The following is a 72,089-nucleotide window of genomic DNA, read 5'->3' as shown; positions in this document are numbered from 1 at the left end:
GATCACACCTCAGTTCAGAAATAGTAAGGGGGAAATTAATTATTTGCTCTGAATGTATGATTTGAAGCTTTTTAGTAAGAATGAAAATGAGATAGATTCCTTAATACAGACTGTAAGACTCTTCAGCAAAGATATAGGCATGGAATTTGGCATAGATAAATGTGAAATATTATTCATGAAAAGAAGATAGGTAGTCAACACTGAAGGCATCCAATAACCAGATGGCTAGACATTAAAATCACTGAAAGAAGGAGACTGGTGTAAGTATCTAGGAGTACTAGAATCTGACAAGGAATTCAATACGTATGGAGAACTCCTTCCAAGAGCAGGAGTAGCAAAATTATATTTACCTAGAAGTTAAGGTGGAAGAGGGCTAATATCAGTAGAAGACTGCATAGAGCTCACTAGAGTAGACATAGACTCCTATGTAGATAATAGTGGAGAAAGTTTAAGAGCTGCTAGAGTCACAGCAAGATATAGAGAAACCAAAAAGTCAAACGAGGTTAAAAAGCAGTAAAAATTACAAAAGTTATCTGACTGGCAGGAGAAGGCTTAGGATAGTAGATTCTCAAAACTGGTTGTAGCAAATAGTAGTAGGGAGACATGGTAATGGTTGCAGAAAGGAAAGCTGAAAAGGGAGACAGAAGATTGGATAAAAGCTAAGATAGACAAAAACCAAATAGATTCCCAATGTAGGTTATGCAAACTAAAAGAGGAAAGTGTTACTCATATAGTAAATGAATATAGCATGCTGGCACAGAAGGAATACAAGGAAAGGCATATCAACCTAGGAAGAGTAATCCACTGGGAGTTATATATAGAAAGCTAGGATTTGAACAGACAAAGAAACACTGCCTGCCCTTCCCGGCCAAAGGAAGGTAGCAGGGTGATCTTCATGATGGACTCAGTTGATAGCTGGATCTGTCCTACATGTGATAGGTGTTCAACATAAACCCATAAGTCAGCAATACTCAGGCATCAGATGAGAGCATGCAGAACAGTTTTGTTGCTCTGCACATGCCCCAAGCAAGCCTGGCTGACAGCATTTCCATGCCTGTAAAGTTTATCCTGAACCAGCAATGCCCCCTGGTAGTACTGCCAGGCCAGAAATTTCTGGAAGTTATCCATGGGCCCTTGCCTGAAATTCCTCCTGAACAGACCAGCTAGCTCATTCTCATTAATACCCAGAGTTTCCCCCAAAATGTCACACTTGCCCACCACTAAACCGCTATAGAACGTCTGAGTGGAACTTCCATTGACTACATTGTCTAATTGACAGAGGACTGTGAGTGCCTGACAACAGTTTAGGTGCCAGGCACCCTGCCTTGGTCTATGTTTGATCCAGGACTGCAGCTCAAACAAAGTGATGAGCTGTGGGAAATCGTGTTTGACAAATGGCAACCACACCTGCTCACTGTCTAAGAAACACTGGAGATGTCGCAGCTTCAGCACATGTCGGTACATCATCAGCCATGGCATGCCCAGCCCTCTATTCAGCGGGTGTTGACAGCAAATGGAGTACCTGACAACTGGAATGTGCTCCTTCCATAGAAAGTGGAAAAGTACATGCTCCAGTTTAGTCAGACATGAACTGGAGCAAGGCACAATGGTCAGGCGATAATATATGACAGAGACGATGTATGTATTCACCACTTCTGCCTGACCTTTCAGGGATAACTTTCTCTCTACTCATTTCTGGATGAGATTGGCTACCCTGTTTGTCACCACATCCCAGTTCTTCTCCAACTAGAAATCTGGATCAAATCAGACCCTGAGTAATTTAACTGGTCCTTCCATCCAGCATCCCACGATGTTATTGGACGGCATGGACCTGCCTCACCAGGTGCTGACCTGCAGGCCTACTGACTTTTCTGGGTTAATTTTTGCTCCTGTCACTGTCTCGTATTCTTTTAGAGCAGTGCTGACCAGGCCTTTTTGCCTGCTGTCAACACTATGACAGTGATGTTATCTGCATATGCTGACATGGTTCTCCCACATTTTTGTCACATGAGATGCTTCTCAATACCTCCAATTTCCACAGTAATGACTCAAGAGCCAGTACATACAGAAGAGTTGAGAGAGGACACCCTTGACAGACAGAATGGTCCTGATAGGTAACCATTCACCTGAACTACTGAGCTAGTGTTGCTGTACATTGCAGTCATTCAGTCACAGAAGACAGGACTGAAACCAGCCACCAAATATTGGTGGTCGACCTTATCAAAAGCTTTAGATTGATTCAAATTGATCAGAGACCCACTCATGCTAGGTTCTTTATTTACCCTGTCTATGATATATCACATGAGGTGGGGGTTGTCATGGTTGGATCTGCGTGGGATTGCGCATCACCAATCACTTCAATAAACAACAACAACGATAGTAATAATAATCGTTTCTGCTATAGGCACAAGGCCTGAAATTTGTGGGGAGGCCGTAGTCGATTATATCTACCCCAGTGCTCGACTGGTACTTTAATTTGTCAACTCATAAAGTCCTTGATCTATTCTTTCTTTTGTTAGGGTTGTAAATATTTTTCAATGCATATATCTCTTGCATAAATTATATCTGTCCATTTTGCTTAAGGCTAGTGGATGAAATATATTCTGACCTAGTTTAATACTTAGCCTTCTCTGGTTTCTAACTCTAAACATTAGGGTCACTCTGTGGTTATACCGATAACAGATTTTATAACCATATCATATTTCTCCCCAATACCTTTACGTTAAGCACATATTGTCTCCTACTAAAACTATAAAACTGTCTCAACCATTATTTGAAGGAGTGATGAAAAGTTCCTGGCTTTGGATAAAAGAAAATAAAGGAGGATCTGTTAATTATGATTTTATTCAATACTAGCAGTATCACCCGGCATTGCTCGGGTTTGTTTCGACCCTTTAGAATTGGAATTTTTGAAAAGTAAAAATTTTGCATTATGTAGCTTGTTATTCTCTTTAAGTGAACATTTTTCTGGTTGAAATACACCGAAAAATGGCGACACAGCAGTCAAAGAATCGTAAAAAATAAGGATTTTCATAGAAAAAAAGCACCTTTTTTTATGTAAATAATTTTTGGTGTTAACATGGTCTTCTACGGAAGGAAGAGCAAGCCTTCTTCTATCATACTCTCAATTTTGGTCAACTTGCGCCACAGAGTCTCGGAGGAGATAGTGTTAGTTGAAGGCTACCAAACCTGCCATACACAGACAACTTCAGCTTTATATATAGAGAGATATTCCCAGCTCAGAGTCATGCACTTATCACAGCCAGGCCTTTTATGATAGCCTTAAAGCCAGGAGCTTTTCAGCCCCCCCTCGTACACTAGTTCACTTCAAACTCTGCTAGTGTTACTAGAGTGTTTGAATGGTACCTACCTCAATCTATTATCCTTTTACATTCACTTTGTATGTATATGTGTATATATTCGTTTGTGGCCGGTTGCCAGCTCTGTCTGGCCCCGTGTCGGTGGCACGTAAAAGCACCATCCGTTCGTGTCCGTTGCCAGCATCGCCTGGCCCCGTGCCGGTGACACGTAAAAGCACCATCCGTTCGTGGCCGTTCGCCAGCTCTGTCTGGCACCTGTGCTGGTGGCACGTAAAAAACACCCACTACACTCGCGGAGTGGTTGGCGTTAGGAAGGGCATCCAGCCGTAGAAACACTGCCAGATCTGACTGGGCCTGACGAAGCCTTCCAGCTTCACAGACCCCAGTTGACCCGTCCAACCCATGCTAGCATGGAAAGCGGACGCTAAACGATGATGATGATGATGATGATTAGGTTGAGGCAAAATTTCGTGCACCATGTTAAAATAATGCTTTTTTATATATTTTTGTGGTGTGTGTGTGTTCATTCAGTTCAGTATTTTAACGTCTCAAACTTTTTCCTCAATCTAGTATGTATATATATATAGAAATATAAATAAATAAATAAATAAACAAATAAAAATTAATATATAAATATAATATATATATATATACATATATATAAAACAAAGTAGGGATAGATAGTTGACAAAAAAATGAGTCATAGGTCTGTGGCCATACTGGAGCACCTTGAAGGTTACAGCTGAACAAATTGACCAAAGTGCATATTTATCAAGTCTGGTACTTATTTTATCAGTCTGTCTTGCTAAACTGTTAAGTCATGGTGACGTTAACAAACCAACAATTCAAAAGACAAACACAAAAAGAAAGACATACATACATATGTGTGTGTGTGTTAGTGAGATGGGCTTCTTTCAGTTTCTGCGTACCAAATACACTAACAAGGCTTTGCTCGACCTGGGGCTATAATAGAAGACACTTGTCCAAAGTGCCATGCAGTGGGTTTGAACCTGCAACCACGTGGTTGGGAAATAAACTTCTTACCACATGGCCATGCCTGCACCTGAAAATGCACTGATGTTGAAAATGCTTAGCCGACAATCATAAAGGAAGTTTTCAAACAATAATGGAAAGCAAACAAAGACCTTTTAGTTGTTAAAATCATAAGGAAAACAAATTAGAAAATATTTCGTAGAAAATCTCTATATGCACAGGAGTGGCAGTGGTAAGTAGCTTGTTTACCAACCACATGGTTCCGGGTTCAGCCCCATTGTGTGGCACCTTGGGCAAGTGTCTTCTACTATAGCTTCGGACCGACCAAACTATTGTGAGTGGATTTGGTAGAGGGAAATTGAAAGAAGCCCGTCGTATATACATGTATATGTATGTATGTTTGTATGTATGTATGTATATATGTATGTATGTATGTATGTATGTATGTATGTATGCATACATGTATGTATGTATGCATGCATGCATGTATGTATGTGTTTGTGTGTCTGTGTTTGCCCCTCCCCCACATCGCTTGACAACCGATGCTGGTGTGTTTACGTCCCCGTAACTTAGCGGTCCGGCAAAACAGAGACCGATAGAATAAGTACTAGGCTTACAAAGAATAAGTCCTGGGGGTCGATTTGCTCGACTAAAAAAGGCGGTGCTCCAGCATGGCCACAGTCAAATGACTGAAACAAGTAAATGAGTAAACATTAAAATCTGGTTGAATTTGAAAATGCTTGCTACTGAAGTCTCTAACAACTCGTAATTAAAAAGAAATGTTTTAAAGTCTTAAAACCAAGCTACATCCCCCCCCCCTTTTTTTTTACATTTTGAAAATATATAAGTTGCTGACGATTATTTACCCTAAACCATCTCATGTAAATTGCAATTCAAAATTTTCGTTGGAGGGGAAACAACTCTGTATAAGAATATCAAGAAATTTATATTGGCTTAAATTTTGGCACAAGGCTAGCCATTTCGGGAGATGGGATAAGTCGATTACATGAATCCCAGTGCTCAACTGATATTTATTTAATCGATCCCGAAATGAGGATAAAGAGCAAAGTCTACCCCGGCAGAATTTGAACTCAGAAAGTAAAGTCGGAAGAATGCATCTAAGCGTTTTGTCTAGTAGCTGTAACGATCCTGCCAGCTCGCTGCCGTCCCAGGAAATTCATACTACGAACTTATAAATTATTCGATGGAGTAGTGTTTATGATAATTCAAGATTCTAATCGGCGAGCTGGCAGAATCGTTATTCACGCTGGGCAAAGTGTTTTGTAGCATTTCGTTCGTCTATGCATTCGAAGTTCAAATTCTGCCGAGGTCGACTTTGTCGGTACTACTTAAGAAGAGTGGTCCCGGTGCGCGCACTCGCGTTAGCTAGTCGATCCTTATTTTGTGTTTTATTTACTTTGTTTTAAAAAAAATTATTTATTTTGTGTTTTATTTACTTTGCTAGGTAGTCATTGTAGGATTGACTAGTCACGACTAGCTAGCGCGGATGCGCGAGTACGCGAGCGCGCACACCGGCACCACTCTTCTTAAGTAGTACGGACTTTGCCTTTCATTATTTCGGCGTCGATAAAGTAAGTACCAGTTGAGTACTGGAGTCGATGTAATCAACTAGCCCTCTTCCCTGAAATTGCTGGCCTTGTGCCAAAATTAGAAATCAATAATATAGAATCCTGCTGCAAACCAATATTCGTATTAATAGAGAAATGTGTTATTTATGGATTCCGTTTGTAAATCTATGCATCAAGGCATTGCAATTTATTGTTGCAAATATGACACGGAAATGTTTGTAATCAAATTTTCATTTAAAACACTGTGGTAGTTGTATTATTGCTACAAATATGGTCAGAAGAATGTTTATTTAATTCTGGGCGTACTTAATCAAGTACACCCTCCTTCTATTTTGTTTACTCTTTAACTTTTTTTATTTGTTTCAGTCATTTGACTGTGGCCATGCTGGAGCACCGCCTTTAGTCGACCCCAGGACTTATTCTTTGTAAGCCTAGTACTTAGTCTATCGGTCTCTCTTGCCAAACCGCTAAGTTACGGGGACGTAAACGCACCAGCATCGGTTGCCAAGCGATGTTGGGGGGGGGGGGGACAAACACAGACACACAAACATATACGACGGGCTTCTTTCAGTTTCCGTCTACCAAATCCACTCACAAGGCTTTGGTCAGCCCAAGGCTATAGTAGAAGACACTTGCCCAAGGTGCCACGCAGTGGGACTGAACCCAGAACCATGTGGTTCGTAAGCAAGCTACTTACCACACAGTCACTCCTAACTTTCAGAGATATATTTTTAATAAAATTTCCTACAAATATCTTTCAGGTGGTGTAGATTACGATTATATCGGAATTTCAAGTAAAAAAAAAAAAAAAAAAAATTGGTGATCCCAATGGAATTTGAACTCAAATTGTAAAGCCAAAAAAAAAAAAAAAAAGGCGGCGTTACATGTTGTCCGGCACGATAACGTTTCTCTCAACTTGCAGCCTAAACAGTGTATAGTATGGTTAATATTCACTTTAACACCTGGCTTCAAAAAAAAAAAAAAGAGTAAGAAGTGTAAAAAAATGTGTATTAAACGAATATGAAAAAAATTTGTGCCAACGAACCGGGGGTGGGGAAGGAGAGGACTTTTGGAAAATTCACAATACCTGATGTTTTTCCCCTCATAACTTTTAGAAAAATGGATGTCTTTTAATGAAATTTTATATAAATACCTTTGAAACAAAAAATAGAATACGATCATAAAGAAATTTCTGGGGAAAATTTTTCCGAGGCGGTAGGGAGGGGATTTTCGATGAGAAAGAAATTCGTAAGTTTTTTTTTTTACTTGAGTGTAATGAAAGTAAGTTTGGAAAAAAAATTTTAAGATTTATTTATTTTTCATTTGAGTAATAGAAAAGGGTTTTATAAAAGATCCCATGTATCATGGTGAGACAAACAAATTCATAAATACGGTGTTGAATATGGTTTCACAATGAAGAAAAAGTTAAGCGCGATTTAGCTGTTGTTTTTAGCACATCGCTACCGTTGGGATCTTTTTTAACACCTTTTTCTATTACTCGAACGAAAAATAAATGAATCTAAAATTTTCTTTTCAAACTTTTTTTCCTTATAGTCATGCAAAGAAATAATCTATGAATTTATTTCTCTTCGAAAGTCCTCTCCCTCGGAAAAATGTTTCCTCAAATTTCTTTATGATCGTAATCTATGCTGTTTGAAAGGTGTTTATATAAAATTTCATTGAAAGATATTAATTTTCCTAAAAGTTTTGTGGGAAAAAATCGGATCGTGTGAACTTTCTTTATAATCGTAATCTATGCCGTTTGAAAGGTATTTATATAAAATTTCAGGTGCTAGTATAGTATATGGTCTACCACGGTGTCAAACAGGGTTATCTATCCGACCTTTCAGATATTTCAGATATAAAACATTTAAGATATTTCAGAGATTAAAAAACTTCAGATATTTCAGAGATCATTTTTTTTCAAAATCATAGATTTAGCTTCTGTGATCACTTAATGACCTGAGTGTGCGTTCCGTTCACTGAATCCACAAAATATTGTTGATGGTTCACTGTCAGATGGTGATAACCTATGGCATTTAAATTATTATAAGCCAGCCACTCATCTGAATGAATTAGTGAACCTTTTTCACATTCTCTTTCAATAATTGAGATCAGACTGTTCCTGTTACGCCGTTCAACATAAAAGCATCGACAATCTGACCCTTGTTTGAGACCAAAATCCCATGACTGATCAATTCTACATCCATGGTTCCTTTCGTTTCGTTGCTCTGCACCACTGTCTTCGAAGAGAGGAGCGTTGTCGCCATTCAGAAATCTTCCTCAATTGTATTTTCGTCGACCAGGAAATCTTGCTTCGTCGATCTGAATGGGGTTATCGTTTGTTCCAACCATCTTCCCTCTCCGTTCATGATAAACTAAGGTTCCACACACCTCGCGGCATATATTGTACCAGTCAGTTATTGTATTTTTAGATTTTCCTGTTAGAGTCACTGCTGTAGTCATAAGTATATCCATGACAAAAAGAAAAATATTAGTTCTAAAATCTCACTCAGGCTCAGCTTGCATAATTAATTGTTCATATCCGTATAATGGAAAGATTGGTTTCCTTCATTAACTGAACTGTTTGACAACGTGGTAGAGCGCATTCTACACTAGCACCAAATCTCTCTCTATATAAAGCTGAATTTATCTGTGTATGGCAGGTTTGGTAGCCTTCAACTAACACTATCTCCTCCGAGACCCTGCGGCGCAAGTTGACCAAAATTGAGAGCATGATAGAAGAAGGCTTGCTCTTCATTCCGTAGAAGAAAAAATTCAAATCAGATCATGTTAACACCAAAAATTATTTACATAGAAAAAAGTGCTTTTTTTCTATGAAAATCCCCATTTTTTACGATCTTTGACTGCTGTGTCGCCATTTTTCAGTGTATTTCAACCAGAAAAATGTTCACTTAAAGAGAATAACAAGCTACATAATGCAAAATTTTTACTTTTCAAAAATTCCAATTCTAAAGGGTCGAAACAAACCCGAGCAACTCTGGGCGATACTGCTAGTTTCATTAAAAGATCCATTTTCCTCAAAGTTATGAAAGAAAAATCGGATCTTGTGAAATTTCCGAAAGTCCTCTCTCCGCCCCAGTTCATTGGCGCAAAGTTTTGCTTTCATATTCGTTTAATACACATTTTTTTTACACCTATTACACTTTTTTTTTTTTGGTGACCGGATGTTAAAATAAACATTAACTTGTATTACAAAATGTTATCACAGAAAAGTTTATTATCCTCGTGGTTATTCCATACAGTTATTCCCCATAATAGGAAAATTTTTCTGAAACATTACGCGTTGCTGAAAAGGAAAGAGAGATAACGAAGTTGCATGTTTTGGAATTCGTAAAATTAAAGATTCATTATATTTCTCATCACACATATACCTCATAGGTACTTATGCACTTCCAATTCCCCAAAACGTAAAAGTTTCCTGTCTACTTGATGCGGTCGCGCATTGACATTTTTTGTCATCTTATGAATTACACAGAATACGGTTGGCAGAGAAGATCTAAACGAAGCAGAAACGTGCGTGGTCTTAAAGATAACATCCATTCCAAAGCATATTGTGTATATTGTCCAGAAATGTTGACCACCTGATCCTACAGGCTTCTTGTATTTTTAAACACACGTAAAGGGACATTCTGTCTCCTAATTGCTTGAATAACCTTAATTGATTGAAGTTTCTTAAGGCGTCATATAGGAGATCCTAAGGTGTATATATTTAGTAAATGGAAGGTTCCTTTGAGGTTAGAAAACCTGGATCACAATGCTCATTTCCATACTCAGCATCCCTAGATGCTCTGTGTGTGTGTGCATGCGTGCGTGTGTGTGTGTGTGTGCCGATGTTGATTTGTTGTAAGTCCTTCTTAGTGGCTCAGCAAAAGAACCATTAGAATAACTATCAGTTTTTGAAAAATTAAGCATTGGGGTTGATTCGTTCAATTAAAACCTTTTGAGAAGGTGGCCCCACATGGCTACAATCAAATAACTGAAACAAGTAAAAGATAAAAGATCCCAACCACATGGTTATGGATTCAGTCCCTCTGTGTGGCACCTTGTGTCTTCTACTATAGCCTCAGGTCGACCAAAGCTTTGTGAGTGGATCTGGTCAACGGAAACTGAAAGAAGCCTATTGTATATGCATGTGTATATACAGCGTTGGTCAAAAGTCACTTGACAGCCAATCAAAATACTTGATATTCAATTTCATTTATTCATTTGGAAAAATGTGTCGCTCAAGAAGGACTTCAGTTTGAACAATTTTCATGATGTTTCATATTTAGATGCTTTTATTAAATCCATTCAGTTGTTAAACATAAATAAATCTTGGAATTAAATGCTTTTGATTTACTGTCAGGTGACTTTTGGCCAACCCTGTATATCTATGTGTGTGTGTCTTTGTGCCTATGTTTGTCCCCTCACCACTGCTTGATGACTGGTGCTGGTGTGTCTATGTCTCCACAACTTAGCGGCTCAGCAAAAAGACACCAAATAGGATAAATACCAGGCTTTACAAAATAAGCACCGGGGTCGATTCATTCATCTAAAAGGTCAAAGCAGTGCTCCAGCATGGTCACAGTCTGATGACTGAAACAGGAAAAAGAATAAACGAAAGGATATACTTATGTCAAAAGAATTGCTGGGAGATTTCTGATTCTAAATAGCATTATCTTAGGTGCAGGCATTGCTGGGCGGTGAAGAAGTTCCCTTTTGGGTCCAGTGCAGTAACTTAGAGAAGCATCATCTACTATAATACCTGGTTGAACAATTTCATGGGTAAATTTGATAGAGGGGGGAAAGTGTATGGAAGTCTCTTATATACACACGCAAACACAAACACACACACAACACACACACACACACACACACATACACATGTATATAATATATATATTATATATATATATATATATAAAAAAGTACACACACACATTTATATATATGTGCCCCTCACTGGCTCCTGAGCCGGTGGCATGTAAAAGGCAGATTTAATCCTTTTTATTTGATAGGCATTGGAGTGCTGTGTGGTAAGTAGCTTGCTTATGAACCACATGGTTCCGGATTCAGTCCCACTGCGTGACACCTTGGGCAAGTGTCTTCTATAGCTTCGGGCCGACCAAAGCCTTGTGAGTGGATTTGGTAGATGGAAACTGAAAGAAGCCCGTTGCATGTATGTATATATATGTATGTATGTGTGTGAGTATGTTTGTGTGTCTGTGTTTGTCCCCCCAACATCGCAGGAGCCAGTCCAGCAGCACTGGCAACGACCTCGCTTGAATGATTTTTCATGTGCCACCGGCACGGAAGCCAGTCAGTTGCTCTGGCAATATTAATGCTCGGATGGTGCTCTTAGTGCTCCACTGGCATGGGTACCAGTCATCAAATTTAATTTGATTTTGATTTCACTTCCCTCAACAGGTCTTCGCGAGCAGGGTTTAGTGTCCATTGAAGGAAAGGTACGCATAAGTGGGCTGGTTACACCCCTGGCATAGGCCACGGGTTATGGTCTCACTTGGCTTGCCGGTTCTTCTCATGCACAGCATACTTCCAAAGGTCTTGGTTACTAGTGAGTGCCTTGGTGAGGCCTAATGTTCAAAGGTTGTGCTTCACCACCTCATCCCAGGTCTTCCTGGGTCTACCTCTTCCACAGGTTCCCTCAACCGCTAGGGTGTGGAACTTTTTCCCACAGCAATCCTCATCCATTTTGCCTCATGATCATACCAGCGCAGTCGTCTCTCTTGCACACCACATTTGATGCTTCTTAGGTCCAACTTTTCTCTCAAGTTACTTACAACTCAAGTTACTTACTTGCCTAGCTCTCACTCCTTGCCTAGCTCTCACTCCTTGCCTAGCTCTCACTCCTTGCCTAGCTCTCACTCCTTGCCTAGCTTTCACTCCTTGCCTAGCTCTCACTCCTTGCCTAGCTCTCACACCTTGCCTAGCTTTCACTCTTTGCCTAACTCTCACTCCTTGCCTAGCTCTCACTCCTTGCCTAGCTCTCACTCCTTGCCTAGCTCTCACTCCTTGCCTAGCTCTCACTCCTTGCCTAGCTCTCACTCCTGGCCTAGCTCTCACACATTGCCTAGCTCTCACTCCTTGCCTAGCTCTCACTCCTTGCCTAGCTCTCACTCCTTGCCTAGCTCTCACTCCTTGCCTAGCTCTCACTCCTTGCCTAGCTCTCACTCCTTGCCTATCTCTCACTCCTTGCCTAGCGCTCACTCCTTGGCTAGCTCTCACACCTTGCATAGCTCTCACTCCTTGCCTAGCTCTCACTCCTTGCCTAGCTCTCACTCCTTGCCTAGCTCTCACACCTTGCATAGCTCTCACTCCTTGCCTAGTTCTCACACCTTGCCTAGCTCTCACTCCTTGCCTAGCTCTCACACCTTGCCTAGGTCTCACACCTTGCATAGCTCTCACTCCTTGCCTAGTTCTCACACCTTGCCTAGCTCTCACTCCTTGCCTAGCTCTCACACCTTGCCTAGCTCTCACTCCTTGCCTAGCTCTCACACCTTGCCTAGCTCTCACTCCTTGCCTAGTTCTCACACCTTGCCTAGCTCTCACTCCTTGCCTAGCTCTCACACCTTGCCTAGCTCTCACTCCTTGCCTAGCCCTCACTCCTTGCCTAGCTCTCACTCCTTGCCTAGCTCTCACTCCTTGCCTAGCTCTCACACCTTGCCTAGGTCTCACTCCTTGCTTAGCTCTCACTCCTTGCCTAGCTCTCACTCCTTGCCTAGCTCTCACTCCTTGCCTAGCTGTCACTCCTTGCCTAGCTCTCACACCTTGCCTATCTCACTCCTTGATTAGCTCTCACTCCTTGCCTAGCTCTCACTCCTTGCCTAGTTCTCACTCCTTGCCTAGCTCTCACTCCTTGCCTAGCTCTCACTCCTTGTCTAGCTCTCACTCCTTGCCTATCTCTCACTCCTTGCCTAGCTCTCACTCCTTGCCTAGCTCTCACTACTTGCCTAGTTCTCACTCCTTGCCTAGCTCTCACTCCTTGCCTAGCTCTTACTCCTTGTCTAGCTCTCACTCCTTGCCTAGCTCTCACTCCTTGCCTAGCTCTCACTCCTTGCCTAGCTCTCACTCCTTGCCTAGCTCTCACTCCTTGCCTAGCTCTCACTCCTTGTCTAGCTCTCACGCCTTGCCTAGCTCTCACTCCTTGCCTAGCTCTCACTCCTTGCCTAGTTCTCACACCTTGCCTAGCTCTCACTCCTTGCCTAGCTCACACTCCTTGCCTAGCTCTCACTCCTTGCCTAGCTCTCACACCTTGCCTAGCTCTCACTCCTTGCCTAGCTCACACTCCTTGCCTAGCTCTCACTCCTTGCCTATCTCTCACACTTTGCCTAGCGCTCACTCCTTGCCTAGCTCTCACTCATTGCCTAGTTCTCACACCTTGCCTAGCTCTCACTCCTTGCCTAGCTCTCACCCCTTGCCTATCTCTCACACCTTGCCTAGCGCTCACTCCTTGCCTATCTCTCACTCCTTGCCTAGCTCTCACTCCTTGCGTCGCTCTCACTCCTTGCCTAGCTCTCACTCCTTGCCTAGTTCTCACACCTTGCCTAGCTCTCACTCCTTGCCTAGCTCTCACACCTTGCCTAGCTCTCACTCCTTGCCTAGCTCTCACTCCTTGCCTAGCTCTCACTCCTTGCCTAGCTCTCACTCCTTGCCTAGCTCTCACTCCTTGCCTAGCTCTCACTCCTTGCCTAGCTCTCACTCCTTGCCTATCTCTCACACCTTGCCTAGCGCTCACTCCTTGCCTATCTTTCACTCCTTGCCTAGATCTCACTCCTTGCCTAGCTCTCACTCCTTGCCCTCTCTCTCACTCCTTGCCTAGTTCTCAGAACTTGCCTAGCTCTCACTCCTTGCCTAGCTCTCACACCTTGCCTAGCTCTCACTCCTTGCCTAGCTCTTGGCCTACTCTCCGCCTCCCTTGCCTAGCTCTCACTCCTTGGCCTAGCCTCTCACTCCTTGCCGCGCTCCACTCCTTGCCTAGCTCTCACTCCTTGCCTAGCTCTCACTCCTTGCCTAGCTCTCATCCTTGCCTAGCTTTACATTCGCTTGCCTAGCTCTCACTCCTTGCCTAGCTCTCAATCCCTTGCTCTCCTTAGCTCTCACTCCTGCCTAGCTCTCAACACCTTGCATAGCTTCTCAGTCTTGCCTAGCTCTCACCCCTGCCTAGCTCTCACTCCTTCTCCTAGCTCTCACTCCTTGCCCTAGCTCTCACACCTTGCCTAGCTCCTATTCTCCTTGCCTAGCTTCTCACTCCTTGCTTAGCTCTCACTCCTTGCCTAGCTCTCACTCCTGCTGTAGCTCTCACTCCTTGCTAGCTCTCACTCCTTGCCTAGCTCTCTCACTCCTTGCCTAGCTCTCACTCCTTGCTTAGCTCTCCTCCTTGCCTAGCTCTCACTTCTTGCCTAGCTCTCACACTCCTTGCTTACTTGCTCGACTCCTTGCCTAGCTCTCACTCCTTGCCTAGCTCTCACTCCTTGCTAGCTCTCACTCCTTGCTTAGCTCTCACTCCTTGCTTAGCTCTCACACTTCTTGCCTAGCTCTCACTCCTTGCCTAGCTCTCACTCCTTGCCTAGCTCTCACTCCTTGCATACTCCATTCTTGCCTAGCTCTCACTCCCCCTTGCTTAGCTCTCACTCCTTGCCTAGCTCTCACTCCTTGCCTAGCTCTCACAAAGCCTACCTTGCCTAGCTCTCATTCCTTGCCTAGCTCTCACTCCTTGCTTAGCTCTCACTCCTTGCCTAGCTCTCACTCCTTGGCTTAGCTCTCACTCCTTGCCCCTAGCTCTCACTCCTTGCCTAGCTCTCCTCTCACTCCTTTGCCTAGCTCTCACTCACTCCCTTGCTTAGCTATCACTAACCTTATGCTCTTAGCTCTCACTCCTTGCCTAGCTCTCACTCCTTGCTTAGCTCTCACTCCTTGCCTAGCTCTCACTCCTTGCCTATCTCTCACACCCTTGCCATACTCTCATTCCTTGCCTAGCTCTCACTCCTTGCCTAGCTCTCACTCCTTGCCTAGCTCTCACACCTTACATAGCCTCTCATTCCTTGCCTAGCTCTCCACTCCTTGCTTAGCTCTCCACTCCTTGCCTAGCTCTCACTCTGCCTAGTTTCTCACTCCTTGCCTAGCTCTCACCCTCCTTCCTAGCTCTCACTCCTTGCCTAGCTCTCACTCCTTGCCTAGCTCTCACACCTACACCTTGCCTAGCTCTCACTATAGGCTTAGCTTCACTCTCTCCTTGCAGCTAATCACACTCCGTGGCCTAGTTATCACTCCTTGCCTAGCTCTCACCTCCGGCCTCACTCTGTCCTCCTCCTTGCCTAGCTCTCACTCCTTGCCTAGCTCTCACTCCTTGCTTAGCTCTCACTCCTTGCCTACTCTCACTCCTTGCCTCTTAGCTCTCACACCTTGCATAGCCTCTCATTCCCTGCCTAGCTCTCACTCCTCTGCTTAGCTCTCACTCCTTGCCTAGCTCTCACTCCTTGCCTAGTTCTCACTCCTTGCCTAGCTCTCACTCCTTGCCTAGCTCTCACTCCTTGCCTAGCTCTCACTCCTGCCTAGCTCTCACACCTTGCCTAGCTCTCACTCCTTGCCTAGCTCTCACTCCTTGCCTAGCTCTCACTCCTTGCCTAGCTCTCACTCCTTGCCTAGCTCTCATCCTTGTGCCTAGCTCCTCTCACTCCTTGCCTAGCTCTCACTCCTTGCCTAGCTCTCACTCCTTGCTTAGCTCTAGCCTCTCATCCTTGCTTAGCTCTCACTCCTTGCCTAGCTCTCACTCCTTGCCTAGCTCTCACACCTTGCATAGCTCTCAATTTCCTTGCTAGCTCTCACCCCTTGCCTTAGCTCTCACTCCTTGCCTAGCTCTCACATCCTTGCCTAGCTCTCACTCCTTGCCTAGCTCTCACTCTTGCCTAGCTCTCACCCTTGCATAGCTCTCATTTTGCCTAGCTTCCTTGCCTAGCTCTCACTCCTTGGCTTACTCTCACTCCTTGCCTAGCTCTCACTCCTTGCCTAGCTCTCACTCCTTGCCTAGCTCTCACTCCTTGCTTAGCTCTCACTCCTTGCCTAGCTCTCACTCCTTGCCTAGCTCTCACACCTTGCATAGCTCTCATTCCTTGCCTAGCTCTCACTCCTTGCCTAGCTCTCACACCTTACATAGCTCTCATTCCTTGCCTAGCTCTCACTCCTTGGCTACTCTCACTTTGCTCCTTGCCTAGCTCTCACACTCCTTGCCTAGTTCTCACTCCGTGCCTAGCTCTCACTCCTTGCCTAGCTCTCACTCCTTGCCTAGCTCTCACTCCCGCCTAGCTCTCACACCTTGCCTAGCTCTCACTTCTTGCCTAGCTCTCACTCCTGCCTAGCTCACACTCCGTGCCTAGTTCTCACTCCTTGCCTAGCTCTCACTCCTTGCCTAGCTGTCACTCCTTGCCTAGCTCTCATTCCTTGCCTAGCTCTCACTCCTTGCTTAGCTCTCACTCCTTGCCTAGCTCTCACTCCTTGCTTAGCTCTCACTCCGTGCCTAGCTCTCACTCCTTGCCTAGCTCTCACACCTTGCATAGCTCTCATTCCTTGCCTAGCTCTCACTCCTTGCTTAGCTCTCACTCCTTGCCTAGCTCTCACTCCTTGCCTAGTTCTCACTCCTTGCCTAGCTCTCACTCCTTGCCTAGCTCTCACTCCTTGCCTAGCTCTCACTCCTTGCCTAGCTCTCACACCTTGCCTAGCTCTCACTTCGTGCCTAGCTGTCACTCCTTGCCTAGCTCTCACTCCGTGCCTAGTTCTCACTCCTTGCCTAGCTCTCACTCCTTGCCTAGCTCTCACTCCTTGCCTAGCTCTCACTCCTTGCCTAGCTCTCACTCCTTGCTTAGCTCTCACTCCTTGCTTAGCTCTCACTCCTTGCCTAGCTCTCACTCCTTGCCTAGCTCTCACACCTTGCATAGCTCTCATCCTTGCCAGCTCTCACTCCTGCCTAGCTCTCACAACCTTGCCTAGCTCTCACTTCTCTTCTTGCCTAGCTCTCACTTCCTTGCCTAGCTCTCACTCTTCCTACTCTCACTCCTTGCCTAGCTCTCACTCCTTGGCTTGAGCTCTCACTCCTTGCCTAGCTCTCACTCCTTGCTAGCTCTCACTCCTTGCTTAGCTCTCACTCTTGCCTAGCTCTCACTCCTGTGCCTATTCTCACTCCTTGCCTAGCTCTCCACTCCTTGCCTAGCCTCTCACTCCTTGCCTAGCTCTCACTCCTTGCCTAGCTCTCTCGTCACTCACTCCTTGCCTCTCGCTCTCCTCACTCCTTGCCCCTAGCTCTCAGACCTTGCCTAGCTCTCAAAGCTCCTTGCCTAGCTCTCACTCCTTGCCTAGCTCTCACTCCTTGCCTAGCTCTCACTCCTTGCCTAGCTCTCACTCTTGCCTAGCTCTCACTACTTGCCTAGCTCTCCACTACTCCTTGCCTTAGCCTCACTCCTTGCCTAGCTCCCACTACTTGCCTAGCTCTCACTCCTTGCTTACTTCCTCACTCCCTTGCCTAGCTGTCACTTACCTTGCCTAGCCTCTCACTCCTTGCATAGCTCTCACTCCTTGCCTAGCTCTCACCCTTGCCTAGCTCTCACTCCTTGCTAGCTCTTACTCCTTGCCTAGCTCTCACTCCTTGCCTAGCTCTCACTCCTTGCCTAGCTCTCACTCCTTGCCTAGCTCCCACTACTTGCCTAGCTCTCACTCCTTGCCTAGCTCTCACTCCTTGCTTAGATCTCACTCCCCAATCCTGTCCTCACACCCATGTTCTTCTGTATCATTGCTATCCAGTAGCCCCTCCAACTCTATATATACCCAAGTCTGTCGCCACTTACTCGCACTCTTTAATCACACTCCCTTCTCAATATCCAGTCACTTATATTATGGCATTTGAACCTCGAGGATATGTCCTGGCACTTGCTACTCTCTCTTCCTTTACTCAACCACCTCATTTATACTCTGTTCCTCATTTATACTCTGATCCTGTTCCTTGTGAGTATGCCCAGCATTTTGCCACCACCTCAATCCTGCAGTCTCCCACTCTCTTTCTGCACTTCCTTCAAGTTGGGCAACCATGTATTTTCTTTATGGTAGCACACCTGTTTCTGTCTTCATTCCTGATCTTTCTCTCTTCAGCTGGGTAACCTTGTACTTCCTCTACAGCAAGACACCTGTATCTGTCTCACTATAACTTACTCATCATCACCTCCTCCAATACCACCTCCCCTCTTAAAAGATTTTGTCTTGCAAGTACTTGGTGACCCTGTCAGTGCAGGTGCAACATAAAAGCACCCAGTCCACAGTGTTATTTTCATTAGATTTCTTCATATGTCTCCACTGTCCTGTTTTTTTCCCAACTTTGACCGTCCATAAATCCCAAATTTTATTTTGGTACTTATGAGAGCAACTGTCTTCAAAGACTCATATTGTTGTTCAATGCTCAAAACGAGGAGTAGATAGACAGCCAACAACTGATGAAGGGTCGTTCTTTATGTTACTTGTCCTGTTGCATCCTCCTAGCTTGCCAGTCCTTAGTCAAACCATCCAACCTATGCCAGCATGGAAGGTGGACGTTAAACAATGATGATGATGATGATGTTATATGCATATATATGTATGTTTATGTGTGTGTGTGTATATATATATATATATAATATATATATATCATCATCATCATCATCATCATCATCGTTTAACGTCCGCTTCCCATGCTAGCATGGGTTGGACGGTTCAACTGGGGTCTGGCACCCGAAGGCTGCACCAGGCCAGTCGGATCTGGCAGTGTTTCTACAGCTGGATGCCCTTCCTAACGCCAAACCACTCCGAGAGTGTAGTGGGGAATTTATGTGCCACCGACACAGGTGCCAGACGAGGCTGGCAGACGGCCACGCTCGGATGGTGTTTTTTATGTGCCACCGACACAGGTGCCAGGTGAGGCTGGCTATATATATGAATCTTTAAGGGTATCGCGAAATGCCTGGTTGGAAGCCCAACCTTCCGAGTTCTTTTACAGGGCTTAGAAAAACTAAAGGGTTGATGCAATAAGTGTGTGAATCTGAGAAGGGAATATGCAGAATAAAATCATAATTAACTGATCCTCCTGGTTTTTCTTTTACCCAAAGCCAGGAACTTTTCAGCACCCCCTTGCACATTAGTTTTAAAATGTTAGATTGACTGTGGGTGGAGGGAAATGGCAAAAGTTTATGATGTGTTTCTACATTTTTTTTTTTACTTCTATTGAGTGGGGACCATTATTCTGAAAAACCATTCTTTTCCAGAATGTCAAAGTCTCTATATTTTAAAACTTAATTCCATGCAAAATTATTTTGAAAATTCTTGATGTATGTGTTTGTGTGAATGTGTTTGTCCCCCCAACATTGCTTGATAACTGATGCTGGTGTGTTTACATCCCAGTAACTTAGTGGTTCAGCAAAAGAGACCAATAGAACAAGTACTAGGCTTACAAAGAATAAGTCCTGGGGTCGATTTGCTCGACTAAAGGCGGTGCTCCAGCATGGCCACAGTCAAATGACTGAAACAAGTAAAAGAGTAAAAGAAAAAGTGTGTGTGTGTGTGTGTGTGTGTGTGTGCATATGTATGTGTGCATGTGTGTGTGTGTGTGCATATATGTGTGTGTATGTGTGTGTGTGTGCATATGTATGTGTGCATGTGTTTGTGTGTGTGCATATATATGTGTGTGTGTGTGTGTGTTTGTGTGTGTGTGCAGGTGTGTACAGGTGAGTACAGGTGTGCACAGGTGTTTGTATGTGTGTGTGTACATTGTGCATGAACTTGTGTGTGTATGGGTGTATGATGCTGAGAGATATTCACCATCGCAAGACTTCCCTGTCTTGATCATTTCATTCTTTATGACAACATTATGTAATCAAATGAAAATCAATGAATAGGCATGACTGAGAGACCTTTGGATGACTTCACAGTCTGGGTCATTTCGCTCTTTAAGACAGCTTGATATAATCAAATGAATATCCAGCCACTAGTTTAACCTGACAAATAACTATGCAGGCTTAAAAGTACATTAATCTATATTTCTTACCGAGGCATTTATTAACATTTATTTTACTCCTGCTGATGAATCTTCTAAATCAACCTTTGTGTGTTGTTAAGTTACAAGTTAGAGTTTTAATAAAACGCATGTCTGTCTTGCACATGTGACCTGACACGAGCTGATTGCAATACATTTTTAAAAATAAATAATTGGTGAGTAATGCACACTTTTGATAACATAATTTCACTCTTTTATATATGAATGTATGTATGTATGTAAGTATCTCCGTACATATGTGGATGTGTATATATATATATTTAAGTATGTGTGTATATATGTATTATGTATGTATGTATGCATAAATACATTCACTCACTCGTACATACATACATACACACATACATACATACATACATACATACATACATACATACATATACATACATACATACATACATACATACATACATACATATATATATACATGCAAATGCACTCACACACACACACACTGAAATACACAGACACGTATCTGTGTTACCTTTTTTTGTTTTATCTTTTATTTGTGTCTCCCATTAGACTTTGACCTTACTGGAGTTTGCCTTGGAGGCTTTAGACAAACAATTGATCCCCCAGTGCTTATTTTTCATGTTTGATACTTATTTTATTAGTCACTTTTGCCAAACTGCTAAGTTATGTAGATATAAACAAGTCAATACTAGTTGTCAAATGTTGATGAAGGACAAAAAGAAAGAAAGACACTCCCGACACACATACACACACATTTGGATAAGAATAGCTATGGCTATAAAGTTTCTTGACATATTTGTATTCAGTAAGAGGTGCCTAACCTGTAAAATATCATCTCCTCCTTTTTGTGTTTAAATTTTATCCTTTCATTAAAATGAAAGGATATATATATATATTTGATATATATATATATATATATATAGGTATGTATATATATATATATATATATATATATATATATATATATATATATATATATATATATATATATATATATATATATATATATATATATATTTATGTATATATATATATATATATATATATATATATATATATATATATATGTCAGGTCACTTTCGTGTGCTACTGGTGACATGTAACCCAGTATAACCTGTTGCATGGTTGGGCCATCGGCATCTAAACCAGCAACCACACCAAGCTTGCTTGGTGAGGAGGGTGTTTATTGGACACCCTGCGGCATGAAAAACAAAACTCGTTAAAGGGTGGAGGAACTCTTGAGAGTCAACGGGCATCCAATAAATGTGTATTTTTTTTTTAAGGCTTAAGGCTGTATCATGCGCGGGGACATAGAAATAATTGGACTGAATACCTGATCGCACGGTTAAATCATTGGGAGTGAAGGACTCCTAGCCTTTGTTAGGGCATCCTTCTAGGAGAAGATAACTCAGGTAACTGGGATAACTCCGACATAAAACCTGCGGCTCAGTGGTTTCCGATGATGTTGACTTGTTCTTCTTTTCAGATTATAGCTGCTGTTGCTTAGTGAGTGGGATTGACTCAGTGCACAGCCATTCCTCACTTTAAAAAAAATCTTCTTGCACAGGCATTGCACGATAGCAACATTGTTCATGATTGTTGATAGTGCTGTGAGTCTCAACTGAATAGCTGGTTGTAGCCTTAAAAAGCAAATAAAAGTCACATTCGATCTCAGCACCAATAACAGTTAAGCTTTGTGCAATGGCCATACTCGATAACGAGGGGGCAGCCATCATATATATATATATATATATATAATATATAAATATATATATATACATATATGTGTGTGTGTATATATATATGTACGTATGTATGTATGTATGCTGGTGCCATGTAAAAGAGTCCATGCTAATGTCACATAAAAGCACTATGCTGGTGTCACATTAAGAGCGTCCTGTGCACTCTTGTTAATTGGTTGGTGTTAGGAAGGGCATCTGGTTGTAGAAATTATGCCTAAACAGACAAATGGAACCTAGGCAGCTCTCCAGCTCCTGTCAAACTGTCCAACCCATGCCAGTATTGAGAATGGACGTCAAATGATGATGATGAAGATGATGATGATGATTTATATACAATAGGCTTCTTTCAGTTTCCATCAACCAAATCCACTCACAAGGTTTTGATTGGCATGAGGCTACTGAAGAAGACATGTGCCCAAGTTGCCATGCAGTGGGATTGAACCTGGAAACATGTTGGGAAGCAAACTTCTCACCATACAGTTATGCCTGTGCCTATATTCATACCTTTTATATGTGAGTTGGCTTCAACTAACTCACATATATATATAAAAGGTATGAATTTTCTATAAATATATCATTCATGAGGAATCTCCCAAAACAGATGAAAGCATGAAATAAATAGTTTTTATCTAAAATCTTGACTACCTTCTTTTTCTTAATAAATAAAATCTGTACACCACTTCAAACAATTGATACATACATGTATGTATACATACTTACATACACATACCTACATGCATATATACATACATGCATGCATACATACATCAAAGCATACATACATATATACATACATACATGCATCCATCCATCCATCCATCCATCTATCCATCCATCCATACATACATACATATATTGTGGTACTGGGATATGTAACACACTGCCTAAATATCAAAATCTCATTATAAATGAATGATATAATGAGATTTCTGTTGGAGATCATCATTATAATAGATAACAATTTGAATAAGATAGTCTACGAGATATCTTTATATATAAAAGTAAGGTTGTGTGCTGTCTGTCTCCTATGATTTAGATTCCTAACTACTCCCACATTTTGCGGTGCAGTTTAACCAAAACCGGGTATCTTATAGTCGTGATTCATATTGAGCCCTTCTGAGTATTAGCACGCGTCTACGATGAGTCTACGATTTAAAAAAAAAATTACCATAAATTTTTCCCATTTTTAATGCATTTTTGGTATATATAAGGGAAGTAACTCTCTAAAAATTTATTATTAAATCTCAGAACGTAAAAAGCTACAGTAACACCCACCCTTTGTGGTTAGCCATATTGAGATGGCTATTATACTTTACATCTCTAAAAATACTTATATAGTTATTTCCCTTACAAACCTGAGCAACGCCGGGCGATACTGCAAGTAATAGTTAAATCTATCCCTAATCACATCTTACTATCATTAAAAGTAAAGGACACACCCATCAATGATATAGTAAAATACAGAATGGTCATGATTGAAATGGATATGATCATACATATACCCAACCAAGGTTGATATTTGAGAGAGAGAGAGAGAGAGAGAGAGAGACGTATACTAAACACACGTCTCTTAGTCTCTCTGTCACTCCCTCTTTCTCTATTCATTTCTCTCTCTCTCTCTCTCTCTCTCTCTCCATATATATTATATTTGGCATTGTTATTTGACTTTGTTGAAAATCTAGTCGCTTTGTACCCAGAACAGTGGGCTTTGACCTACTAAGGCAATAAAAACTGGAGACAAAATTCTTTCTGTACCAAGAACAAGGTGTGCACATGTGAATGTGTGCACGATCACACACACTTGCACCCACATCCAGAAGTTTGTGTGTGTGTGTGTATGTATGGGTGTATATCTATCTATGTACAGAGGGGTAGAAAAAAGAAATACCCTTAGTTTTTTTATGTGTAAGAGACTATGCTTAAGGGACTATGTAAGGGACTATGCTTGATTTTTGAAGATAATAAAGGCGTGTAGATTATGAATTTTGATTGAAGGGATGGGGCCTCGAAGCAAAATTTGCAGGGTGCCTCTCAAAGTCATGCAATGGCCCTGCTTCTGAGGAAGGTTGAGATAGCTTAATGGCTTGTTCTAGCTTCCCAAACCATGCATGGAGGTGCTGTCAGTAAGGTGAGAGTTAGCCATTGCTCTTCTCTGATATACTCCATTCTTAACAGTTCTCTTACCTGTTATCACTCTTGATTCCCCCTCACATCACACCCCACTTAAAATAGCTCCCTGAGCCACACCAATATCTCTCACCTTCCCTCACGACACCCACCTCTACATCCATCCTCCCTCTATCTACCTCCTGCAATCCTCTGTATCTTGAGATACTCCAACACCCCACCACCACTTTCATCTTCTTTCCAGTTTCCCAATTACCCAGTCTTATATCTCTGTTACAAACCACCTGGGCTTGTTCTTCAATCAGAATACCTGACATAGAACGATCACCCTATCCCCTCCTTAATACTACCCAACCCCCATATAGTCAAAGAAGTGTTTCTTTTCTTATTTTTCCTCTCCCACCCACTTTTTTCTTTCCTTCTCCCTGTTCCTTAGTTTTTTACCTTGGTAACCTCATTAGCACCAGTCACACAAAGAAAGGTACCCAGTACACTCTGTAGGTAATGTGCTTGGCATTAAGAAGGACACCCACCCATAGAAACCATGTCAAAAGTTGACACTGGGGCTTGACGAGGCCTTACAGCTTGTCAGATTCTGTCAAACTGTTCAGCCCATGCCAGCATGGAAAAGGGGACATTCTATGATGATGAGGAGGATGAGAACTGTTTCAGTTATTGGACTGCAGCCTTGCTGGGGTACCATCTTCAAGGGTTTGGTCAAAAAAATTGCAATGGCATACTTATTTTTTAAATCTTGTACTTACTCTACTCTTTTGGAGAATTGCTATGTTACAGGAACATGTATGCATGTGTGTATGTGTATGTATATATATATATATATATATATATATATATATATATATATATATAAGTATATGAAAGAATGGAGTTGAACGACTAGTTAGCAAATATCCTTTATTCTTGACATATGTTTTGAAGGCTGCATATTCCTAATTCCGAAGGAATAAGGAGTACATTATGCAGATTTCTCATCAGGAAAATCAAGGAACTTATGTCAACATCAAAATGCACCAAAAACTTTTAGCTGACCGCTCTCAAGGAGCCCATGGCGATAATGAGTGTCTCTTTATAATGAGTGACGTCAGAGTGGCTGAATGTAGAAGAATCTAGAAGTTTCTAAATGTTCAAGAGTTCAAACGAAGTAGGAGGAGGGAGGCATAAGAATAGTAAGGTGAGAGAATGCAGGTCAAAAGAATGGTGGGTTTAAATGATTTCTTTTGTGAATGAGTGCCTGTGTGTGTGACTGTATATAACTGTCTTAATGTGTGTATGTGTGTGTCTGAATGCGTGATTGTGTTTGTGGATGGGTAGATGTCAGAAAACTGACAGCTGTGAGGTGAAAGGTCTGTGTCTGTGTGTTCGATTATGTTTACTGTAGAGAAAGGAAAGTAGATAGCGAAAGGGAGAAAGCATCGGGCGAGGTGAGAGGCAACGCAAGAATGGATAGTAGTAATTGGGAATATAAGAAAATCTTTTTGACTATTGGGGTGAAATATAGCAAAAATTTTTTTGGGAAATCGAGGGGTTATCTATATTAGTCACTATTGAGTGAAAGGTGTGTATTTTCCAGTGTAAACACCTGTAGGATCTTTCGACGATTGTGTTTATTAAAGGGCCTTTGGCGAACAAAATATGAAAAAGTTCGGAATTACAGATGCCAGAAAATTTTCTGCCTTTATATATATATATATATATATATATATATATATATATATAACCCATCTGGCTTGGGTTGAAGAATCTGATCTGTGATCCTTTCCCTGAGACATTCTACCCATGTGTCCATTCTGCTGGAGCTATGGTCTCTCAATTTACATATTTATATGTATTTATTACAAATTTTCAATTATATAAATTCCTTTATACGTGTTAGTCATTTCAGAAATGATGTGTGAAATACATTTTGCAAAAAGTAATCTCATCAGGTAGTTTCACATGTGTCTGATTAAAAATGTTGCTTCATTTTCAGTGAAAGATGGAAGAAACACTTCGTAAATACTGTCAGCACTATTTGACCGAGGACATGTTTCCTTACATTAAGTCTGGCTTTTTTGCAATCCTGGTGGTGTCAGGTACAACCTTTCTGTTCAGTTTACTCAACAGACAACGCATGCGCATGAAAGTTGAAAGAGCTATGGAGGAAGCCCGCAGTAAACGTGCAGAACAACTAAAATCTTTAAAGGAAAGGTTACAGAAATCAAGTGTAAGTATTTGAAATATGTTTCTGAATTTCTCACATCATTTCTCTTTCCCTCTCTCTCACACTACTTCTCTATCCCCCCTCTTGCACTCTCCCTCTTTCACACTCTCTCTCATGCCACTCTTCTCTTCACTCTCTTAAGTTCTTTGCCTCCTATGGAGCTTAGGCCACTGACAACTCTTCTTTATTGTTCTTGACTCTTGGTAGTTTCTCTGCTTCTCTCCAGTTGAATCCCTGCTCTTCCTTGTCTTCCTTGCAGCTTCCTCTTTTTTTATTTTGTGGCATGGTATTTCCTGAGGGAAGGCCTTCCTCTCCCAAGTCTTGTTGGCTTTGAATTATCATTAATGCTTCTTTGGGCTTTTTTTTTTTGGCCCTACACAAACCCACATTAGTATAACCTCTATCCTTTGACCCTGTCCAGTATGTAAGGCCCAATCAAGGGCCTTGAACTTTGCTGGCATAACTGTCAGAATCAATGGGACACACAAGCCAAAACACTGCAACAAATATTGGACCTTCAGTTGGCATCTTTATCTTTATCTTTTACTTGTTTCAGTCATTTGACTGCGGCCATGCTGGAGCACTGCCTTTAGTCAAGCAAATTGACCCCAGGACTTATTCTTTGGAAGCCTAGTACTTATTCTATCAGTCTTGTTTTGCTGAACCACTAAGTTACAGGGACGTAAACACACTAGTGTTGGTTGTCAAGTGATGTTGGGGGGACAAACATAAACACATACATACATATATATATACTTATATACGATGGGCTTCTTTCAGTTTCCATCTACCAAATCCACTCACAAGGCTTTGGTTGGCCTGAGGCTATAGTAGAAGACACTTGCCCAAGGTGCCATGCAGTGGGACTGAACCCAGAACCATGTGGTTGGGTAGCAAGCTTCTTACCACACAGCCATGACTGCACCTGGTTTATTCTTATTTTTCTCATTAGTTTTTCTTTTTCTGATTCTCAACTAATTAGCCTGGTTTGGTGTTGGCTCCACTTGACAAACAACTGATAGCCAGTTTTTCATTTTTATATAAGTCACATATCAGATTTGTATTCATTCCTTTGCTATCAGTATGCTGTGTCATTCTTACTGGAGGTGAATGCAGCATTCAGTGACTAAATTCAATTGACTGTAAATAAGTAGCACAGCATTTTGGGCAAATATCTTTGACTATAGCTACAAGCTGACCAAAGCCTTATGAGTAAAACTAATAGGAAACTGAAAGAAGCCCATCATGTGTGAAGCTTGCCTCCCAGCCACATGGTTCTGGGTTCAGTCCCACTGTGTGGCACCTTGGGCAAATGTCTTCTCCTATAGCCTCAGGCCAACCAAAGCCTTGTGAATGGGTTTGGTGGATGGAAACTGAAAGAAGCATATCACATATATTTCTATGTGTGTGTGTGTCCATCTTTGTCTCCCCACCATCGCTTGACAACTCATGTTGATATGTTTATGTCCCTGTAACATAGTAGTTAGAATAAGTACTTGGCTTACAAAGACTAAGTCTTGGGATCAATTTCTTCAAGTAAAACCCTTTAATGTGGTACTCCAGCATGGCCACGGTCAAATGACTGAAATGAGTAAAAGAATAAAAGAATAAAAGAGTAAGAACATAAGTGTAAAGCAATCATTACTTGATGAACAGGAAAATTTGAAACTCTGAGTGGCAGTTTTTGGTGATATTTTTGTGATGATTTTGCAGCTTTAATAATAATAATGATGATGATGATGATGATATATATATATATATATATATATATATAGGAGAGTTGGTTTTGGAAGTTGAAAATGCACCTGAGTCTTAAAACAAATTGTAGTGTTGTATTTTTTTTAACAAATTTATTAAATTAGCTTTTGTCGCCGTATGGCAGTTAAAATAGCCTATTAGTTGCTAGTTTAAAGGTGAAGGCTTTTTTCTATTCAAAAGGAATTTTCAACCTAATGTTTACATGCTTTGATCTATGGCTTTATATATTCTTCAAGAATCAGTTGCCAGGAAAAGAAAAAAAGCAATTTACACACGCACATACACACATTACACACACACACACATATATATATATATATATATACATATATAGGGAGAGAGAGAGAGGGGGGAGATAGCAAGAGATATATAGATATAGACGCATATTTGTGTGTGTGTGTGTGTGTGTGTGTGTGTGGTGTGTGCGTGCGTGCACATGTTTGTGTGTACATATGTATATATGCATCTATGTATATGTCCTGCTGAAGTCACTGTTTACCAACTGTTTTGATCACCCTTTGATTGTCAAAGGTCATGGTAACTTCTTTTTGTCTGACAATCATCCACAGTTCTGGTTGACTGATTCCCTGAGGAAGTCACTTGTCTTGGTCAGCTGAATTAGTAAAAAATCTAATTGGTAAAGCCTTTGGTGACATTAGCTACTAGTTCTGAGAAAGTGCAATGTTTAACTGTACAGTAGTTTGGAGTTAGGGTTTCAAATCCCAGAAGAGGACTGTTACTTTAACTTTTATTTTATTTCTATTGTTTCTAGTTATTCTTGTGAATAAATTGAATTTTCTCATTCTAGTGTGTTGTTATTGAGTATTTAGTTGTGGTTGATATTTTTTAATAAACATATTTTCCTAAGTTAATCGAAATTGTGCTGAAATATTTCTGATACATTGAGATTTTGACTGCTGGAATTGAATTCTTGGTACTAGTAAGTGGATTTTAGAAGCATACGTTGTCTTATACTTTTAATAACTCTGCGTGTTTCAAATGTGTTTTTCATTCACAGGTCTTTCCTCAAAAGGGTTTGTATTCTGATGGATGGTATTGTATGCTTCCATGTTTCTTGGATTGTGTGTTACATAAAGAAAAGGGTTAAGCGTATCAATGGGTTTTCTAGGTTTTTCATAATTCTTGGATGTCTGTCGTTTTGTACATTCAGTAACCAATCAGAACTTGAACCTATGTATTAGACATCAATGTACACAAAGAAATTTCAGTTTAACCCATTAGCATTTAAACAGGCCATATTCATCCAAAACATTTTACTTGCTTTATGTTCAAACCAGCCAGATCTGACATCTCACACCTACCCTACAATGTCATTTTGAACATAAACAATCGCATCATTGAAATCTCAAGGTTACAAAATAATGCCTGATTAATTCAAAACAATGTAAATAAATAGACGTTATATTTGACAGAATAATCTGAATGCTAAAGGATTAAAACAGTTCAAGCTCTCACCAGCAAAGTCAGTTATGAAGAATCCTTCTTTATGCACCATAACAGGAATTCTTATAAAAATCTATCTTGTTTTTCTTTTTCTTACTCTTTCAAAACTTCATCATATCTAATTGTGAATATATCTCATTGCTACTGAACCTTCAGTCATGTGTGCTTATTGTAAAATTCATTGGACATTTGAACTTTTTTATTGTCTGTTTCTGTGTCAAGACAGTGAGCTGGTTGAATCCTGCCAGTGGTGAGCTGGCAGAATGGTTAGCATGCTGGGAAAAATGCTTAGAGGCATTTTGTCTGTCTTCTTATTCTGAGTTCAAACTTTGCCAAGGTCAACTTTGCCTTACATCTTTTCAGTATCAATAAAATAAGTACCAGTTGAACACAGGGATTGATGTGATAAACTTACTCCACTACCAAAATGACTGGTCTTGATGCAAAATTTAAAATCATTATTTCCTGTTTCTGGGAAATATATTGAATATTGGAATTTGTATGAGCATTTGGGTTTTCTAAAGCATGTTTTTCTGAATTTTCTCTCACACCCTTATGCCCTATCAGACTTCTTTTATTTACCATTGTAAAGCAAAAACTTGTTGAAATTTTTAAAGAGAATTCTTGTATTTGTTCCTTCCACTTCTACCGTTCACACTATGTTTCTTTCTCTTCCGACTTCTTGTTCTCATGGTTCTGTGTTCCTTCTCAGTTGCAGCCAGTTTTTCTAACTTTAAGGAAGTTGTACCTCTGGAGACTAATTATGCTGATAATAAAAAACACACACTGGTTCTGTTTCCCTTGTTTTATTATCCTTTCATAAAGTCAAATTCAAACTTGTAAATCCAGGAATAAAATATTAAAATACTTTTTATTCCTTTTCATACAAGGTATTTTTCAACCCAATTCTTTATATTTTTCAGCTTACTGAAGAAATGAGAAATAAAATTCTATCATTAGACATTGTCCAACTTCAGAGACGACTCAAAGACCGTTCATTAAAAGCCATTGATGTTCTTCATGCTTATCAATACAAGGTTATTTTACTTTTATTACTTTAAATTTTTTCTGATTACTTTCTTTTTAAAACCATTCTTATATTTTATTCACTTGTATCATTATAAAGCAAGCTTGAAAGAAGTGCTAAAACTTTGAATCTTCCTAATAAGAACCTTTAGCCATTACCAGCTGGCAGCTAGTAATTGCTGAAGGCTTCTAAAAAATGGGTCATTTGCAAGGATTATTGGTAATTTACAAGAGCTACCTTCCCCACTGCTTTCTCAAAAATAATGGGACCATCCTCTATCCCATGGAAAATCTATTTAACCCTTAAATAGAACCTTGACAGATACTATCGTATTGGGTCAGAATGAACCTAAGAGTAATGGTGATTAAAAGGTGACTCCACATACCCTATAACTCAAGAACTCTCAAACTGGTGCCATGTGAAAGGATTTGTGAATGGATTTTGTAGACAAAAGCTGAATAGAATCTGTTGTATATATATATATCTATATCATCATCATCATCATCATCATCATCATCATCATCATCATCTTCATCATCATCTTCATCATCATCATCATTTAGGACCTATTTTCCATGCTGGCTTGTGTTACATGGTTTGACTCGAAATGGTAATGGGTGGATGCCCTTCCTAATGCCAACTACTCCAAGAATGCATGCCCACATACACACACATACAAGGTTATAATAATTCCTTCACTAGAATAATCCTCTATGGGTTATTGTCATAATAATCCATATTGTGGCAGCTAAACAGATTGTGGTTTTTAATTACATGCCTTTATGTTGTGAGTTCAAATCTCACTGAAATTGACTCTTATTTTCTTTCATGCTTCAAGGGCTGATAAAACAAATACCATTAATATAATGAAGATTCAATTTAATTAGCTGTTATCCGAGTGTAATCGTTGCCAGAGCGGCAAACTGGCTTCCATGCTGGTGGCACCTGTGCCGGTGGCATGTGTAAAAAGATTTGTGCGAGATTATTGCCAGTACCGCCTGACTGGCACCCATGCCGGTGGCACGTAAAAGCACCCACTACACTCTCAGAGTGGTTGGCGTTAGGAAGGGCATCAAGCTGTAGAAACTCTGCCAGATCAAGATTGGAGCCTAATGCAGCCATCTGGTTCACCAGCCTTCAGTCAAATCGTCCAACCATGCTAGCATGGAAAGCGGACGTTAAACGATAATGATGATGATTATCCTTTCCCCACCCCAAAATATATGCTTTCTTGCCAATATTATAAACCAATATTTAGTATGTCTAACCTCTGATTTTCTAATACAGGCACTTGAAGCTCAAGAGGAAACCAATTGTTTAATTGCAATAATTCCTGAAGCTGAGGTAAGAAAACTTGATTCATTCTGAGTTTATTCTCCAAGTAGCCTACAATGTGTTTTCTAAATATTATTCTATATACTATCCTATATTGTTCTATGTGTGTTCTATGTATGTTCCTTCTGTTACATGTACTGTTTGTGTTTATAGTTGCTTCATGTGTATCTTTATGCTTGAGGTGCAATCTGTGTAGTCAGTATATTGTTCAAGGTTCTTTCTCATATGTATTTGTATGTGCACTTATATGTGTGTATGTGTGTGTATGTGCAGATGCATATTTGCATATATACATATGTGTGTATGTGTAAGCTTGTGTGCATGTATGTAAGTGTGTTTATATATTTTATCTTTTACTATATTTTATCTTTTACCTTCAAACCCTTGCTTTCAAACGCCTCCTTCATTTCCAAAACTTCTCCCTCATTCCCTCCATCGTCACACTCATCAGAATAAGGTATCTGCATACAGTATCTCCATTATCAATCCCTCTCTTGCACTGTCCATCACCACATCAACCACTATTGCAAACAACAAGAGTGGCAACGCAGATCCCTGATGCACACCAACTTTCACTGCAAACTCCTCTGACAGCTCTAATCCTATGCTAACTCTTGACATTACCCCCTCATACAAACTTATCACTGCCCTCACCTCTCTACACCTCTCCTCTCTCTACACCTCACCTCTAGTACATCTATCTTCCTCAATGCCCTCTCAGTCACCTTCCTTGGAACCCTATCAAATGCCTTCTCCAGATCAACGAAGCACATGTACAACTCCTCCTTATCTCAATGTTTCTCTTGCAATCTCCTTACAATGAACGTTGCATGTATTGTCCCCCTTCCAAATTGCATTGCATCCACATCCACCCCTTTCCAAATTCTCATCTCCAACACACTTTCCACTATCTTCATTAATCAAATGTATCGACCCCAGGATTTACTTATTATAAGTCTGGTACTTATTCTGTCAGTCTTTTTTGCTGAACCATTAAGTTATGGGAATGTAAACTCATCAACACCAGTGTCAAGCAGTGGTGGAGGACAAACATAGATACAAAGACACACACAGATATATATATCATCATCATCATCATCATCATCAGCATCATTTAGCGTCCACTTTCCATGCTAGCATGGGTTGAACGGTTCAACTAGGGTCTGGGAAGCCAGAAGACTGCATCAGGCCCAGTCTGATCTGGCAGTGTTTCTACGGCTGGATGCCCTTCCTAACGCCAACCACTCCGTGTAGTGGGTGCTTTTTACGTGCCACCATATATATATATATATATATATATATATATATATATATATATATAAGAGGGACGACCACTAAGTGGACATCCATTATGTTAGTAAGACCCCTAAGGTCTTACCACTAAGAAAGGAATGTTCTCACTGACGAGTTGCGAACATCTACATAAGTGATTACGTAAGTGGTAACAACGAAACTGGTTTGTGATTAATCTGTATATTTTGTTTCTTTTCATTTGTCTTGATCACTTATGTTTTGGCGTTTGCTAAATTTTCTTGAGAACATTCCTTTCTTAGTGGTAAGACCATAGCAGATCTTCTTCTAGCATAATGGATGTCCACAAATCTTCAAATTTTTCCACATGCTAGACCACTGGTTCTAAATTGATATTAATCAAATTAATATTTAATTTTTCACCATTATTATTTTAAATTTTTATATATATATGTATGTATATGTACAACAGGCTTCTATCAGTTTCCATCTTCCAAGTCCACTCACAAGACTTTGGTCAGCCTGAGGCTATAGTAGAAAACTCTTGCTCAAGGTACCATGCAGTAGGACTGAATCTGGGATCATGTAGTTGGAAAGCAAGCTTCTTACCACAGAGCCATGCTTGCATTTAAAAATGTTAATGATTTTGGGGGTTTTTTTTCCTCTAGGAATTAGCTGAGAAATGTGATTCTGTGCCATATGTGACCAAACCTCTTCATGGAATTCCAATCAGCCTCAAAGAAAACATAATCTACAAGGTTGGTTCCTTATTTCTTTTGTCCTTTATTTCTTTATTCTTTTTCTTGTTTCAGTCAGTGAACCAAGGCCATGCTGGAGCAGTGCTTTGTAGGATTTAGTTGAACAAACTGACCCTAGTTGTTTATTTTTAAGCCTGGTACCTGTTTTATTGGTCTCTATTGCTGAAGTGCTAAGTTATGGGGATGTAAAGAAACCGATACTAGTTGTCATGTGGTGGAGGGTGGGACAAACACAAACCCAAAGGCACAAATATATACAGACTCACACAAACACATGCACATACAACATATAATCAAATACACATAGACACACACACACACACACATATGATAGGCTTCTACACAGTTTCCATTTACCAAATTCATTCACAAGGCATTGATTGTCCTGGGCTATAATAGAAAGACACTTGTCAAAAGTGCAGCACAATGGGATTGAATCGAAAAGCACATGGTTGCAAGGTGAATCATTCCAGTGCTTATATATGGAAATATATTTCCAATTATTGAATGACAAGGCAGCAACATCGGCAAACTGTTATTGCACCAGAAAGACTGCTTAGCAGCATTTCTTCCAACTCTATGTTCTGAGTTCAAATGCTGCTGATGTTGACTTTGCCTTTCATCCTTTTGGGGTCATTAAAATAAGTATCAACTGAAAGAGGTCAATGTAACTGACTTACCTCCTGCCCACAAATTGCTGACCTTGTGTCAAAATTTAAAACCAGTAATTAAATGATTTAATAATTTTCAATAACGTTTCACTGTTTCTTGATTATATTTCTGTACCACTGTAGTTCTTTAACCTTTAGTAACCTTTAGGTACATCATGTCACTGAACAAAAAATGCAGTATACTAAATGTTAATTTTTCCCTAAGTCAGCTCAATTCCAAAAGTTACAGAGTATGCAATGGTCTCCACATCAATTTACAGGGTGTCATTCTGTGCAGGTGGCACGTAAAAAGAACCATTTGAGTGTGATCGATGTCAGTACTGCTTGACTGGCCCTTATGTTGGTGGTACGTTAAAGCACACCTACACTCTTGGAGTGGTTGGCGTTAAGGAAGGGCATCCAGCTGTAGAAACTTTGCCAGATCAGATTGGAGCCTGGTACGGTCTTCTGGCTCACCAGCCCTCAGTCAAACCGTCCAACCCATACCAGCATGGAAAGCAGACGTTAAACGACAATGATGATGATGATTCATAACCTATTGTTATGGATGAAATGAAATGAAGTAAAAAACTAATTTGTTTTAACTGGCAGAAAGGCTCCATGCATTAAATTAAAAGAAAAATATGAAACTGTTGCATTCATGTCTTTCTAAAAGTATTAAGAGGTGTGAGTAAAGTGAATTAACTTTAGATTTGGAATTTAGGTTGCAGTTTTGTTTACTATAGGCACATACATTGACCTACAACACCTATAATGCCTACCTGACAATCAGAAGAATATTGTAATAATGGTTTCAAATTTTGGGAGAAGGCCAGAAATTTTGGGAGAGGAGGTAAATTGATTACATTGATCCTCAGTACTCAACAGGTACTTATTTTATCGACCCTGAAAGGAACACGAAGATAGACAAAATGTTGCCAAGCAAGATGAAGCAAGTAAGACATCTTGGTCATCTTTTGCATTTGTTTCCATTCACAGTCATCTTAACCTGGTCTTAACACTGAATTGAAGATGGACACAGATGAGAGAGTGAGGGTGACAGTGCACAAAATTTCATCATTCTAAACAAAGTCACCATGCAAGTCATCAGTCATCCTTCATCAAGGATGACTGTATGGCCCTCATAATTCTAACAGACGAATGCATATTAGAAATGTATTAATATTAGTGGGTAATAGCTAAGGTGGCAAATTGGCAGAATCATTAACACACTGAGGTTGATTTTACCTTTCATCTATTCTGGGTGGATAAAATAAGTACCAGTGAAGCACTGGGGTCAATATAATTTACTTAACCCTGCTCCCAGAATTGATAGCCTTGTGCCAAAATTTGAAACTAATTTTAGTGTATATTACAAGTGTATCAACATTGTATTAAGACTATGTTGCACATCTTTATATATTACATTGTATTAAATGGTTACCATAGTTATTTTAGGGGGTAAACAACAATATAACAATAATAAACAGTGTGTTGTTGTTGCTCTTCCTAATCCAACCCTGATCAAGTAGACCAGAAATTAGGACAATTCTGTGATTTTATATATATTGAAGACTGCATTGTCATAACAGTGGGATTTGAGGAAGGCTTGACTGCTATTTATAGCTGGTTGACTAACTGTGTAGTGATCCTGTTGGATGTAGTAGAATAAACTAGAAAGGCTAGTTACACAGTTTCGATCTTATAATAATTTTCTTTGCCTTTTCTTTTCTTTCATTCAATTAGGGACTTCGCGCAACCTGTGGCTTAGGTTTCAGCCTGTTGAGCCCACCTCATGCAGATGATTCAAATCTTGTTAAGGTATGTTTTATTTTATACTAAAAAAATGCTTCAGTCATTCTAAGCAATTTCAGAATCCCAATGAAGAGTGAAAGTGAATAGTGAAGAGTTAAATGTTTTAGTAATTGACCTAATGACTCCTGGGTATGAATATAAGACTTACACCCATCTGCTAAGCCATGTCTAGTTATTGTGGCAGAGTAGGCTCATGAAACCAGTATGATCTCATGCTAAAAATTCATGGCCTCCACATCAGACTGTGATTGGTGGAGAGGACATGCTGAGGCTTTCATCCTGTAGTTAACTAAACATGGGCAATTAAATCCAATCCAATCCAATCCTAACTTTTTGGTACCAACTTGTCAAACATATTCCCAGGTTAAACAATACAATTTCTCCTGTTTAAAAGAATTTGCATTTAAAATAAAAACCTTCTATTACATTTAATATAATAACTTTCTTTATATAAATGTTTTAATTATTTATTTTATGTAATAACTTTCTTTATATAAATGTTCTTATTTTTTTTATTAAAGCTAAAAGAATGAAAGTATGATTTTTAATAAAGATTTGTATTTTTACCTGGTATTTCAGTATTTCAGTATTAGGACCTCTTCTTCGGAAAATCTTTGGAGAAAGGTGTTGCTAGCTGCCTACTCTGTTCTGCAGTGTGTGTTTGAAGGGTTGCTATGCATTGCTATAGTAGCCAAACAGTTGCATGTAGTTCAGATCTGTTATTAATATGCAGGTTGTAACTTCTTTTATCCTTGGGTTCCCAATGTTCCTTTCTTTCTACACTAGGCTCAAGGCCCAAAATTTTTGGGGAGGGGCCAGTCGATTACATCGACCCAGTATGCAACTGGTTCTTAATTTATTGACCCTGAAAGGATGAAAGGCAAAGTCAACCTTGGTGGAATTTGAACTCAGGACGTAAAGACAGAGGAAATACTGCTAAGCATTTCGCCCTGCTTGCTAACATTTCTGCCAGCTCGCTGCCTTGTTTCTTTCTGTAGCTTCATTTGAAACCTGGATGTCTTGGATGTGGTACTTCAGTAGATATTTTTTGGGTAAGAAGCATTCAAACAGTATTTCATGAAAACTATACCACACGACATTCTTGATGTTGAAAATCCCAACTTAGAATTAACAGATTTAGTTATTTTACAAAATTCCTCCAAATTCTTTACTATTTTCAAAACTAATTAAATACATAGACAAAGCATTTATTAAGAAATGTGATTACAAATGAGTTAAGACCCAAGAATTTGATTCAGGTGAGATTAGTACTAGAGACCTAAACTCCTGCTAGGGACCTAAACTCCTGCTTGGAACCTAAACACTTCTGCACAAATGTGATAATGATGGGCACCTCTTGCAGTAGGTATTCAGGGAGCTTATCACCCAAGCTGACACATGCATTCATTCCAACATGAAATTTTGTTAGAAAATTACTATTTTTAAATCTCACAATGTGAGATATTCATCAACAGTACTTTGTGGTAAAGATTGTTTGCCAACATAACAGGGCAGTCCTGGCTTAGGACTAATGTTGCTGTAATTTAGCCCCAGGAGAAAATGTTCAAAAACATAAGGACACAGATCGTGTTGTATAGCCAGCTGGAACGATGTCTCCTAGGGCTAAATTACAGTAACCTTAGTCCTAAACCAGGACTGCCATGTTATGTTGGCAAACAATCTTTACTATATGGAATTTTATGTTGATTGTTTTGCCTTTCTCAGCTATGCCCAGCTATAGTATTCAACACAAAATCAGGTGAGTAGTATTTTATACTGAAGTACTTTACAATGAAAAATCCTTGCATATGAGAAATCCCAATCTCTGAACAGCACTTGCATTTTCTCAGAAAGTAGAACTAGTCTATATCATTGTATACAAATGAAATCACAAATGTTATACCATAGTTTTCCTTTTCAAAAAGAGATGTCTAAACAAAGGCTAAGGGTCTCTCACTCCGAGTTATTGGATTGCTATTGATCCTACTGAGTGCATTTGCTCTTTGTCAGGTTTTATTTTTCCTCCTCCAGGGTGTCCAACAAAAGCCACCTTCCTTACCAAGGAAACTTGGTATATTTTTCACTTTAGTAAGTGATATGTGACACACATACACACACACACACACATACATACACACATACATACACACAGACACACACACACATACACATACACACACATACACACACACATACACACACACATACACACATACACACACACATACATACACACATACATACACACATACATACATACATGATAGCTGTCCACTTGTGACTGAGGAAAAGCATTACTGAACTTTAGGAACATTGTGCACTTAAGACTGCCTTATACTTTACACTTGTGGCTCCGTTGGTGACTAAAAAGCCCTGCTCTTGACAAACATACATGACTGCAAGCATTGCAGACCAAGCTTTCCCCATTCCTTACACAAGCAGTGTGTTTTCCAGCTGCATACTGAAATAAATAATTACATAAATACGTACATACGTACGTATTGTGATACTGTAAACAATATCTGCAGGTGAAGAAAGCGACCAGTAACTATCTTACCCAATATCTCACGTTGTGAGATTTAAAAATAGTAATTTTCTATCTTCCCCAAGTTTGTGACCATGAAATCAACAACATAATTAGGATAGCTAATGAACTTGAGGAGCGGCATGAAATTAAGTAAAATATATTTATCAAAAGAACAAAATAAAAAATATAAGAAGTTAGTACATGGGTACTTGGCATGAGAAAGGCAAATCATAGAAGAAACTGATCATGTCAAAAGCTTCACACAGAGTACAAAAAATATTATGACATCTCAATTTGAAGGCTGCATCCATGCAATTCAAGAATAATAAATCCCCACTAAGTACCCACAGCATAAAGGAAGAAAGCATTGACAGGTACAGGCATGGCTGTGCAGGCACAGGTGTGGCTGTGTAGGCATAGGCGTGGCTGTGTAGGCACAGGTGTGGCTGCATAGGCACAGGTGTGGCTGTGTAGTCACAGGTGTTGCTGTGTAGGTGCAGGTGTGGCTGTGTAGGGACAGGTGTGGCTATAGTGGAAGACAGCAGGACTTAACCTGAAGCAAACTTGTTGGAAGCAAAGTTCTTGACCACACAGCCATGCCTAGCTCATAATACTAATTATATTACACTAATTATATGATACTATTTATATCATATTGTTTTATTATGAAATGTGAGAATATTTTAATGAAAGGATGGAGAAATGTCAGCATTTTATTAGAAGAGTTTTCTTTCTTTTTTTTTTGTCAGAGTTCATTCATTTCTTAGTTGTTTAGAAGGTGACCAAGAGAGAAAGAGAGAGAGAGAGATATATAGAGAGAGAGAGAGAGTAAAGGGAGAGAGAAAGGGAAAGGGAGAGGGAGGGAGGGGAGGATTAATGGGAAAAGGGGAAGAGAAAGAGAGTGATAGATATAGATGTGGATTAATATAATTTTCATTTTGAATTAACTTCTTTGTTTGCTATAATTGAATCAATGCTGAATGGCTTAAATTTCTACTTCAGTGTCTAAAAGAACTTGGTGCTGTTCCATTTGTCACAACAAATGTACCACAGTCTTTAATGAGGTAAGCTTTCATTAATTCCTTGGGGCCAAATTATATCACTTTGCAGTCCTCAACCTTTCGCTCACACTTCCCATCTTGAATCAAACGCCTTTTTTTTTTCTCAAGCCAAAGGGGGTGACCTTTAACTGGATGTGGACTGGGGTATCAGTGTGTGCAGCATAAACATTGCCCTTTAAATGTGAGCTGTGCTCCTGAGTTTTGCATTACGATGCTTTTCTCACTGAAAATCAATAAGGATTACATTGTTTATGAAGTTTTATATATATATATATATATATATATATGTGTGTGTATATATTTAGTCATGGTGTAAATGAAATTTTTGCACTGAATGTTCAAACTGAAGGGAAAATATTTGATGTGTTTTATTCCACACAGTTGTTGCTTTAAATCTTGAAAGCTTTATTAACAGAAATTTTTTATATAGATTTGCAACATCCAAATAATGGTCATAATCACAATAATAATAATTCCTTCCACCAATGCCAGTATGAAAAACGGACATTAAATGATGATGATGATAATAATAATAATAATAATAACTATAACACACAAGGCCTGAAATTTTGGGGGAGGGAGCTAATTGACTGCATGGACACCAGTAATAACAACAACAGTAGTGATGGTAACAATGGTGATGTTGTGATGGTGATGAAACACTTTCTCTAAGTATGTATATATATTACAATTATGTATATATATTACAATTGAATAAGTCCATAGATAATTGCTTGCATTTGTTTTTATCAGTTGTTAGTTCTAACTTTTCAATATTCATATTTTCTTTGCAGTAAATCCTGTAATAATAATATTTACGGAAAAACTAGAAACCCGATTAAAGCTGATCGATGTCCTGGTGGATCAAGCGGAGGGGAAGGAGCTCTCATAGGTTATGGTGGATCTATTTTAGGTATAGGAACAGATATTGGTGGTAGCATTCACTGTCCAGCTCACTTTTGTGGCATTTATGGATTAAAAACAACTACTACTCGCATGGGGTAAGTCTGTAAAATGTTTTCCACAAACCCTTTCGGTTCTATTCCTCCCTTTATAATATTTACCCTAAAACCTTCCTAAATGTGATTTTTATTCACTTCATTAACCTGAATATGGTTAAAATGCCCATTTTGAAACTACATGGTTTCAGGTTCAGTCCTGCTACCCAGCATGTTGGGCAAGTGTCTTCTATTATAGCCTCAGGCCGATTAATGCTTTGTGAGTGAATTTCATAAAAGGAAACAGTGTGGAAGCTCATTGAATATGTACATACATACATACATACACACATACATTTATGTATATATGTATATATATATATATATATATATATATATATATATATATATATATATATATATGTAGAAGGTTGAAAAGGAACACACAAGTTGGTATATATATGGAAAAAAAGTCAAGGTAGAAAATGTTAAAATAATTTTATAAAAAACATTTCAGTACCAGTTTCAGTCATTGTGATTTCTTCAACTGTAAGTATGGAAAACAATTAAATTTTGGAAAAATTAAAAGAAAAGTTTTTAAAAGAATATTTGCATAGTATTCAAATACAAGGGGCATTTTCTTTCTTTCTGCTTGTTTCTGTCTCTCTTGTTTACTCTTGTGTGGTGAATTTATTGTTGTCTAAATTATGCAAAAATGAAAATAACATTAACATCTCATTTTAACAGATATATTTACAAAAATTACATAAAAATATCTTGAAATACTAAAGAGTAAATTTGTTCAATAAAATTACCATTGGTTTCTCCACAGCCTCCAGATGACTTCAAAATCTCCTGCAACTCTTCTGGATAGTCTACTTGTTTAAGTTGGTGAATGCTGCCATAATCCTTGCCTTCAGTTCATCTTTGGTGTTACAAAGGGTTTTGTTGGTCTCTCACCCAACAGTGCTCCACACATAATAATCAAGGGGGTTGTTGTCTGGGGAGTTAGGTGGCCAGATGTTAGGGGTGGTGTGGTCACAGAAATTATCTGACAGCTATGACTGGGTTCTACTGCTTGTGTGGCATGATGCAGAGTTCTGGTGCCAGAGATAGGTTCTTCCAGCAGCCACCCTCTTGACCCAGGACAGCACTATCTCCTCCTGGCACTTGATGTAGGCCTCCATGTTGGGTGTGAGGCTGTGTGGGAAGCATAACATCACACCATCATTAGTGATCACTCCAAGCACCATGATGTTGACTGAATGTTTGAATTTCATCACGCCCAGTACATGATTTCGGGACACAGCAAGTAAATGGTTGTTCTGTGTGTTCACTCTTTTTTCATATTGGAACTTTTGGTGCAAATTCCAAGCAGTACAGCATGTCATTTCCAAATTTCTGGCAGAGTGAATTGCATTATGGTGTAGCGTTTCTGACAGATGATGCCTAACTAGCCCTACTATACTGTGTAGCTGACAATAATCAAAAACAAACAATGCCAATGCATGACATCAAAAATATAAAATGGCAATAATTTACCAATTGCACCCTCTGTGTATGTGTGTGTGTGCATGTGTCTTTGTGTCCATGTTTGTCCCCAACTACTGCTTGACAAACAGAGACCGATAAAACAAGTACCAGGCTTTATAAAAAAAATACTGGGGTCGATACATTCGACTCAAAATTCTTCAAGGTGGTGCCCCAGCTTGGCCACAGTCTAATGACTGAAACAAGTAATATATATATATATATACACGAGTAAAACGCCCCCCCCGTCCAATGGATGGTGCTGAGTTGTCAAACATTTAAACTAAATTTTCTCAAAACAACTTGTCTGACCGTCTCATAGGCCTCCCCTTTGAGAAACACTGATTTAACCTAAATTTGAGACACCAGCAAAAGAAGAAATAAAGACAGACTTTTTTCTATTCCAAAGAAAAACGATTTTATCCACACAAATATGCAACCGAAGAGTTTAAAGTACCAGTAATGATAAGGCTGTTGACTGGGAGAACACAAACATGGTTTAAACAGTAAGCTTGGCAGGAAAGAAACGTGCCTTTAAGCAGTACAAAAACAACAAAAAATGGAAGGTGCAGTTATGTACAGCTTAACGGAAGAAAAGCAGAACAAAAACGGCTTTATCGATTGCATTCTCACCTGGAATCGATTTTTGTAATTTTTTCAAGACTTATACATGCCCTGATATTGTCGGTATCTACATATCAAATTTGAGCACAATCGCTTGGAGGATGCCTGAGATCCAAGAAGACACACACACAGACAGACAGACAGAACGGATTTTATATAAGAGATAAATTTGTCAAAATGTTCTGTGTGTAAGAGTTAGCACTTCCTTCTCTAAGTTTGGATTCAAAATCAAATCCAAGAATCATCGGTCGTCAAATACCAATGCATGCAAAGGCGCGAAATTAAGATTCCTTTGTTCTGACAAAAAGTGATTGATCATCTCCCTTTGACCTCTGACCTGAGCCATGTCAGGCGAAGTTCAAGTGGATGAACGATGACCTACTTAAACAGTAACTGTGTTGCGATATATCTATTTTTCTGGCTATTTGAGATTTTATAAATAGAACGGAAAAATCGGCTATAGAGAGAGAACCGGAGCCGACACCAAAAGCAAACACTACGTGTTTTGGAGACGACTAGAGAATATGTCTAAAGGTGACTGTCCTGAATGATTTACACACACACACACACACACACACACGCAAACATATTCTTCTTTAATATGTATTCTGTACAAGCAATGCGTAGCATTGCTTACAAAATTTATGTAGTGTAAATAAATCTCTATTTAATCACAAAACAACTTATGTATTTATTAATACATACACACATCCACTACATGTGTATTGTAGAAGTATATGTAATTTATTGCAGATAAATTTTAACATCAAAATCTTATCTGGATCCCCAAGGGCCATATGGACCCAAGCTGACAATCACCAGGTTAAATAAGGAGCATAAAGTACCATGTTCTTTATGCATAGTTGATGTTGAATGTATTCTTCTTCTATTGTAAATGGTTAAATATAATGAATTCAAAAATGCTAATTTATATTTTGTTTTTATTGTTTTTTTTATAATAACATATCAGTGTCAGATTCTAATTGATTAATTCACTAATTAATTGATTGATTAATTGACTTTGATAGATTTATTTCTTTTACTTCAATTATAGGACGGGAAGTATATTTAAACCAGTCAAAGAACAAATTCTTGGTAAGAACAATATTACTTTTCCTTCATGTTTTTATTTATTTAGATAAACTCAATGATGTGGTCTAAAGAAGGAGTCTCAAAACAAGCTTGAAATAGCAGTTAAATCACCTTTAAATCTTACTCTACCATCTTAAAAAAAGATAGAAAGGACACACTAGGGCACAACTGTCAGTATTTTCCGCTGATTATAGCAATCCAGTACTTTGTTTCGTGCTCATTTATCCAGCTCTATTGTAGTTTTGGTAGCAGACATTTGCCCAAGTGGCTGCCTGTTGTGAACAAAATTTGAATCACAATGAGAAAATGCAAACTTTTTAACCATACAGGTATACCTGCATATAACAGCTCTATTTATAATGATAAATTGTTTAATTATTTCTTTAATTACAGTTCAGACTTCTGTAGGCCCAATGGCACAGACTGCTGATGGCTTGATTATGGCAACAAAAGCATTGTTTTCTCAGGAGGTCTTTGAAATGGATCCCCAAATATCCCCTATAGAATTCCAGAATCATGTAAGGAATGGTATTTCTTGATTTCCATAGATTTTTTTTTAATGAGAATTATTACTGGTGTCGGATGTCTGAATCATGTAAAAGATAAAAGATAGTAATAATAATGATAATAGTAATAATAATATAATAATAATAGTAATAATAATAATAATAATAACAACAACAACGACAACGACGACAACAACAGCAAAAGCAAGAGGACTCAGAGAGTGCAAACCTCTGCCAAGGCAACACCAACGTCCTCTCAACGATTAGCCAGAGAGGATTTTTAAAATGAGAATATCTGAAATAAACTTGACTGCACTCACAAATGAGAAAACTAAAAATGAACTCAACCACTCTCAAAAATTACCACTACAAGTGGAGGCATATGATCATGTAGCAAAAGTGCAACATTGGAAACTGTGCAAAAAGTGGGGGGCGAGAGAGAGGCAAGATGTGGTATGTGCACACACCACAGAGAGTGACGGAGTTGGAGACTAGCAAAATCCTCTGGGATATCCCAATCCAAATAGATCAGGTGCTACAGCATAACAGACCGGACCTAGTGGTGGTCGACAAGATGCACCATATGTGCTGTATAGTTGATGTTGCATGCTTCTTTGACCCATGGATAGTCGAGAAGGATGATGGAAAAATAGATAGATACAACCCTATTATGTACGAAATAGGCCAGCTGTGGGACATGAAGATGATGAAGATAATGCCAATTATTGTTGGGTACTTAGGAACAATATCAGAAGGCAGCAAGAGGAATATAATTGAAATTGGAATAGATGCCCAGTAGAACTGCTACAAAAGGTTTGCCTCCTTGGCATGGCCAGAATAATCAGGAAAGTATTAGATAGCTGAAAAGAATGGATAGCATGGTACTGTAGGCTGCAGGCAGCAAGCCTGCTCTGCATGCAAGGCCTCAGGGATTCCAACAAAACTTGTGATAAAAAGAAATAATAATAACAAATATATTTTCTGTTACTTTTCAGTTGTTTGATGGCAAAAGAAAACTACGGATTGGCTATTATGAGACTAATAATTTAGTTAGTGCTACCCCAGCCTGCCGTAGAGCAGTTCTTTTAGCAAAGGAAGCTTTGGAAGCCAAAGGGCATACGGTAAGAATGTTATCATTATTTTAAAGAGACTTGGGTAAAGCTGGAACAATACAAGAAGATATGAAGTAAACTACAAAGAAAACAAAACAAAACAAAGTTGTAGTTTTATCTCATATTTTTATTTTTATTCTTTTATTCTTTTACTTGCTTCAGTTATAGGCGCAGGAGTGGCTGTGTGGTAAGTAGCTTGCTTCGCAACCACGTGGTTCATTCCCACTGTGTGGCATCTTGGGCAAGAGTCTTCTACTATAGCCTCGGGCCGACCAAAGCCTTGTGAGTGGATTTCGTAGATGGAAACTGAAAGAAGCCCGTTGTATTTATGTATATATATATGTGTGCATGTGTATATGTTTGTGTGTCTGTGTTTGTCCCCACAAAATCGCTTGACAACCGATGCTGGTGTGTTTATGTCCCCATAACTTAGCGGTTCGGCAAAAAGAGACTGATAGAATAAGTACTAAGCTTACAAAGAATAAGTCCTAGGGTCGATTTGCTCAACTAAAGGTGGTGCTCCAGCATGGCTGCAGTCAAATGACTGAAACAAGTAAAAGAGAGTTATTTAACTGTGGTCATGCTGGAGCACTGCCTTGAAGGGATTTAGTCAAAGAAATTGACCCCAGGACATATTCTTTCTAAGCCTAGTACTTATTCTATTAGTCTTTTGCTGAACTGCTATGTTACAGAGACATAAACACACCAGCATTGATTGTCAAGTAATGGGGAAGGGGACAAACCCAGACATACACACATATAAATACAAACACACACACACACATGTATATGTCAAACTTCTTTCATTTTTCCTTCCACCAAATCCACTCACATGTCTTTGGTCAGCTCGAGGCTATAATAGAAAACACTTGTCCAAGGTGCCATGCAGTGGGATTGAACCCAGAACCATGTAGCTGGAAAGCAAGCTTCTTACCACACTGCCATGCTTGCACTTATATTTCTATATTTCAGGGCTATGACTTTTCTTCAGGACATGTGGAAAAGCGAAGGATGGAAAAGGTTGTTGGTCAGATTTGTGGATGAGGAATGTGACATGCACAGACTGGTGTTGCTATAGCAACTAGTCCACTTCATGTAGTTCTTTTCTGTTATGTAATTATGTAATGGCTGGTCTCGGTTTGTTGGTAAGGAGGGATTTCATGATTCTGACTTTGCCACTGCTAAATTGAATGGCACTGATGAATATTTTAAAATCCTGGGTCTCGAATTTTTTATATATTTTAGCAGATTTAAACATGAATACGTAATTGTTGTTGTTTGAATCAGCCAGGCATCGTTGAATGATAAGAAGTTTGCTTCCCAACCAAAGGGTACTGGGTTCAGTTCCACTGTATGGCACCTTAGGCAAGTGTCTTCTACTATTGTCCAGGGCCTTGTGAGCGGATTTAGTAGATGAAAATTGAAAGAAGCTCATCATATACTTATAGTCAATTCAACAAAAACAATTCAAAAAAGGAATAAAAAAAATAAAGAGGAAAAAAAACAAAAAGAGTAAAAGAAGGGAAAAAACAAATGTGAGGACGTGCACAAGAATTATATTAGTTTAATTTTTGTGAATGGAATTCTCGGTGAAAGGAGAGAGTTTTTAACATTTCGAATATGATTCTTTGTCAGAAAGGAAAAAGAGAAAAGAAAGGAAAATTGCCAATGGTCCATGTGTGGTTTCATTTCTGAAGTGTGTGTGTGTATATATATATATATATATATATATATATATGTATATATAAAAAAAAAAAAATTAAAAAATGCGCAACTCCATTGTCTCCCGAGACAGAAAGGATGCCAATACAATATATATATGTATATATATATATATATATATATATATATGTATATATATATATCATATTCATCCTCATCCATCATCGTCATCATTTAATGTCTGCTGTCCATGCTGGCATGGGTTGCATGGTTTGATGAGGGCTGATAACCTGAGGGGCTGCACTAGACTCCAGTCTGATTTGGCATGGTTTCTACAGCTTGATGCCCTTCTTAACACCAACCACTTCCAGAATGTAATGTGTGATTTTATGTGCCACCAGCATGGGTGTCAGTTGCATGACTATGATTTCATGACTACGATTTCACTTGGTTTGCTGGGTCTTCTACTCAAGCACAGTATTGCCAGAGATCTCAGTCACTTGTTATTGCCTCCATGATGCCCAATACTTGATGGGTGCTATTTTAATGCCACTGGCACAGGTGCTCACACATAAGTATATCTATATGTGTATGCCTGTATTCATTGTTTGACAACTACTGCTGGTTGATTTATGTTCCAGTAACTTAGTGCTTTGGCAAAAGAGACCAATAGTATGAGAACCAATCTTAAAATGTAAGTGCTGGATTTGTTCAACAAAAACCTTTCAAGGTGGTATCCCAGTATGGTCACGGTCCAATGACTGAGAGAGGCTTTTGTTGGCCTGAGGCTATAGTAAAACACACTCGCTCAAGGTACCATGCAGTGGGACTGAACCCAGAACCATATGGTTGGAAAGCAAATTATCCTAGCACACTACCATTAGGGTTAGGGCACCTATGAAGAGACTATCATTGATAGCTGTTGTTGTTTCATTTAATTTACAGGTGGTTGATTTTACTCCTCCTAGGATCCTTGATGCTCTGGTTTTGGTCATAAATATATTGTGGTCTGATGGATATTTGATGAGCAAATTGATGTAAGTATTCTACACCTGTGCTCCCCAAATATTTTGCTTGCACCACAGACTGGTTTTGTGTAAGGTTTCCATGGATTGGGGTACCATGGAGTACATAAAAAAACTGGTACTCTGTTGTTAGGTACAACAACAATGGTTCCAGTTGATCTGACCATGGAATGGTGTGCTTGTAAAATTTGCATGCAAATGGCTGGGTACTCCACAGACACAAGTATCCTTAGTGTAGTTCCCAGGTAGATTCAGTGTGACACAGAATGTAACAAGGCTGGTCCTTTGAAATGCAAGTACTACTCAATTTTGTCAGCTGAGCAGACTGGAGCAATGTGAAATAAAGTGTCTTGCTCAAGTACAAAATGCATCACCAGAAAATGAACCCATGACATGATGATCATGAGCCAAGTACCCTAACTACTAAGCCATGTACCTTAACCTGACCACATGCATGACAAATTACAATAAAATACATAAAGTGTAATTTAAGGTACTAGGACGAAAGCCAGCCCTTGGACAAAATCCCCCCTGGACAAAATCCCCTCACTCAAAATTCACTGGCAGTCAATATCCCCTGGGATATTGTTCTTTCTTTACAATAAAAATATTTTATGAAAGCGAAATTCTATGAAAAAAAGTTAAAATATTTATTATTGATTAGAACAATAGCAATTTCATCTGGTGGAATTTTGTCCTCAGGGAGATTTTGTACAGCTACCATAATTTAATTATTACAGATACTTAGTGGTTAGTGTATTCGGCTCTCAATCATAAGGTCGTGAATTCAATTCCTAGTGGTGCATTTCATCCTTGAGCAAGATACTTTATTCCTCGTTGCTCCAGTCGACTCAGCTGGCAAAAATGAGTTGTACCTGTAATTCAATGGACTAGCTGTGTTACATTCAATGTGTCATGTTGAATTTCCCTAAGGATTACATTAAGTGTATGTGTGTCTGGAGTACTCAGCCACTTGCACATTAATTTCAGGAGCAGACTGTTCCATTAATTGGATTGACTGGAACATTCATCGTTTTAACTGATGGGGTGGCCCCCGCTCCACCAGCTAGGCAACCAGCAAACCAGCCTATTATGACAGATAAAATACCCATATATATTACATATAACTAACTGACACTCATTCGCTTACCATGATAAGGGTTCCAGATGTTCTGATCAATGGAACAACCTGTTCATGGAATTAATGTGCATGTGGCTGAGCATAATAGAATTGAACCAGAAACCATGTGGTTGCAAGGCAAACTTCTTTTATCCCTTAGCATTCAGATTACTCTGTCAAGTGTAATGTTTATTTATTCATATTGTTTTGAATTGGTCTCACATTATCTTGTAGCTTTGAGATTTCAGTGATGTGATGGCTTGTTTTAAGAATGACATTGTAAAGTAGGTGTGATTGGCCAGATCTGGTCATTTTGAACATAAACCATGTGACATATTTTGGCCGGTTTAAATACTATAGGGTTAAGCACATGATTATGCGTCCATATTCAAAGCTTTTCCTAATATTCTACTTTATATAAAGAATTACGCTCTATTTGTGAAGGCGCATGGCTCAGTGGTTAGAGCGTAGAGCTTACGATTGTGAGGTTGTGAGTTCAATTCCCGGACCGGGCTGCATGTTGTGTTCTTGAGCAAGATACTTTATTTCACGTTGCTCCAGTTAACTCAGCTGTAGAAATGAGTTGCGACATCACTGGTGCCAAGCTGTATCGGCCTTTGCCTTTCCCTTGGAAAACATCAGTGGTGTGGAGAGGGGAGGCTGGTATGCATGGGTGAGTGCTAGTCTTCCACAAACAATTTTGCCCTGACTTGTGCCTAGGAGGGTAACTTTCTAGGTCCAATCCCATGGTCTCCTCTTCATTCTATCTAACAAAGTAAAAAACAGTTAAAACTGCAGATCACATATTAAGATTATAGTATTATATTTCTGTTCGTTAATAAAAAGATTATACCCACTTTTACATTACTTTCAGTACAACCTGCATATTTTTCTCCTTCTGTTCCAGAAAATATGAAAGCCCAAGTAAGGAGTTGTATTTTGTTACAAAATCAGAAGGTTTTAAGAAAATTATTTCAGCCCTTGTTTATCCTTTTGTAAGTATTATCTTCTTGATCCCAAATATTTTTCTGCCAAGTGTGTTTTTATTTTGCTGATGAAGGACTAATGACTGAAATGTCAAGGATGTTTCCTTTCTTTTTAAGGGTTATACTAAAATAATGTTCATTAAAACTTGGCCCTCTCGTGTTGTCTTCTTTTTGAGTTCATCGTCTAATATAAATATACTTTGTAGAATTCATGTGCATGTGGGTTTGCACATATACACATGCATGTGTGTGTGTGTCTTCAGCATGAAAAGTACTGTCATCAAAGCAAGACCAGTGTCACAATCAGCCATGCCAAATCACCAGTGTCCAAACAGCTGCTCCCAATTTTCTCATTTCACCTTTGTCACATTGTCTCACACTGATTCAACCTGAAAATAGTCTGTGGAATACTCAGCCACTTGTATGGTATTTTCATGAGTAGGAATTCATTTGGTTGAACAAACAACCGAATTCTCATAGTGAAGACCAACAGAGAATCTACCATTGAGTAAACTTTGAAATTATAGAAAATAATTTCAGACTTGAAATTATAGGAAATCTCTCTCTATATAAACGGCAGTTTGTCTGTGTGTGTTTCTGTGTGTCTGTCAGGTTGTACCCTCACCCTGACCACGGCTTTCAACCGATTCTGATGAAACTTGACACACACATAGCCCAATGTCATAATTCAAAACTAATGCAGCGAACATTTTGAAAAGTTCCCCCAGTTCTGAAAAAGATCGATAAATTCGACATGGGGTCGACAATCAGAAACAAACCACAGATGGTCTAGGGGATGCAACTCGACCTTTTTAACTATCAAAAAAAATTTACCATCATTTTTTCCCCCATTTTTTTGCTATTTTTTGGCTATAACTCTCTAAAAATGCTTTATAGTTATTTCCCTTACAAACCCGAGCAACGCCGGGTGATACTGCTAGTAAATAGATAAATAAAACCCAAAAATTAATTAAAGGAAAAAAAAAAATGGGATAGTTTTTGAAATGAAAAATATTTTGCTTTCACATTTTTGTCTGTTCGCTTCTTTACTTATATTAATCCTGTTTTGCTAGGACAAGGTAGCATCTAAAGTCATTTATGCATCAGATGGACGTAGGTGAGTGTGAAACAGTTTATCCTGTCTTTGCTTGTTTATTTCTACATATATCTTTCTTTCCAGTAAACCCTGCTGCTCTTTACCAAACGGTTTACATCATGGAGTTTATAACATGGTTATTGTTACACTTTAATATTTTGCACTACAGTGTTTATGTTGTGATGCTCACACCATAATGTGCCCCAGCATGGCCACAGTCTAATGACTAAAACAAGTAAAAGAATATACAGACATCTATGCATGTATATGTATATATATATGTATATATATATATATATATATATATATATATATGTATTATGTATATGTATGTGTATACAGACATACATACATATATATATATATTATTTTATTTGTTCTAGTCATTTGACAGCAGCCATGCTAGAGCGCCACCTTTAGTCAAACAAATTGACCTCAGGACTTATTCTTTGTAAGCCTTGTACTTTTTCTATTGTTCTCTTTTGCTGAAATGCTAAGATAAGTTACAGGGATGTAGACATGCCACCATCGGATGTCAAGCGATGGTGGGGGACAAACACAGACACACAAACAAACACACACACATACATATATATATATATATATGATGGTTCTATGAAAGGTTCTATGAAAGGTTGCTGAATAAAGAAAATGAATGGGATAAAGAGAGTCTGCCGAATGTTGACCCAACAGAGGGACCAGCTATCCGAGTTGATAGTTCCGTGGTAGCTAAGGCAATTAGAAGCATGAAGACAGGGAAAGCCCCAGGCCCATCAGGAATTACTGCAGAGATGCTCAAAATATCTGGCGGTGTCGGCTATAACCTAGTCACCCGTATAGTCAACCAGGTGATACACGAAGGAGTCATACCCAATGACTGGTGTAGCAGCATACTAGTCAACTGCTACAAAGGTAAAGGTGATGCCCTAGATACAAATAATTACAGAGGTATCAAGCTGTTGGATCAAGTAATGAAGGTTACGGAGAGGGTCATAGCCCAACTAATTAGAGAGAGAGTTAGTTTAGATGAGATGCAGTTTGGGTTCGTGCCAGGGAAAAGTACCACTGATGCTATATTCCTGGTAAGGCAGCTGCAGGAGAAATACCTAACCAAAGATAAGCCCCTGTACCTGGCTTTTGTTGACATGGAGAAAGCTTTTGATAGGGTCCCCCGATCCCTTATCTGGTGGTCAATGAGGAAACTAGGGATAGATGAATGGCTGGTGAGGACTGTGCAAGCCATGTACAGAGATGCCGTAAGTAAGGTGAGGGTTGGCAACATGTACACAGAAGAATTCAAAGTAGAGGTTGGGGTCCACCAGGGTTCAGTACTCAGCCCCCTCCTATTTATCATAGTCCTCCAGGCAATTACGGAGGAATTCAAGACAGGTTGTCCCCGGGATCTCCTCTACGCTGACGACCTTGCTCTTATTGCTGAGTCACTATCAGAGCTGGAGGAGAAGTTCCAGGTGTGGAAGAAGGGTTTAGAATCGAGGGGCCTTAGAGTCAACCTAGCTAAAACCAAAGTACTAATAAGTAGGAAGGTAGACAATCCACAAATGTCTTCAGGAAGATGGCCCTGCTCGATCTGTAGAAAAGGTGTAGGTAGAAACTCTATAAGATGTACCCAGTGTAAGCTATGGACACATAAGAGGTGCAGCAATGTCAAAGGTAGGCTAACTGGGAAGATAGTTTTGTATGTGGCAGATGCTCAGGAGCATTAAACTCCGAACATCTGCAGAAAATAACTTCTGTCACTTTCCAAGGGGAAAAACTAGAAGTAGTTGATAGCTTCCATTATCTAGGTGACCAAGTCAGTAGTGGGGGTGGGTGCGCTGAAAGTGTAACTGCTAGAATAAGAATAGCCTGGGCAAAGTTTAGGGAGCTCTTACCTCTGCTGGTGACTAAAGGCCTCTCGCTCAGAGTAAAAGGCAGACTGTATGATGCGTGTGTACGAACAGCCATGCTACATGGCAGTGAAACATGGGCCGTGACTGCCGAGGACATGCGTAAGCTCATGAGGAATGAAGCCAGTATGCTCCGATGGATGTGTAATGTCAGTGTACATACTCGACAGAGCGTTAGCACCTTGAGAGAAATGTTGTACCTAAGAGGCATCAGTTGTGGTGTGCAAGAGAGACGATTGCGCTGGTATGGTCATGTGGCGAGAATGGATGAAGATAGGTGTGTGAGAAAGTGCCAATCCTTAGCAGTTGAGGGAACCCGTGGAAGAGGTAGACCCAGGAAAACCTGGGACGAGGTGGTGAAGCATGACCTTCGAACTTTAGGCCTCACTGAGGAAATGACCAGCGACCGAGACCTTTGGAAATATTCTGTACGTGAGAAGACCAGGCAGGACAAGTGAGCCCAGCCCACTTATGAATGCCTTTCCTCCCTTGGACACAAAGACCTGTTGAGGCAAGCGAAGTCGATATAGAACCTCATCCGACGACAGGCACCCATGCCAACCCCCTTTGCTTGCGAAGACATGTTGGGGCAAGCGAAATCGAAATCGAATTGAACCAGCCAGGATCCCTGGTCTGGTGGTACGTAAAAAGCACTATCCGACTCGTGGCCGATGCCAGCGCCGCCTCCACTGGCTTCCGTGCCGGTGGCATGTAAAATACACCAATCTGACCGTACGACAGGCACCCATGCCAACCCCCTTGCTTGCGAAGACATGTTGGGGCAAGCGAAATCGAAATCGAATTGAACCAGCCAGGATCCCTGGTCTGGTGGTACGTAAAAAGCACTATCCGACTCGTGGCCGATGCCAGCTCCGCCTCGTCTGGCTTCCGTGCCGGTGGCACATAAAATACACCAATCCGACCGTGGCCACTGCCAGCCTTGCCTGGCACCTGTGCAGGTGGCACGTAAAAAGCACCCACTACACTCACGGAGTGGTTGGCGTTAGGAAGGGCATCCAGCTGTAGAAACACTGCCAGATAAGACTGGAGTCTGGTGCAGCCTTCTGGCTTCCCAGATCCCCGGTCGAACCGTCCAACCCATGCTAGCATGGAGAACGGACGTTAAACGATGATGATGATGATGGCTTATTTCAGTTTCTGTCTACCAAATCCACTCACAAGGCTTTGGTTGGCCCAAAGCTATAGTAGAAGACATTTGCCCAAGGTGCCATGCAATGAGACTGAACCCGGAACCCTGCGGCTGGTAAGCAAGCTACTTACCACACAGCCACTCCTGTATGCATAAATGTATGTATATATATGTGTGTGTGTATATATATATACACACACACATACATATATACATACACATAGTAAAATTCAATTGAATTAGGTACTTAAATTGAGGCACCTCATTAGAATAATATACACCCACAACAATATTGTGTAAATATCTTTTTTATATCTCCATTTTTACCCTAATATTATCTATATACTCTGTTTCTTTAAAACTTTAATTTTCTTATTACTTTTCTATCTTAAAGCATCTCTTTGTCTTATAATTTCAAGCACTTTTAAAATTTATTTACCTATATTTAATTTCTAATTTCTCTTATTGCTATAATATTACAACTCTGCTAAGGTGGTGAGCTGGAAGAAACGTTAGCACACCAAGCAAAATGCTTAGTGATATTTCGTCTGTTTTTATGTTCTGAGTTCAAATTCCACCGAGGTTGACTTTACCGTTCATCCTTTCGGGATTGATAAATTAAGTACCAGTTACTTACTGGTGTCGATCTAACCGACTGGATCCCTCCCCAAAATTTCATGCCTTGTGCCTAGAGTAGAAAAGAATATTATATCTCTGCTAAGTTGTAGCAGGTTCTTTTTATTCCCCTGCAATGATTCCCTGTCATAGTTTAGAGCTTTGCCCCCATAACCCTTATTCCATTATCCTTCAAAGTCTTCCTCTATTAATATTATAGTAATTAGTAATAGTTGAATCAGCTTTCTTCCTTTCTTTTTTCTCCTTGTTCTCCATTCCCTATCCCCCCACTTCTTTGTTACTGCCCTCTGTCTTGTCAACTTGTGGAGATAAAGTTTGTGCAGTGGTTCCATAATTTAATAGGTTGACCAGATCACAAATAATTTTCTTACCACTGACCAGTAGACATTAAACAAGGAGACACGTGTCCACACATATAGAGATGCACATTCATACAGACAAACGTGATACATAGTTGCAAAATGCACTCCCGCACACACACACACACACACACACACATGCACGCACAAGGAGACAGAGGTGCATACATATACAAACACACGATCACACACATATATAAAAAATACACAAACACAGACATGCAAGCACATGAATAAGCAGAATACATACATACAGATGCACACACATACATACATATATGCATATGCATACACACACATGTAGACATACACACATGCATACATACATACATACACACATACATACGTACAGGCATGCATGCATAAGCACACACACACACACACACACACACATACTGACCCACACATATGCACACAAACAAAAAAAAAAGGAACGTAGTGTAAATAACAGACCGAGTCAAGAATATTGAAAAGGCTGCAAGATGCAACGAAAATTTTAGGAAAATAAAAATAAGAAATAAGTGGAAATTTTACCGGTGAGTGTGTTAAATTATAAGGCACAAAAAGAGTATGACTCTCCCCAGACACAACAGAACTCCTTAACAGATAAATTTAAACTAATGGAGCCATGCCCTCCTCTCTTTGTGAAAATAAAGATAATTGGGTCACTGGATTCAATTATTCCTTCCCCCTCCTAAAAACTCTACTAACCTCTAAATTTCTGTTCTGATCAAAAATACACTACTCTGGTACAGCCAAATTGTCAACTGAAATAGTAGCAGAATCACTATAAATATTTTTCTCTCTGTGAATTTTAAACTGTGTTAAATCATTTTGAAAGTCCTTTATTTTGAAGTTCATGAATTCATCTGATGAAAACAGTTTCTTTCTAATGATGTAATGTCTTCATTAATTAATGAAATGGCTCTAATGAATTGACACCTGTACCTCCACTGTTACTCATTTATATATATATACATATATATCACACACACACACACATGTGTGTGTTGTGTTTGTGTTTGTGCCTTACCATCACTTGTCAACAAATGTTGGTTTGTTTACATCCTTGTAACTTAGCAGTTCAGCAAAAGCACTAATAGAATAAGCAGCCAACTAAACCCTTCAAGGCAGAGCCCCAGCACAGCCGCAGTCCAATGACAGAAACAAGCAAAACATTAAAGAAAGATACCTTTTGCTGTAACCTCTTTAATACTAATATCCTTTCTACTGAAGGCAAAAAGGCCTGAAATTTGAGGGGTGGAGACTAGTCGATTACATTGACCGTAGTGTTTCACTGGTACTTAATTTATTGACTGCAAGTGGTTGAAAGACAAAGTCGATCTCGGTGGAATTTGAACTCAGAACTTAGTGATGGTTGAAATAGCACTAAGCATTTCATCCAGCATGCTAACGATTCTGCCAGCTCGTAGCCTTAGCTTTAATTTTGATATGACAGTGAAGGTAATAGGAAGCAGAGCAGAGCTCATGGCTGTTACATGTTCTCTTACATAGGTTAGGTTAATGCAGTTGACATGCAGTTTGAGCATCTGAAATTCAACATGTTCAGAAAAAAAATAAGAGTGGGAAGTTGGTATACATGATTAACCCTTTTGTTACTGCATTTATTTTGAGATGCTCTGTGTTTCTTTCAATTAATTTTGAATATAACAAAGAATTTAGTAAAATAACTTAGTTATCATTTATCTAGGGTTAGGAACATAAATTGTGAATAAGGTTTGGTGGAAAATTTTAATTCAAAACTTATGAAAACAAGACATTTGTACTCAGAGCCAGAGCCAAAAGGGTTAAGGAGACTCCAAACAGACTATTAGGGCCATCTCAAGGGGCATACTGAACAGTTGCCCTTGGTCTTCACAGGTTTAGGGGCCCCAGTTCTGATCTATATATTCTGTGGTTTACTGTCAATAAACAAATACTATTAGGCTCAGAAAATTGATTTGCCTGCTGGGTTGGTTGGTGGTCTATAATGGGGTAAAGATGGCCTTGGAAACAGATGCTGGTCTGCATTGGCAAGACTTTTATTATTTAATGAAATTGGTAAAAAGAGTACCTTGAACTTGCTGCAAAGAATGGAATATCCAATGCTTCAGAGAGACAGAGTTCATCTTCATGGAAAAGTTGATTGAAGAGAAATTAATAAAGAAGACAACAGAACTTTGCATCTTCTAAGTTAACCCTTTAGCATTTAAATTATTCAGTCAAATATAATTCTTATTTATTCACGTTGTTTCAAATTAAGGGTTCATTATCTCTTAGATTTGAGATTTTGATGATGTGATCTGGCCAGTTTGATCATAAAGCTGGTAGAATATTCGGGTTGGATCTTCATATGTGAACCAGAAGTGGTAGAAGAAAGAAACAGAGTGAGAAAGATAGAAGTTACAAGGATTGGAATGAAGAAGATTTCCAGTTGGTAAAGCTGGGACTCATGCAATGAAGAATGGTCTTAGGTAGTTTAAATTATTATAAGATATAAAAAAAGACAACAAAATATTTCAATATTTTTCTCTCTGCTTTTAATTCTAGAAAATATCAAGACATATATAAATTGGTTGCTGAAAAAGAAGTGAGTCTCTTTAAAATAGTTTTCTTTCAGTTTATGTCTAACAGAATTAGTTCAAGTTCACATTTTTGATTGTGTCGTAGTTGGAAACCCATTTTATCAACAACAATATTGTTGTAAAAATTAACAGGGAAAATTCTATATCACCATCATCATCATCGTCATCATTTAACATCTGCCTTCAATGCTGGCATGGGTGGGGTGGTTTGACAGGAGCCGGCCAGGCAGAAGCCTGCACCAGTCTCATGTGACTGTTTTGGCAGAATGGACTTAGTGCTTTTTACATGGCACAAGCACAGATGAGGTCAGTTTTGGCATGGCTTTCACAGCTGGTTGCCCTTCCAAATGCCAACCGCTTTACAGTATGGACTGGATGCTTTTTAAATGGCACCTACCCTGACAGGGTCACCAAGTAACTTGCAAGACAAATACCCTAACCCTAACCCTAATTTTCAGAAGGGAAGGGGCATTGCAGGAGGTAATCTTGTGTCAGATGATGAAAAGTTATATATATATATATATATATATATATATATATATATATATAATAATAAATATTAGGGAATAAATCCAAATTTACAGGGAAAATCAGATTTAGGATTAAATCCAATTTTATAGTAAAATATTATATAATATAATTCGAGACAAAACCACTATTTTGCAAAACAAACAAGGAAAGACTTAATCAATACATAAAAATTTTGAATATAAAGAAATAAACCGCCACTACAATCGTTTCATGTCTTCAATGACATTCGTCAGGTGGATATTCGATCTCCTAATCTGTTTTAATTTATGATCGAATATCCACCTGACGAATGTCATTGAAAACATGAAACGATGTAGTGGCGGTTTATTTCTTTATATTCAAAATTTTTATGTATTGATTAAGTCTTCCTTGTTTGTTTTGCAAAATAGTGGTTTTGTCTTGAATTATATTATATATATATATATATATATGTATGTATGTATATATAGACAATCTACTCATCTGTACTCTATACTCATCTAACATTATTCTGAAGCATACTGAGTGCTACGCCTGGTTATTAGTCTTGCTATGCCTAAGTGAAACATTAAAATATACAATATATAATATATGCATGTATATATATATATATACATATATCATCATCATCATCATCATCATCATCGTTTAACGTCCGTTCTCCATGCTAGCATGGGTTGGACGGTTCGACCGGGGATCTGGGAAGCCAGAAGGCTGCACCAGGCTCCGGTCTTATCTGGCAATGTTTCTACAGCTGGATGCCCTTCCTAATGCCAACCACTCCGTGAGTGTAGTGGGTGCTTTTTACGTGCCACCTGCACTGGTGCCAGGCGAGGCTGGCATCGGCCACGGTTGGATTGGTGCATTTTACGTGCCGTATCATATATATGTATATATATATTGTATTTCATCATCATCATAATCCCCACCGACACCTTCTCTTCCTCCTTCCCTTCTTCTTCTTCTTCTTTCTTTCTTCTCCTTCTCCTCCTCTTCCTCCTCCATACAACCATCACCACCACTACCAGCAGTTTGTTCTTAATCAAAACCTTTATTTATTCATTCTTTTTATTTTCATTTATTATCAGCCCTTCTCTTATGTTTCAGAAATACGATAAAGAATTTGCTGATGCTATGCAAAAAGATAAATTGGATGCTCTCATCTGCCCTGTCATGTCTTCAACATCACTACTGACAAAGAGTTCAAGCTTTGGAAGTAAGTCCATAACACTTTAAATTAACCTAAATTGAACATTTAAAAATTAAACTTCCAGAAAACTTAATACGTAAAAAACATTATCTGTAAGTGTAAAAGCACAGGCATAGCTGTATGGTTATGATGGTTGCTTGCCAACTCTGTGGTCTTGGTTTCGGCCCTACTGTGTGGCACCCTTAGCAGATATTTTGTGTTATAGCCCCAAGCTGGCCAAAACCTTATAAATGGTGAGTGGAAGCCTGTCATATACTTGTTATTTGCACAGTGTACTGAAAGATTTGTGATGATGCTTTGCAGATATATTCTTAATATGTTCCAGCAGATTCAAATGCTAATATTCTCGTCAGTTTTTTTTTTATCAGTTGACAGATCTAAGCCCTGATCAGAAAAACAGTTTCGTTTGCTGAAATTATAAACAAGGCCAGTGGCTTATTTAGGCTCAAAGGTCAAGGTGCTTCTAGCTGATGAGAGACAGGTTAAAATACTGTTGTCCCAGACTACCTTGCACCAATGAGTCAAGTATTTTACGAGCATATTGTCATTGTAAAAGGAACAAGTTGTTCTCTTCTGACATACACAACAGTGACTAGTATATTTGCATTCAAATCTTTCAGAAGGCATTAGAATCAATGCTGGAAACAGAAAAGGGTATCTAGCTATACAAAACCTGCCTTAATTCTGTCTGATCCATGCAAACAGATTAGTTGTCAAAGAATTGACCTTCTGTACCACATCATCCTTATCATTTAACATTCATTTTCCATGTTGGCATGGGTTAGATGCTTTGACTATAGCTAGTAAACTAGAAAGCTGCACCAGCCTCCAGTCTGTCTTGGCTGGGCTTCTATAGCTGGATGCCCTTCCTACCACCAACCACTCTACAGAGTGCACAGGGTGTCTTTTACATATTACCAGTACAGGTGTCTTTTACATATCATTGGCACAGATGCCTTTTATGTACCATCAACATGGCTGCCTTTTACCTGTCACTAAAACTGGCCACAACACCAATTTCACTTTAACTCGTCAAGCTAAGTATCTTACTTGTATAAAATACATCAGATCTTAAGAAATATCTCTGAAGTCTTGGATGAGTGAATTAAGTGAATGGAGTGTGGATCAGTGTTGACCATAAGTATTCTAGTCATTTTATTAATGGAATTGTCTATTTTCATATGTGGTTGAGTATTCCGCAGACACTCGTACCCTTAATGTCATTATCAAGCAAACACTAAGTCATAGGATGGTCGTTTGATTTATAGATGTGTGGCATAGTAGTTAAGGTGTTGTATTCATCGTTGCCAGAATGTGGTTGAGTGTTCCACAGATACTAGTACCCTTAATCTTGTTATCATGCAAACACTAAGTCATAGGATGGTCGTTTGACTTACAGATGTGTGGCCTAGTAGTTAAGGTGTTGCGTTCATGGTTGCCAGGATGCGGTTTCGATTCCTGGATCGGGTGGTGTGCTGTGTTCCTGAGCAAAAACATTTCATTTCATGTTGCTATTCTTTGCGATCACTTTGACACAAGATGTGCAGCACACCATGTATATGTATAGGCAACGTTGATTTCATGGAAGGAGTGAATTAATGTAAAGCAGAAATATTTAATCACTACAAATGAACCATTTGTGCAGGTTGTCCAACAAAGAAGTCACAAAACCTTTATCTGTCATTTACCCCAGGAGAGTCAATCTTCTGTTGTTTATCCAATGGATTTCCTGTACAAAAGTGGAGATTGTCATAACTGGAATTTATTTGATTATTGGTTTGCTTGATGAATACTAACTTGATGCGACAAGCTGGCAGAAACATTAGCACACCGGGTGAAATGCTTACCGGTATTTTGTCTGCCACTATGTTCTGAGTTCAAATTCTGCCAAGGTCAACTTTGCCTTTCATCCTTTCGGGATCGATAAATTAAGTACCAGTTACGCACTGTGGTCGATGTAATCAACTTAATCCCTGTGTCTGTCTTTGTTTGTCCCCTCTATGTTTAGCCCCTTGTGGGTAATAAAGAAATAACTAACTTGATGCCAAACAACAAGAAAAGAATTATTTAACACACCAGTGAACATTTGAACCTCTACATGATTGCTAGATCTTCTAGAAATTACAGTAAATTCTTCCTCAAATCATGCCCTTGCATCATGAAAATGCAAGGACAAACTAGATAATGGAGTCGTAGATGTAAAAATGATGGGACAGCCATGCTAGAATTATTTGATTATAGGATTTCTCTCAATAAGGGATGATTTGGAGTTAAAACAACAACAACAATCCTTTTACTATCATTTTACTTCTGATAATTTTCTTTGCAGGATTTCCAACCTATTCTCTGCCCTATAATCTACTGAACTACCCTGGTGTGTCTATGCCTGTTACCAAGGTAACAGAAGAAGATGTAAAGGCGACTTATAAAGCTAAATCATTGATGGAATACTCAGTGAAAAATGTAGGCCTATTTTTTAATTTTTGTTTTAAATCTTTCCTTTAGTTTGTGATCAATAACATCTTTGGTTATAGGTTTCCAGCAAGTGGTACAGCACATTAATCATCATCATCATCATCATCATCATCGTTTAACGTCCGTTCTCCATGCTAGCATGGGTTTTACGCATATCACATACATTTATAAAATGAAACTTGAAACTTTGAAAAAAATTGCATCAGTATGTACGTGTACATGCTCACCATTTTGTTGTTCACATCAAATCCTGGTATAATTGCAATTTACACATCTTGGAATGTATTTATAGAAATTTTTATTATATATATGTATATATATATATATATATATATATATATATATATATATATACTTGAGTAAACACATAAATGTGAAACAAGGTGGAAAAAAGAGTACTCAAATACCAGTGGTAGAGTAATATGGTTTATTTAAAGCAGCAGAAAATTCAACAAAACCTGTTACTCTGAGTTTCCCGGGAAACTCAGAGTAACAGGTTTTGTTGAATTTTCTGCTGCTTTAAATAAAGTATATATATATATATAACGGGAAGGTTTACGAAAATAAACAAAAGACGAAGGCAGGTGGAGTACAAACAAAGAAATGTATTAGTATGGCGCTCAGGAATAGAAATAGGACAAGTCTTTTACGTTTCGAGCCTATGCTCTTCGACAGAAAGATACAAAGAAAAGAAACAAGGAGAGAAACAAGGAGAGAAAAACTGCGTGTAGGAGCTATGTATGTATGTATATATATATATGTTATTTAGAGATAGCAGTCCCTATCATCACACCATATAAAAGAATTTTATTTTAATACTTACTTCTCATTTCTAAATCTCTGCTACATGTGTTTCTTGAGGTTCTTTTACCGTTCCTTAAGCATGCAGTGTTTTACAGGAACATTTCTTAAAGTGCAACCCCAATTGTCAGGCCTCTAAATAACTTTATTATAGTTCAATACCAAATTCTATATTTTAATTTTAACAGATAAGTATGCGTATGTGCAAATAAATTCACCAAACCTTACTGTGCAAGCCATAATTTAATTCAAATAAAGAAAATTTATTATAAAAATAAAAAAATAAAAAATAAAAATTTACAAAATCTTTTATTTTTTTATTTTTATTATAAATTTTCTTTATTTGAATTAAATTATGGCTTGCACAGTAAGGTTTGGTGAATTTATTTGCACATACGCATATTTATCTGTTAAAATTAAAATATAGTATTTGGTATCAAACTATGATAAAGGTATTTAGAGGCCTGACGATTGGGGTTGCGCTTTAAGAAATGTTCCTGTAAAATACTGCGTGCTTAAGGAATGGTAAAAGAACCTCAAGAAACACGTGTAGCAGAGATTTAGAAATGAGTAGTAAGTATTAAAATAAAATTCTTTTATCCACCTGTGCATACCTTCCTTCTTGTGACACTTGTGAAGACCTGTTGAGACAAGTGATCAAATCAAATCAAATCAAATCAAAATAGATGAACATCAATGGAATTTGTATCTTTGTGGTACCAGTGCCGGTGGCACACAAGAAAGCCATCTGAACGTGGCCGTAGCCAGTACCGCATCGACTGGCCTCCGTGCTGTGGGCACGTAACAAACACCATCCATCTGGCACCTGTGTCGGAGACACATAAAAACATCATCCGAAGACCCGGCAAGACTAGTCAGGCCATAACCCGTGGCCCCTACCTGGGACGTTGTCAGTTCACCTGTGCATACCTTCCTTCCTTCTTGTGACACTTGTGAAGACCTGTTGAGGCAAGTGAAAATCAAATCAAATCAAATCAAAATAGATGAACATCAATGGAATTTGTATCTTTGTGGTACCAGTGCTGGTGGCACACAAGAAAACCATCCGAACGTGGCTGTAGCCAGTACCGCATCGACTGGCCTCCGTGCTGTGGGCACGTAAGAAACACCATCCGATCGTGGCCGTTCGTCAGCCTCGTCTGGCACCTGTGTCGGTGGCACATAAAAACACCATCCGAGCGTGGCCGTTCGCCAGCCTCGTCTGGCACCTGTGTCGGTGGCACATAAAATCACCCACTACACTCTCGGAGTGGTTGGCGTTAGGAAGGGCATCCAGCTGTAGAAACACTGCCAGATCTGACTGGCCTGGTGCAGCCTTCGGGCTCCCCAGACCCCAGTTGAACCGTCCAACCCATGCTAGCATGGAAAACGGACGTTAAATGATGATGATGATGATGATGATGATGGTGTGATGATAGGGACTGCTATCTCTAAGTAACATATATTTCCTCATTGAGAATAATTCATTTTATTTGAATCCCTGTGATGCTGGAATTTTTATTCTCTAATAAATAAAACAAAATAATAATATGTATGTATGTATGTATGTATGTATATATACATATATATATATATATATATATATAAGTAGACAAATGAATTATCTTATTACGGATAATTCGAAAGATAACCGATACCTGGGTAGCAAACTCACAACAGAAAAGGCACGGTTGAAGTTATGACCATAGGGCATAAAATCCGTGCCTTAGTGCGGAAATTTGAAGTTTTATATATTAAGTATAGGAAAGAATGGAGCTGAACGAAGATTTAATAAAATTCCTTTATTTTATTTTCAATATATGTTTCGAAGTCTGCAAAGTCCCTAATTCCGAGTGAATAAGGAGTCCATTATGCAGCTTTCTCTTCAGGAAAATCCAGGAACTTAATTCTCCAACAAAATGCACAACAAGCTTTTTGACGACTGCTCACGAGGAGCCCATAAAAATAATGATAAATAATGTCTACTTATAGGGGGTGATGCCAGATTGGATGAAAGCAGGAGAAATTGTCCGTTGACATAGTTCAAGGGCAGAATCAAGGTAGGAGAAGGAAGGTATAGGAAAACTAAAGAGAGTGAATGTATTCTGTATGACTGGTGTTTATATTTGATTTATTTTATGAATGAGTGCTCGAATGTATGAGTGTGTAAAATTGCCTTAATGTGTGTGTGTGCGTCTTTGAGTGTGTGTGGAAGGCATAGAGAGAGAGATAGCAAGAATTAACGGTCAAGAACCAAAAAGACTGTGTCTGTGTGTTCGAATGTGTCAACTTAATAGGGAGAGGGCGGCCACAATAGCAATGACAAGATACAAGGTTACTGTTGTGATTGGTAGTGTTCTTGGCAACTATGAGAAAGTCTTTTATACTAAAAGGGATAAGATATCACCTTTCAAATTTTTTTAGGAAATCCAGGGGTTATCTATATTAGACCTCATTGGTATGAGAGGAAGGTATGCCTTTTCCAGTGTAGGCATCTGAAAGAACTCTCAACAATCAAGTTTATTAGTCGGCCTCGGGCAAACAGAATATGAAAGAGTTCGGAATTACACAGGGCACAGATTTTTTTGCCCTTATCAAACGGTAAAGACACCGATAATATTGACCATACCAGCCTAAAAGTTGAATTTGCGTTCTTCAAACGCCAGACTAATTTGCTTAGCCCAGTGGAGTGTTGTTTCCTTTTATCCCTAAACGTGGAAAAATGATTTGATATTCTTGTGGCTAATTTAGATGAGGTAGCACCAATATAGAGGTAGACATCGGATCCAGCATAAATTTTGCACTGGTAAATGGCGTTTCTAATTTTGGAGTTATTAGATAAGAACCTTAATCTATTGGGATTAGTTTCCGATACTAATACAGCGTTCTTATTACTATGATGGTTGTAAAAACTACCGCTGGATTCGATACTATTCACCCTATTTTCATTACTATTTAAGGCAATATCACCTGCATATTCCCTGTTTCTGGGAATGCTGTGATTGATATTGTCCGTAAAACTACTGTTGTTAAAACCGCTGCTACTATTATTGTTGAGACCCCCTCCGTTAATGACGAGGTCAGTGCTCTTATCCTTATTATGTCGAATATAAAATAAAGGAATTTTGTTAAATCTTCGTTCAGCTCCATTCTTTCCTATACTATATATATATATATATATATATATATATATATATATATCATCATCATCATCATCATCATTTAGCGTCCGCTTTCCATGCTAGCATGGGTTGGACGGTTCAACTGGGGTCTGGGAAGCCAGAAGGCTGCACCAGGCCCAGTCTGATCTGGCAATGTTTCTACGGCTGGATGCCCTTCCTAATGCCAACCACTCCGTGAGTGTAGTGGGTGCTTTTTATGTGCCAGACAAGTCTGGTAAACGGCCACAATCGGATGGTGCTTTTTACGTGCCACCGGCACGGGGGCCAGGCGAGTCTGGCAATGGCCACGAACGGATGGTGCTTTTTACATGCCACCAGCACGAGGCCAGTTGGGGCGGTGCTGGCAACGGCCACGTTTGGATGGTTTTCTTGGGTCTGCCTCTTCCACAAGTTCTCTCAACCGCTAGGGTGTGGCACTTTTTCACACAACTATCTTCATCCATTCTCGCCACATGACCATACCAGTGCAAACGTCTCTCTTGCACATCACAGCTGATGCTTCTTAGGTCCAGCTTTTCTCTCAAGGTACTTACACTCTGTCAAGTATGAACACTGACATTGCACATCCATCGGAGCATACTGGCTTCATTTCTTGCGAGCTTACGCATATCCTCAGCAGTCACGGCCCATGTTTCACTGCCATGTAGCATGGCTGTTCGTACGCACGCATCATACAGTCTGCCTTTTACTCTGAGCGAGAGGCCTTTTGTCACTAGCAGAGGTAAGAGCTCCCTGAACTTTGCCCAAGCTATTCTTACTCTAGCAGTTACACTTTCAGCATACCCGCCCCCACTACTGACTTGGTCACCTAGGTAACGGAAACTATCAACTATTTCTAGTTTTTCTCCCTGGAATGTGGCAGAAGTTGGTCTCAGAGCATTTTCAGTGTTTATTGCTCCTGAGCATCTGCCACATACAAAAACTATATTCCTAGTTAGCCTTCCTTTGACATTGCTGCACCTCTTATGTGTCCATAGCTTACACTTGGTGCATCTTATAGAGTTTCTACCTACACCTTTTGTACAGATCGAGCAGGGCCATCTACCTGAAGGCGTTTGTGATTTGTCTACCTTCCTACCTATTAGGACTTTGGTTTTAGCTAGATTGACTCTAAGGCCCTTCGATTCTAATCCTTGCTTCCACACCTGAAACTTCTCCTCCAGTTCTGATAGTGACTCAGCAATTAGAGCAAGGTCATCAGCATAGAGGAGCTCCCAGGGGCATCCTGTCTTGAATTCCTCCGTTATTGCCTGGAGGACTATGATAAATAGGAGGGGGCTGAGGACTGAGCCTTGGTGGACCCCTACCTCTACCCGGAATTCTTCACTGTACTCGATGCCAACCCTCACCTTACTAGCAGTGTCCCTGTACATGGCTTGCACAGCTCTCACTAACCATTCATCTATCCCTAGTTTCCTCATTGACCACCAGATAAGGGATCGGGGGACCCTGTCGAAGGCTTTCTCCATGTCAACAAAAGCCAGGTACAGGGGCTTGTCTTTGGCCAGGTATTTCTTCTGCAGCTGCCTTACCAGGAATATAGCATCAGTGGTACTTTTCCCTGGCACGAACCCAAACTGCATCTCATCTAAACTAACTCTCTCTAATTAGTTGGGCTATGACCCTCTCCATAACCTTCATTACCTGATCCAACAGCTTGATACCTCTGTAATTATTTGTATCTAGGGCATCACCTTTACCTTTGTAGCAGTTGACTATTATGCTGCTACACCAGTCGTTGGGTATGACTCCTTCGTGTATCACCTGATTAACTATACAGGTGACTAGGCTATAGCCGACACTACCAGATATTTTGAGCATCTCTGCAGTGATTCCTGATGGGCCTGGGGCTTTCCCTGTCTTCATGCTTCTAATTGCCTTAACTACCAAGGAACTGTCAACTTGGATAGCTGGTCCCTCTGTTGGGTTGACATTCGGCAGACTCTCTTTATCCCATTCATTTTCTTTATTCAGCAACCTTTCATAGTGGCATCTCCAAACCTCTCTCTTTGCATCCTCATTTAGCGCAAGTGAGCCGTCATCCTTGCGAACACATTTCTCTCCTACCACATCACAATTCTCTCTCACACACTGTCTTGCAACACGAAACACCTCCAGTCTTTGGTCCTCACGGCGCAGAACATTGGCAAATTTTTTCTTATCTGCTTCCCCTCTGGCTAGATAGACCTGTCTCCTAGCTTCCCTTTTGGCAGTCTGATACAATTCCCTGCTACCACCGTTCTTCCAGTCTTTCCAAGCCTGTCTCTTTTCTCTAATAGTCCTGTCTACAACATTGTTCCACCACCACGTTACCTTGGGACGAGATGGGACTATGTATATACATATATAAATATATATGTATGTATATATATATATGCATATGTATATAAATATATATATATATATATATATATAATATTTGTATATATATATAAATATATATTTATGTATATATATATATATATTAGCATGGAAAGCGGACGCTAAACGATGATGATGATGATGATATATGTATGCATATGTATACATACAGATGGATAGTTAGATAGATATAGATAGATATATATATAGATAGATTGATAGATAGATAGCTAGATTGAAAAATTAATATAGTTATGGCCACACCATGGGATTACCCTGGGTTTCATGTCCATAAAATGCTTAGCTTTACAGTGTTCCTTCAGGCCCCAAAACCCATATATATGTGTGTGTGTGTGTTTGTCTGTTTGTCCATCACCACTGCTTGATAATTGTTCTTAGTGCATTTACATCCCTGTTATTTAGCAGTTCAGTTCAAGAGATGGATAAAATAAGTCCCATGCTTAAAAGGAAAATAAATACTACAATTGATTTGTTCAACTAAAACCTCTCAATGCAGTGCCCCAGCATGACCACAGTCTAATGACTGAAACAAGTGGAAAAAGAATAAAATAACAGGAAAAGTTATACTCTAAAGATAAGATTAATAACCTGGGAAATTACATAATCTTAATTCATCTTATGTATTCACACAATCACATTAAATTAATATTTATTTATTTTCTATAAGAAGAGAAGTAAATTTATATGTCTTACTCAGCTCAGACATACACCAGCTGTCCAAGAATTTGGACCTGGAGATCTCCATTTTCAGCGACTTTGAGGGCCACCTCCCAGTAGTGTCAGGCATCAACAAAGTGCCCTCGACTACAACAAGACGACCAAAGTTTTTTTTTTCCTTCCAAGGTCTGGGGTCTCCCGTCCCTAAGCCCTAGACCATCACCTAATCACCCTGCCCATCTTGTTGCTTAACAACAACAACGACATACACCAAGGTTTAAATTTATGCCACTGTGAACTGCAGTTTAATGAAGTCATCTTAAACTTTACTCACATGAATACTTCCACAACATTTATAAACATTCTAAATATATATCTTGTTTCTTTGCAGTCAATTCCAGGCAGCGTTGGTCTTCCAGTCAACATCCAAATTATTGTTCCTACATATAAGGACGAGCTTGCATTACGTATCATGAAAGAACTGGATAGTGAACTGAAGAAGAAAACCAACTAGCGTGTATAAGCACCCTTACTTCATCAAATTCCAGTGATGTATGATGACTGGTATCACATTGATTCCACTTTAGAAGAAGGTTGATATTGTGTTGCAGGACCTTGGTTTTCTTTATAAAGAATAATGGCATTTAACTCCTATTGCTTGTTTAAGATGGTTAGCATCTGTCCTTTATTATGTCTTGTTCATATTTGCAATGTAGAACTTTAAAATCACTATTTCTCCACATATGGACCTAAATTTATTGTCATGAAACTTTACAGGAATTAAAATATCGATGGCCTCTAACATATTGCAAGAAAATCCAATAAAACGATCCTTAGTAATACAATACTGATTATTATAATATCAGTATTATAGCCTACCCCACACTCTACCACCTACACCCCATTCATTTCATATTCTACACATGCACCTCCCAATAATATAACACACCCTACACTGTCACATATTTTACATAATCAACACCTGACATTAAAACACATCACACAACTCACACACCACAAATATGTGATACAGTCACCACACAACACCCAAAGTACATAACAAAACACACAAAGTAAATATGTAATACAGTCACCACACAACACCCAAAGCACATTGCAACTCACATGCCACAAATATGTAATACAGGCACCACACAACACCCAGAGTACCTAACACAACTCACACAATACAAATATGTGATACAATCACCACACAACACCCAAACCATATACTCTACACAACAAGCAGATGAACAGCTCAAGTAACATCTGAAGGAACCTAACAAACCCATTAAGTAGAAACCATGCTAAGAGTGACACTGTAGCTCAACACAGGTCTCTGGTTCCCTCTTAAACAGTTCCATCCATGCCAGGATAGAAAGTGGACGTTAAATAATGATGAGGCCAATAAGTCTCAATTCTAAAACCTCAAAAGACAATGTTGTATGCACTTCAGTAAGATACAAGTGCATCTGGTGGTGCAGTAGGAACTCAGAGAAAGATGTTGAGAATATGATAAAATATAATAATTATATTAATAAATAGGAGTAAGAATTTATTTTAGTATTTAGCTTCTTGATATTCATTACAGTTCATTCTGGATATCATTACATCATTTCATCTGAAATGTTGTCTGAAAATAAAATGCTACTGTAAGCAGAGTTAGTGTAATGTTAGCAATTTATAAAACAAAAACCAAATTTGAGATATGAAAGTAGCATTTGCATAGAGTTGTGTGTGATTCTTAAGGAGGGTCTCCATCACAAGAATGAAGTCAGCTGTATCATTTAGCTAGCAATATTATAAAAATTCACAAATTGTACTTGAAAATAGTACAAGCAAATTATCCCCATGTGAGAAAAGAATGTTAAGTATGAGATCTATCTTAAATATCAACAACAGTTTAATTAATGGTATCACAAATATTCTTGGTTTGACATATTCCATATTCCTGGTTCGACAACTGCAGGAGAAATACCTTGCTAAAGATAAACCCCTATACTCAACATTTGTGGACTTGGACAAAGCCTTTGACAGGGTCTTCTGATCCCTTATCTGATGGGCGATGTGGAAACTGGGGATTGACGAATGGTTAATAAGGGCTATACAGGCCCTATACAGTGAGGCTGTTAGTAAGGTTAAGATTGGCAATGAGTATAGTGAAGAATACTGGGTAGAAGTAGGGGTCCACCAAGGTTCAGTCCTCAGCCCCCTTTTATTCATCATAGTCCTCCAGGCAATAACAGAGGAATTCAAGATGGGTTGCTCCTGGGAGCTCCTCTATGCTGATGACCAGGCCCTCATAGCAGAATCACTACCAGAACTAGAAAAGAAATTTTGGGTGTGGAAGCAAGGTTTAGAATCAAAAAGCCTTAGAGTCAATGTAGCAAAGACCAAAGTTCTAGAAAGTAGGAAGGCAAACACATCACGCACCCCCTCAGGTAGGTGGCCCTGCTCGAAAAGGTGTAGGTAGAAGCTCCATAAGATGTACCAAGTGTAAGCTATGGACGTATACTAGGTACAGCAACATCAAAGGAAGATTAACCGAGAAGATAGCTTTTGTGTGTGGCAGATACACAGGGGCAATAGACACCACAGATACTCAGAAAACAGATTCCATAACACTTCAGGGGGAGAAACTAGAAGAAGTTGATAGCTTCCGCTACCTAGGTGACCAAGTTAGTAGTGGGGGTGGATGCTCAGAGAGTGTTACCACTAGAATAAGAATAGCCTGGGCAAAGTATAGAAAGCTTCTACCCCTACTGGCAACAAAGGGCCTCTTGCTCAGAGTGAAAAGTAGATTGTACGATGCATGTGTGCAAACTACCATGCTTTACGGCAGTG

At 39.2% G+C, this 72,089-nt stretch overlaps 1 protein-coding gene across 1 annotated transcript; it reads left to right on the top strand.

Annotated features, from left to right (window-relative positions):
- Nucleotides 1-20,003: 20,003 nt before the first annotated feature.
- Nucleotides 20,004-70,815, top strand: LOC115214259 (fatty-acid amide hydrolase 1-like). The gene is made up of 18 exons (XM_029783396.2): nucleotides 20,004-20,146; nucleotides 25,824-26,057; nucleotides 30,200-30,313; nucleotides 31,591-31,647; nucleotides 33,558-33,647; nucleotides 36,044-36,118; nucleotides 39,642-39,703; nucleotides 40,495-40,701; nucleotides 43,847-43,887; nucleotides 44,278-44,402; nucleotides 45,386-45,511; nucleotides 48,110-48,201; nucleotides 50,217-50,304; nucleotides 51,369-51,412; nucleotides 57,994-58,033; nucleotides 59,646-59,754; nucleotides 62,078-62,211; nucleotides 69,637-70,815. Exons 2-18 carry the CDS (start codon nucleotides 25,830-25,832, stop codon nucleotides 69,757-69,759), a joined length of 1,755 nt encoding a protein of 584 aa, XP_029639256.1. The 5' UTR covers nucleotides 20,004-20,146; nucleotides 25,824-25,829; the 3' UTR covers nucleotides 69,760-70,815.
- Nucleotides 70,816-72,089: the final 1,274 nt, after the last annotated feature.

This window comes from Octopus sinensis, linkage group LG7 (genome assembly GCF_006345805.1).
Source record: "Octopus sinensis linkage group LG7, ASM634580v1, whole genome shotgun sequence".
Lineage (NCBI taxonomy): Eukaryota > Metazoa > Mollusca > Cephalopoda > Octopoda > Octopodidae > Octopus > Octopus sinensis.
The sequence above is the reverse complement of the archived record's forward strand: the minus strand, read 5'-3'. Positions and strand labels throughout refer to the sequence as shown.

Bases quoted from the DNA above. Each gene is read 5' to 3' on its own strand.
- LOC115214259 (XM_029783396.2), top strand. From the start codon at position 25,830: ATGGAAGAAACACTTCGTAAATACTGTCAGCACTATTTGACCGAGGAC. The intron at 30,314-31,590 runs GTTATTTTACTT...TTTCTAATACAG, and splicing joins TTCATGCTTATCAATACAAG to GCACTTGAAGCTCAAGAGGA. The intron at 62,212-69,636 runs GTAGGCCTATTT...GTTTCTTTGCAG, and splicing joins TGGAATACTCAGTGAAAAAT to TCAATTCCAGGCAGCGTTGG.